Source organism: Phascolarctos cinereus, unplaced genomic scaffold (assembly GCF_003287225.1).
Source record: "Phascolarctos cinereus isolate Bilbo 61053 unplaced genomic scaffold, phaCin_HiC Scaffold_2;HRSCAF=192, whole genome shotgun sequence".
NCBI lineage: Eukaryota > Metazoa > Chordata > Mammalia > Diprotodontia > Phascolarctidae > Phascolarctos > Phascolarctos cinereus.
Window position 1 is genome coordinate 345925840 of NW_027555625.1, and position 71255 is coordinate 345997094.

General features: G+C 43.1%; 1 protein-coding gene across 2 annotated transcripts; it reads left to right on the top strand.

The window, feature by feature from the left end:
* The first annotated feature begins 32584 nt into the window (after nucleotides 1-32584).
* On the top strand, nucleotides 32585-53618 carry PITX1 (paired like homeodomain 1). 2 transcript variants are annotated; one of them, XM_020991398.2, is made up of 4 exons: nucleotides 32585-32694; nucleotides 44715-45057; nucleotides 48389-48597; nucleotides 52407-53618. In XM_020991398.2, the coding sequence occupies exons 2-4, from the start codon at nucleotides 44895-44897 to the stop codon at nucleotides 52953-52955; spliced, it is 921 nt and encodes a 306-aa protein (XP_020847057.1). In that variant the 5' UTR covers nucleotides 32585-32694; nucleotides 44715-44894; the 3' UTR covers nucleotides 52956-53618. The 2 variants fall into 2 exon arrangements, with proteins under 2 accessions (XP_020847057.1, XP_020847056.1); XM_020991397.2 differs by lacking the exon at nucleotides 32585-32694 and having other exon boundaries at nucleotides 44469-45057.
* Nucleotides 53619-71255: the final 17637 nt, after the last annotated feature.

Sequence of the window (71255 nt, forward strand, 5' to 3'; positions counted from 1 at the left end):
GGCGACATCATGCAAACAGTTATGTACAGACAAGATATATACAAAATAAATTGGAGATAATATCAGAAGGAAAGCAATTCGATTAAGGAAGATTGATAAAGCTTCTTGTAGAAGATGGGATTTTAGCTAAAACTAGAAGGAATCCAGGGAAGCCAGGAGAGGAGAGTAGCTCGGGCATCGGAGAAAGGCGAAAAGAATGCTCAGAGCTGAGATCAAAGACGTCTGTAACATTAGAAAACAACATTGTCAGTATCAAAAGAGTAAAAGAAGAATCCACACAAATGAAGAGGAAATAGAAGAAATTTTTAGAAACCTTTGCCCAATTGTATGTTAACTAAACTATCTAAATGAAATGGATGAATTTTTATAAAAGTATAAAATGCCCTGATTAACAAAACAAGAAATGGAGGAATAAAATAACCCAATCTCAGAAAAAGGAATTGAACAAGTCACAGCTGAGCTCCAAAAAAAGGGGGGGGGGAAATCCAGGACCAGATAGATTTACAAGTGAGTTCTATCAAATATTCAAATAGCAATTAATTTGACTATTATGCATGCTGTTTAAAAAAATAGGAAAAGAAAGAATCCTATCAAGTAAAATGACAAATGCTAGAGATGTTATGGGAAATGAAGCACATTAATGCAAGGGGGCCTGTGAATTAGTAAAGCCATTCTGGAAATCAGTTTAGAGCTATGCACAAAAAGTTACTAAATTATGTGTACCCTTTGATTCAGCACTACCATTACTAGACCTATAGAGATTAAAAAGAGAGAGAGAGAGATCAAAAGAAAAAACAAAAAGTCCTATAGGTACAAAAATACTTATAGCAGCTTTTTTAGTTGTGGCAAAGAAGCAGAGCAACTACATGGATACTCACAAATTGAAGTATGGATGAATAAGTTATGGCATATGAAAATGATGTAATTAATACTTTAAGAAATTAAGGGAATGGTTTCAGAGAAACCTAGGAAGACTTGTGTGAACTAATACAAAGTAAAATGAGAAGAAGTAGAAGAATAATTTTTGTAATAACACAAAATTGTAAAGACAAATAACTTTTAAAGACTTAAGAACTCTAATTGATACAAGAACCAACCATGATTCCAGAAGATCCCTGATGAAACATGCTATACTATCACTTGACAGAGAGGTGATGGACTTAGGGTGCCAACTTTTTGAAGATGGCCAAGTTAGGAATTGTTTTCCCTTCACTATATATATTTGTTGCAAAAATTTTGTGTTTTTATGTTTTCTTTTCCAGTGAGGTTGGAAATGGGAAGAGGAAAATAGATTTTACTAGTTTTTTAATTAAAATGTAATTTTTTTTAAAGCATCTGCTTCCTTCTCAGAGGTCTTATTATGGAAAAGCCTCATATCTCTTAGTCAAGTCCAAATGCTTAATAGTTGATCTTCAGTGGTGTGCTGATAAATGTTTAACAACCAGCTCTCCATTTAAAAAAAATTCTATATGACACACATTTAAGTTTAATCTGCATTATCAACATTTCCTCCATCGATTTCTTGAGTCTAGACAATCACCAAAACAATAAATCTAGCATTTACCAATTTATGAGGTATAAATGCTCAGACTGAAATTTTAACAATTGACTCTCTCAAGCCAGTACAAGCAAGCTCTAACACACCCTCAATCTTCTTCCCTTCCAACTCTCTAAGACATTCTTTCACCCTCCAATGTCCTAACAGGCCAGACTTCCCTTATACCTCTTCTGATCTTTTGTCTTCTTTGTTTGTAGGTTGAAGCCTTTCTCCCATTTTTGAGTGAAAAGACCTTCCTCAAACCCTTTTATCTCTCCTTCTAAGACATAGACCTGCACTTTAAGCATAGATAGCAGTTATTCAAGAATGTCATAAAGATAAATATCACATACTCTATTCAATGTAAAATTCCCCTTACTCTCCATACTAGTTAGATCCTCAGTCCTCTGTCATTCTTGTTGGTGGTCAATTCCAGAAGCAAACTGTTTTATTTATTTATAATAGTCTTCTGTCTTTTCTTCCAGATGAGGCTAGTTTGCTCAACTGCCTTTGATTGGCAATTAGCAGCTTCCTGACAAATGCTGGATACAAACAGCAGCAGAGCCCAGCTGAAATACACTTACCAGCTACCTTGTCCATGTTCCTCCTCCACAATCCTTTCCCTATGATAAGATTCTTCAGACATTATAGAAAGCCTCCTTCCGTCTTTAATCTTCTCTGAGTATCTCTAAGGTTCCTTTCAGCTCTAACTTTTCTGGCCTCTGTGATTGCTTCCAATGCTAACCTAGACCATGCCACCATTGTTTAAATCTGTATATTAACATGATTCCGGTTTTCCTAAAATAATATTTCTTCTCCAGCTCATAATAAGAGGTAAATGGTAAGAGATTTGAATGTTGAAAATAACTAAATCAGAGTTAGGGCAGTAGGATGGAGGAGATGGATTGTTAAAGGCATAGAATAAAAAAAGGAAATATTTGAAAGGAGGCCACTGCCAGAGTCTAGAAAAGTGATAATGAGAATCTATACCAAGATCAAAATTTAGAGTTGAAAAATGACTTTGAGTGATTATGAAGTTCAACGCCCTCATTTTCCAGCTATGGAAAATGAGGCCCCCAGAAGTCAAGTGACTTCTAATCATGGTATGGAAACCCCAGTTTCTTGAAGGATAAACAATGAGAGTATATGCCCTGAATGGTTCTACAAAGCTGGAAATGCTTTGACTATAGTCCAGTCAACAAGCAATACCTGCTATCCAAGAATCAATCTAGCTAAGTATTGGAGAGAAAATTCACCAGCAGAATGGTCACAAGAAGATGAATTGTTTGGTCATGGTAACCCATGAAACAAATAAAATTGTGAAATGGTCTTCTCCAGCCCTGTTCTACCTTGGAAGTGATGGTGACAGAATAGCAGAAAAGAAAGGCAGATCATAGGAGGAATGACACAGATTTTTAGATCACCTACAAATATAATATCACTGCTGCTATTCTGAACCTGAGAGGCAGAATTGTGTAGTAGATAGAGAGGTAGATGGCAAGAACTGGGTTCAAGTCCTGCTTCTGACATGCTGACTGACCCCAAGAAAGTAATTTACCTTTTCCATGCTCTAGGCAACTCTCCAAGACTATAAATTGCAAACTGAACGCAATGCAGGAAAGATAGAGAAAGACAATTTCTTACCCTCTTTTTAATGAAAAACTTCCTTACAATTAGAGCTATCTCAAAATGGAATAGGCTGCCTTGGGATGGGAGGAGTTAGCCATCTTTTCTTCCAATGGAGACCGGAGGCTAGCTAGCACAGTGGCTGGTGCTCTGGGACTGTAATCATGGACACCTTAGTTCAAGTCTGGCCTCAGATGCTTCCTAGCTTTGTGATCCTGTGTAAGGCATTTGACTTCTATCTGTCTAAATTCCCTCATCTGTAAAATAATAGTACCTACCTCCAATGGTTTTTGTGAGGATCGAGTGACACAAAACTTGTAAATCATTTAGCACAGTGCTTGGCACTTAGTATGCTCTTCAACGTGTGTTCCCTTCCCTTTGGAGAATATTATATAAAGGACTCTGGTTTCAGTAGAGGTAAGCCTAGATCACCTCTGAGTTGCCTTCTAATTCTGAATCTCTTCACTAGAAGTATCTGGAGTTCTGTCTGCTGTCTCCTGAGACTCTCTCCCGGATGTGCCTTATGTCTGTGTGTTCATTGGATTCAGCCCTCCAAGGTAAGAGCGCATTATCTGCTGAGACAGTGAATTCCACTCTAACTGATAGGAAGTTTTTCCTTACAACAGATGCAAGATCTGCCTCTCAGTAACTCTCACCCATTTGTTGCCTCTGGTTCTGTTCTCTGGAGTCAAACAAACAAAGGTAATCTCTCTTCCATGTGACCATACTTAAAGCCTGCTATCATGTTTCCCACCCCCACTCCTTTCATTCTCTAGGTCAAATATCAAAAAGGCAAAAGACAGTCCCTGCCCCCACGAAGCTTATAATCTACTGGGGAGAACAATAAGCAAACAAATACGTACAAAGAAGCTACATGTATAGGATTAACAAGAAGTAAGTGAGGGAAGGCATTATAAGAGGGGTAGGAAAAGGTTTTCCTGTGGAAGATGAGATTTTAGTTGAGATTTAGAGAAAGCCAGGGAAGCCAGTAGGCAGAGATGAGGAGAGAGGGCATTCCAGGCATGGAGGACAACAGGAGAAAATGTCTGGAACAGAGAGATAGCGTCATGTTCATGGAACAGCAAGGAGGCCAATGTCTCTGAACGGAAGAGTACATGTTAAGGAGTAAAGCATAAGAAGATGGGTAGGATGGGACTAGGATATGAAGGACTCTTAAAGCCAGAGGATTTCATATTCCAACCTGGAAGCAATAGCCAGCCATTGGAATTTATTAGGGGAGGAGAGTGACCTGCACTTTAAGAAAATCACTTTGGTGATTTTGGATTGGAGTGGGGAGAGACTTGAGGTAGGTAGATCCACCAGTACACTGGGGGGTTGGCAGAAAAAAAAAATTGACCTCTTCTGAGAACTTTTGCTCTGAACCTTAGTTGGGCACTTTCCTTGCCATCAGCTGGCCTCAGCTCAGAGGAATGGTCATGCCTCCCCATCTGTTTCCTACATTTATGATGACATTGGTCCTATCTTGCCCTTTGGCAGAACCCGACCTGTCCACCTCGCAGTTCACATCCTCTAGCTTCAACTTACAGCTGGTGTCATTGCTTCCCCTCCCCCCCCACCCCAACCCTTTTTGGGAGGTGAGGAATGGAGAGAAAGGAGAACCAGACAGGTGATATTTTTGGTGTAGGTAGCTTTCAGTGACAAATAAACTCTACCAGGGCATATCAACATCTGCTTCACAACTTACAGTTTTAAAAAGTTAACTGAGTCACTAAGAAGTTAAAGTGGAGCAGCTAGGTGGTGGAGTGGATAGAGCACTGGCCCTGGAGTCAGAAAGACCTGAGTTCAAATCCAGCCTCAGACACTTACTAGATGTGTGACCCTGGGCAAGTCACTTCAATTGTTTAAAAAAAAAAGTTAAAGTGACTTGTCTATGGGTCATACAGCCAGTATGTGTCACAGATGAGACTAGAACCCAGAGCTTCCTGACTCCCGGGCCAGCTCACTGTCCATTATACCACACAGCCTCTCATTAGTGTCATCTTAAGCAACAACGGAAATAAGGCTCCCAAGAACCGAAATCATAGCAGTTCTGAAAAATCATAAAATATCAGAGATGAAAGAGACCTTAGAGATTATTAAAAACCAGCCCTCTCATTTTATGAATCGGGAAACCGGGGCCCAGAGAAGGGAAAGATCTTGCCGGAGGTGACCCACCAAGTTGGTATAGTTATTGAGGAGGGAGGACAGAGAGGGGGTTTCTTTTTTTGAGCTCACATGTATTTAGCCCCTTCAAGGTTGACAAAATGTTTTACATGCATCATCTCATTTGTTCCACAAACCCTACAGCCTCCAAACAATTAACATGGAGGATCACTCAGAGGGCAGTGGTGAATGTGAGCAGGTAATAAAACATAAGAAATAAGGAACTACTCAAAAGAAAAAACAGATTGAAAGCTCACATCAAAGAAACATATGATGAGAAAAGATGGGTTGGTCAGGTAGTGCCAGTTAGGGATGATATTCCATGTACTTTTCTGCTGTCCTCACAATATCAAGAAAAAATGAAGAACCCCACACACATACATTGGGAGATGGTGAACGGATGAGCAGTCGTGGACAAGGGGCATGAATGGATTGCAGTCCTCATCACTGAAGGAAACTTCCTACATTGGTGGAATCGTGTTTGAGTATTTCAAGATCTGATCTGAACTTCCCAACACTCCTGTGAGGTAGATGAGGTACTGAGGCACAGGGAAACCGAGCGGCTGGTGAGGGTCATATGGATGATAAATATCAGAGCTGAGACTAAAACCCAGGTCTTCTGCATCTGTCTCTTTGCATTTTCCACTAGTCTTAACAGCCAAATCCTCTCCAGGCCAGAAAAAAGAACAAATTTTGCCAAGTCTCCCATGCCCTCAGCCTTGTGGGTTTGTGGTATAAAACTGAATTCAGAATGGTTGAAATCCGTGTCCTGTTGACTCTGGCAAAGTCCAACCTCCTAGTTCACTGAGGAATAGGGACCTTCCTTTTTGCCAAAGTCTCAGTGGCTGTCAGGGACCTAGAAGACCCTGACCAAGCAGCATCTTCCTGCTTCGCACCCAATGCACTGCTCAGATAGGAGAACTAATGAGAGAGATACGGGGGGGGAAAAAAAGGAAAAGGGAAAGGAGGGCAAAATTGGAATGAAGCAAATCTTGCCCTTGGCCAAATATAGGAAATCAAGGGAAGCAGAAACAGAGATCCCTCCCCCTTCCTCCTGAGGCCCAGCACTAGTGTTGTCCAAACCCTGGCCCTGATACCCCAGCCAAGGCCATCACCATATTCCCTGCAGGTGCTAGCTTTGATGACAGATTCAACCCCGCTTCTCTCTCTTCCCATAGCAGCTACCCATCCCTGCCCAACATTCTTCCCTCACCCCCAATTCCTCAGTGGGGCAGCCTGAGTCTTCACATCTATTAATTTCTCTAAAGGCTGCCCTAAATCTTTGTTCTGTTAAACAAGCTTCTTCCTCCTTTCACTAGCAGCTGAAGACTCAGCAAACATTTGTTAAGACTCGTTCCCATACAAATATTCATGGGCTGTTTGTCTAATCATCAAGAGAAAAAAAATTCTACCAGGGCGCTGTGTACGGGCAAGTTAGTGCTGTGAATGAACGGGAGGGATTTGTCAGATCTCAGAACCACGATACAGCATTGTAGGCAAATAGCAGCTTTCCAGGGCTTGATCACGTCTAGGAAAAAGCCTCAGAGAGACCTCAGATTTCCAAAAGAGCATCAACAGAATCTAGCCTGGGTCTGGGCATGTGACATTAATGAGAACTACCTGCTGACAACAGCTGGGCTTCTCCTTTCCCAGAGAGCTGTGAAGGCCTTGAAGGACAGCTAAGGGGTCAGGGTTAAAGGTGGCAGTATGGTATAATACAAAGACCACTGAATTCAGAGTCACATTAAACCTGGGATGAAATTCTACACTTGCCACTTATTAGTTGCTTTGGGAAAGCTCCCTTGCACTTTCTGGACCTTTTTCCTCATCTGTTTTAGACAGATAATTTCTAAGACCCCTTCCAGCTCTAAAATCCTGTGGAGCATAAAATCATACAAGGGGACTAGATGTACACAGAGACTGGTGGAGAAGGTAGGATTTCATGGGTTTCAGAAAGGTTTATTGCCCTCAGATTATCTCCCCGAACCCACTCAATACCTGATATCTAAAATACCAACATTAGAGGCTCATTCCTCTAGGTTAAGGCATTGTTTAGCCCCCATTAAATTGTAATTTCTCCTAGGAAAGGTGAGCTATTATCAGTCATTTTCACCTGAATGTGAAAATTTCATGACCTTTCTCAAGAGCTGATTTTAATTGGAGAAAGAGAAGGGCATATTCTCTCTTAGAAGAAGAATGGTACATTCTTATGGCTTAGCCTGGCAGAGGTCAGAGGCTCCAGAGACAAATCTCACCTACTTCACAACTGTAGATTCTGCCAGCACTGCCTTGAGAGGAAAAGAAAGCAATGATGACCTGAGCCCCAGTAGGCCCTGCCCTGCAGCCTTGTCCCCTAGGAACAGCCCATCTGACTCTGAGGTCACATTGCCCTGATTTGCCCTGATGTATAAGGATAGGGCCCTAGGGAGAGGCTAGAAACCAGATATCTGCTGGTGAGATGAAAGATTCATATTTCACAAGTCTGACAAGGGAAAATCTGACTTAAGGAGGGACTGGCCTTCCTGAGGTCTCAAGCTTCTGAATATAGTTCACATCGTAGCCTGGCAGATTAAGGCATAAGCCCTACAAAAATACAGAGTTAGTGAGGCCCCTTAATAACATGGGCAATATTCTTCCCACAAACTAGGACAGTCCTTTTGGTTCAAGTAAATATAATTCAGCAAACATTTATTAATCATCAAATACTAGGTGATAAGGTGAGAACCTTGTCCTCAGAGAGTTTATAGTCAAATAAGGAGATCTATGACATATACATACAAATAAGTATGATACATGGAGCAAAGGAGAGCTCTAGGCAGATTTGTTCACTCTAGGGCCCAGGGTTAAAGGGAAGAAAGAGATCAGGAAATGTTTTATGAGTGAGGTGGTCATATGTCTACAGCTCAGTGACTGGGAGGCAGAAGATCTGGATTTTCAGCTGAACCTCAACTCTTTCCCTAATTCATTCTGTGACTTTGGGCATATCATTTTACAATTTTTTGCCTGTTTCTTCTTCTGTAAAATGAGTGGGATGGACTATAGGGAACCAATGAAATCCATAGGAAGCCACTGTACTTCCAGCCTGAGTGAAATAAAGATGCCTAGTCTAAGGCAAAAAAAAGAAAAAAAACCCTTTCTATTATGGAAATATGTTTTACATGACTTCACATGTATAATTGATATCATATTGCTTGCCTTCTCAAGGGGTGGGGTAGAGGTGGGAAGTTGAGATAAAATTTGGAACTTAAATTTTTAAAAATTAAATGTTTAAGATTTTACAGGTAATTGGGAAATATTTAACAAGATAAATAAAAACATATTTTCACAAAAGAAAAGAAAGTCTTTAACAAGGTTAGAGGCCCAAGTTTATGAATTAATCTCTAATGGTAAAAATATAGTTATTTGTGGCAGGTGGTTGGGAACATAGGTAGATAGCAGAGGGACCCTGCTGGCACCCTCACATCACAGCATATTGGTGATGGGTTTGTGTGTCTATGCACAAGAAAAGCATACATGTATGCATTGTGTGCCTGCAGGGATCTAAGCCATGCCTAGAAAAGACAATTCTCTAAAGGGACATGGGAAAATAGGGGAAGGAAGGATCTCTGGGCCCAAAGAAGATTCAAAGAAATGAGCCTTAGCCCCTCACCCACTGTTAATCAGTCTTTGGCCTTGAATTTTAGTCTCTAAGTTAATAAGATAGGACTTCATGATTAACCAGAGACTGGACAATCTCTAGTCAGATGTTTTAACAGAGATTCCTTTCATCTACACGCTGGGCTAGATGGGCACTGAGGCCCTTCCAACACTCTAATTTGGTAATTCTGAAATTAATGAGGCATCAGAAAGAAGATGACAACTCTGCTATTGACTTCAATCACAGGCATGACATGTAAGAAAGGACACTGACTAACCTAGAACACATCCCAAGAAGGAGAGAACAAAAAGGCAAGATAACTAGACACCCAGACATAGGAGAATCTGTTGAAGGTCCTGGACATGTTTAATTCAATTCAATAAACATGTATTAACCACCTATTATTACATGCAAGGCACTGTGCTAGATTTTAAGGCTCCAAAACAATTAAATCTAGGGCCTTAAAGGAATTCACATGTTACTGGGAGGACTATGGCACGCACTCAGACGAGTGTAATACGAGGTTGAAAGTAACAGAAGAGAGTCAGACATTCTTCTAGGCAAAACAGAGAACACTGTCAGTCAAAAGAATTATGGAAGGAGCCGTGGAGGAGGAAGCACTCAAGCTGAGCCTTGAAAGAAGATAAAAATTCTGAAGGGCAATAATGAGAAAGGAGTGAAGTCCAGGTGCGGGAGGCAACTTATGCAAATGCACACGGTAGCGTAGGGAAAAAGATAGCATGTCAAGTTTGGTGAACAGCTTGTAGTCCATCTTGGCCAGAATATAGATTATTTAAGGGGGAGTAGTGTGCAGTAAGGTCAGAAAGGAACCCTGGGAATATATTGTGGAAAGCCTTAAATGTCAGGCTAAGTGGTTTGTATTTTATGTTAAAAACAAGGAAGAGCTACCAAGAGTTATTAAGTGAGGGAGAGAGGGACATGATTAGACATGTGCTTTATGAAGGTGATTTTGCCATTTGGTTGTAAAAGAGAGAGAATGGAAAGAGGAAAGACAATAAGGAGGCTTTCCCAATAGTCCAGGTGATAGGTAACTAGGATAATGGTAGTGAATAGAAAGAAGGGGATAAATGGAAGAAATATGATAGGGATACAATTGACAAGAAATAGTAACTGATTGGTTGGTAGAGGAGGGAAAGAAAAAAGGCAAGGATTACTCCAAGGTTGCAAGCATGGATCATTAGTACTCTCAATATAAACAGGGAAATTTGGAGAACAGACGGCTCTAGGGACAAAGATGACAAGTTTGGTTTGGGATGTATTTAGTCTGACGTACAAGCAAGACAATGCCTTCACCAGACCCTTATGTGGCATGGTCTCAGTCATCTCAGCATTGTCGTCCTCCAACTCTATATATCTTCCAATTAGTCAATACCCTTCCTAAAATGGCATGCCTATGGCTGAAGACAAGACTCGGTTCTGATAAGGGCCAGGGACAGAAGGATTGCCACCTCTTGCAAGATGCATCTTGAAATCCCATATTATTAGCTGAGTCAGAGACTAAAATTCAGGCCCTGGGCCTTCTCTTCTCTTTCTCTATTATCTCTCTAAGTGATCTCATCAGCAACCATGAGTTTCAATGATGATCTCTCTGAACTTGACTCCCAGACCTAGATCCAGGATTCATTTCTCACCGGAGCTCCCCCCCAGTATCACCAATGGCCTATGGGACATTTTGAACTGGATGTGCCACAGGCATCTCAATATATCTAAAACAAAACACATCATCTTTCCCCTTAAACTTGCCCATCCTCCCTATTTCTTCGGACAACACCACCATCCCACCCATGCAGGCTTACGACTGAGTTATCTCCCTTAATGTTTTACTCTCCTTCACCTCCTCCCATATCCAATCAGTCGCCAAGTCTTCCTGAGTCAACCTCCTCAAAATCTCTTGCATCTGTCCCTTCTCCTTATTAGCCACTGCCTTAGTTCAAGCCCTCATCATGCCAGATCAGCTCCAAAGAAGAAAACTAGGAACAGTGGGTGAAAGTTACAGAAATGCAGATTTGAGGTCAATGTAAAGAAAAACTTTAGCCAGATTATCAAGTAGTCACTTCCAATTCTGCGATTCTGTGATTACTCAGTGGTATAGTAGGAAGAGCCTTGGATTTAGAGTCAGAGGGTTCAAAATCAATGTCCACTTACTATCTGTATGACCCTGAGCAAGTCATTCTTTGGCCTTCACTTCCCTTACCTTAAGTGTGGGGGTTGGACTAGATGACTTCTGAAGTCCCTTATACTCTAAATCCCATTAACCATGAAGGCAAGGATCATGTATTTTCTCCCAATGTCTAGCTCAGAGCTGTGCACATAGTAGGTGTTGAATGAATAGATAAGAAAATACAACATGATGAAGATATGCTAGGATAGGGAGCCCAAAGCACCTCAGTACTTCCACTATGAATTCCAGTTCAATCCCAAATTAGCAGCAAGCTCTTGGTGAAAAATTAACAGTCTTCCATGAGATTCTTTTGGCCTTCCTCAACAAAGGAGGGGAGGGGGCAATTTAAAGCTTTCAGGTAAAATGTCAGGTAAAATTTGGTGGGAATGTTGAACCACTCAGAGCTCAGCCAACTATGCTTTCCATAGTCATATAGGGAGGGAATAGTAGTTGCAGTACCCAAAACTAGAGCTGGATTCTGTTTGCCCCAGCATGGAACAGAGTAAACAAACATGTAAATGCCTTCCCATATCCCTGAACATGCAAGCAAGAGCTACAATGCACCTTGACATTTTTTGGCAATTCTGTTATTTGGTCAGAAATAGTTTGGCTCAGTGGCACCTCTGAGAGCCAAAAATATACCAAATCACAGCCTAAAAAAGGAACGTACCATATGCAATCCTTGAGGGACCCACACACAAATTTCAAGATGTGGAACACATGGGATTTTTCCACTGCACAAATTCCTAAAGGGGTCTTGTGGTATCTAGATGCCTGAGGAGATCAAGAAGATGATGGAGAGCAATCAGCAACCAAAGATAGTGACCATGGACATATTAGAGGCAAAAATCTCCAGTAGTACCTCTTCCATAGCCCAACCAATCCCCCAAGTGACAGGAGCCTGAATACCAGAAAAATGCCATGGACATTACTGGCCTTGTCCTCAGGCTTACAGCCCAAGACAGACAACATTGACACAGACATATGTGAGGAACACAGAGATAGTGTGCAGAGATAAAAAAAACAAGCAATAAATAGGCAGGTTAAATATTTACACTAAGTACAAGCCAGGGCAATGAGCATTAGCTCTGAGGGGAGAGAAAAACAGAGGGCGGTGGAGAGATAAAGAGAAATAAAGTCAAAAGCATGTTAGGTCCCACCAGAATAGGGCTTGAGAAGCTGCCATCTCAATTCTGAATATTCTCGGAGGGTGTGTGTGTGTGTGTGTGTGTGTGTGTGTTAAAGAGGGGCAATGAGGGGGATGGGACTTCTTAGGGCACCATATGAAGAAAAAAAAAAAAGATGGATACTCAATATGCAGACCCTATCCGGATAAACTCTATTTAGCACAGTTTACTCATTCATCAGAAGGGAGGCTGGGTTTCATGACACATCAAACCAGCTAAACAGTTCTATCCACATTGACACCTGTGAATAACTTACACAGTTGACCTTTGGGAACTCCTCAGAAATTAGAGGGTCAATCTGTACCAAATTAGTTTGCTCATGAAAACCTTTACAAAGCACCTGTGTTGACCCTAGGTGCTTTCCTCAGTCAGACCACAGGGTCCTGAGACCAGGCACTGAATCTTCCCATAGCCTCTACAGCACCTGGTAGAGAGGGAGATCCAAAAGCACTTGTTCCTGATCCTGTCAAATTCTGGGCTGAACACCAGAAAAAAGAGGCATAAAGTTACCTCAGAAATCACACCAACTTGAATACACCAAAAACTTTCAGAATCCTAGAACTAGCTCTGAAAATGGCAGCACAGGAAAGCCTGAAGCTTGGGACAGTGTCTCCCCAAGCCAGGTGAGCAGAGCCCAATGTTAACATAAAGTTCAAAACCAGGAATAGGTTGGAAAATGAGCAAACAACAACAAACGAACAAAAAATTCAATTGTTAAAAGGTGTTATAGTGGCAGAGAAGACCAAGACATAAACTCAGAAAAAGACAACAACTTGAAAACAGCTACAAATAAAGCCTCAAAGAAAAATGCTTATTGTATACAAGCCCAACAAGAATTCCTGGAAGAGTTAAAGAAAGACATAAAAAATGGTAGAAGAAAAATTGGGGAAAGAAATGAGAGTGATGCAAGAAAATTATGAAAAGAGAATTAACAGCATGGTAAAAGAGACACAAAAATATACTGAGGAAGATAACACCTTAAAAACTAGAATTGGTTCAATGGCAAAAAGAGATGCAAAATCTCAGAAGAAGAAGAAAATAATGCCTTAAAAATCAGAATTGGACAAGTGGAAGCTAATGATGCCATGAGATATCAAAAATAAATAAACAAATAAAAACACACTCAAAAGAATTTTAAAAATAGAAGAAAATGTGAAATATCTCATCAGAAAAACAACTGACATGGAAATAGATCAAGGAGAGATAATCTAAGCATTATTTGACTACCTGAAAGCCATGATCAAAGAAAGAGCTTGGACATCATATTTCAAGAAATTATCAATGAAAATTACCCTCAGTATCTTAGATCCAGATGCTAAAATAGAAATAGGAGAGTCCATCAATGACCATCTGAAAAAGTTCCCAAAATAAAAACTCCCAGGAATATTATAGCCAAATTCCAGAGACCCCAGGTCAAAGAAAATAAGCAGCCAGAAAGAAACAATTCAAATATAATGGAGTCACAGTCAGGGTCACACAGGATTTAGAGGCTTCCACATTAATGGAGCAGAGGTCTTGGAATATGATATTCCAGAAAGCAAAGGATCTAGGATTTCAACCAAGAATCACCTACCCATCAAAACTGTATATAATCCTTCAGGAGGGAAAATGGAAGAAAAATTTAAGAAAACAGGGGACTTTTAAGCATTCCTGATTAAAAGACCAGAGCTAAGCAGAAAATCTGACTTTCAAATAGAAGACTTAAGAGAAGCATATAAAGGTAAACAGGAAAGAAAAATCATAAGGAACCCAGTAAAATTAAACTATTTGGGCATGGCAAAAAGAGCAGAACTTAATTGAAAATTCTACATATAAGAAATACAAGGTAAACATTGAAGGCCAATTATAAGGGAACCAATAAGGTCAAACTGTTCACTTCTTATATGTGAAAATGTTATCAGTACTCTTATGATTGTCCTCATTATTTGGGTAGTTTGAAAGAAAGTCTTGGGCTAAGTTGTGTATGGGGTGATTCTAAAAAATAAATAAATAAAACAGTGTAAGGAGAGATAAAAAGGGGTAATTATCTCATACAAATGAGGCATGAAAGGAAGAACTGATACAGAAGAAGCAAGTGGGAGGAGGGAAGGATGGTAGTGCTGGAACTTTACTCTCACTGGAAATCTGTTAAAAAGGGAATAACTTATACATTTAGGCATGTATAAAAGTCTTCCAAATTTAGAAGGAAATAAGAGGGAGAAGGGATAGGATAATGGAGAGACTTCTAGAAGGGGGTGTAGATTAAGAATTAGGAGGGAGCAAGGGATAAGGAAGAAACTCTCAGAAAGATAGGTAGATTAAGGTGGAGGGTGGTGAGAGAGGATAAGGGAGGGACTTTTAAAGGAGTGGATAGATTAAGGAATAGGAGGGCGAGGTAACAGGTAGAAGGAAATTAGAGTGAGGATGGATAGGGTAAATAGGGCAAGAAAGAATGGAGGAGGGAAATATACAAGTAATTATAACTTAGAATGTGAATGGGATGAATTTAGCCATAAAACAGAAATAGATAGAGGAATGTATTAAAAATACGAATTCAACAATATGTCACTTTTAGGAAACACAATAAAAATGAGAGATACATACAGAGATAAAATAAAGGGCTGGAGTAGAATTTATTATGTAAAAAAAGCAGGGGTAGTAATCACGATCTTAGACAAAGTTAAAGCTAAAATAGATTTAATTAAAAGAGAAAAATAGGGAAACTACACTATATGTCATCAATATTATTCAATATTGTTTTAGACCATTTAAAATAACTAGACAATATAAAATATCTGAGAGTAAATCTGCCAAAACAGACACAGGAACTACATGAACATAAACATAAAACACTCTTTATACAAATGAAATTGAATTTAAATAATAGGAGAAATATTCATTGTTCATGGGTGCATAAAGCCAGTATAATAAAAAATGGTAATTTTACCTAATTAATCTATTTATCCAATGCCATCCCAATTAAATTAGTAAAAATTGTTTTAGAAAAATAATAACAAAATTCATTTGGAAGAACAGAAGTTCAAGAATTGTAAAGAAACTAAGGGGGGGGGATGTAAAGGAAGGAGACTTAGCAGTACCAGACCTTAAACTATATTATAAGGTGAATGCATTGTTGAAGTATAACATGGATGATTTTTATTATTTTAAATTATAATTTTCTGGTATAAATAAAATCAATGTAGCCAAGAATAGGAATGAAGCAGAAAATTGGGGGGAAACTTTCACAGATAATCTCTCAGGCACTATACGATTGTGATGGAATACTGCTGTGATATAAGAAATGATTAACTGGTTGATTTAGAAAAACATGGAAAGACTTGGACCTATGAAGGAAGATGCTATCCACCTTCAAAGAAAGAACTAATAGAAAAATGTATAAGATGATCTTACATATATATATATATTATATATATATATATATATGTATATGTGTGTGTGTGTGTGTGTATGTGTGTAGGTTTATAGATATGTATGTATGTATATGTTTTGTAGCCTTCTCAAGGGTGGAGGAGGAGAGGGAGGGGGAAAAATAAAAAGTACACAGCAAAGAACAAAAGAAAACTTAAAAGGAAGCATAGAAAAGCTGGGTTGCTTTGAAAATAATGCGTAGGATTTTCACGTAGGTTTTCATGAAATGGAAATTTATTGTTTTACACTGAATCCTCTCTTGTGTTCTACTGAATACGTGGAAATACGGGTTTTTTTTCTTTTTTTGTATTTAAGTTTAAAATGACAAAAAAAATTTAAAATAAAAACGTGTATATTCCTATATGGTGATGATATATGGGAAGAACTTCATCATTATTAGGACAGTTAGGAGAAGTCTATATAGACAGAGGGTATGGATGTGAGTTGATTATGTCGGTATAACCTTCAAAAAGAAAAATGAAGAGGTAAGAAAGAGGGATGCACTGGGAGAAGGAGAAAGGAGAGGTAGAATGGGGAAATTTTTGTCACATAAAAGAGACACACAAGGAAGAACCTTTACAGTGGAGGGGAAAATGTGGGGGAGGCAATGCTTAAACCTCATTTTTATCAGTATTTGTTCAAAGAAGGAACAACATATATACATACTCAGTTGGATATAGGAATCTACCTTACCCAATAGGAAAATAGAGCAGAAGGGAATAAGAAAAAAGTAGAGGGAAGGTAATAAAAGGGAGGGCAGATTACTGGAGGCAGTGATCAGAAGCAAAACAAACTTTTGAGGAGAGACAGGACAAAAAGAGAGAGAGAGAGAGAAAACACAAAAAAAAGAAAAAAGAAAAAAAGAAAACATAAGAAAATGGGATGGAGGGAAATACACAGTTAGTGATCATAACTGTGATTGTGAATGGGATGAGCTCACCCATAAAATGGAAGCAGATAGAAGAATGAATTAGAAATTAGAATTCAACAATATGTTGTTTACAAGAGACACATTTGAAATAGAAAGACATACATAGAGTCCAAATAAGGGGCTGCTTCAGCTAAAGTAAAAAAAGGCAGGGTAGCAAGCCCAATCTCGGACAAAGCAAAAGCAAAAATAGACTTAATTAAAAAGAATAAGCAGGGCAACCACATTTTGGTAAAAGGTACCATAAACAATAAAGTAATGTAAAAAAATTAATTAGAGCAAGTTTCTCTGATAAAGACCTCATGTCTCAAATACATATGGAACTGAATCAAATTTATAAAAATAAGAGCCAATTCTCAATTAATAAATGGTCAAAGGATACGAACAGGAAGTTTTCAGAAGAAGAAATCTAAGCTATCTATGAACATCAAAGCTATATAGGAAAAAAAAATGCTCTAAATCACTATTGATTAGAGAAAGGCAAATTAAAACATCTCTGATGTACCACTTCACACCTGTCAGAAATAACAAATGCTGGAGAGGAGGAGGGGGAAATAGGTACATTAATGAACTATTGGTAGAGTAGTGAACTGGTCCAACCATTCTGGAGAACAATTTGGAACTATGCCCAAAGGGTTATAAAACTGTCCATATCCTTTGAACCATCAATACCACTATAAGGTCTGTATCCCAAAAGGGACAAAAAAAGGAAAAGGATCTATATGTACAAAAGTAATTTATAGCAGCTCTTTTTGCGGTGGCAAAGAATTGGAAATTGAGTAGATGCTCATCAATTGGGGAATGGCTAGAAAAGCTGTGGCATATGATAGCAATAACTAGGGGGATGGTTTCAGTGGAAAAAATGACAAGACCTATATAAACTGATGCAAAGCAAAGTGAGAAGAACCGGGAGATCACTGGGCACAGTAAGAGCAGTGTTGTAATGATAACCAACTGTGAAAGAATTGGCTACTCTGATCAATACAATGATCCAAGACAATTCCAAAGGACTGGTAATGAAAAATGCTATCCACCTCCAGAGAGAGAATTGATGAACTCTTCATGAAAATTGAAGTGTAATTTTCTCACTTTCTTTATTTTTCTTGCTTTTTTAAAAAAATATGGCTAATTTGGAAATATGTTTTGCATGATTTCACATGTATCATATAGCTTGCCTTCTCAGTGGATGGGTAGGGGTGGCAGGGAAGAAGAGTATTTGGAACTACAAATTTAAAAAGAAAAGAATGCTAGAATAAACAATACATCTTTAATTTTTTTAAATAAAATATACCCCCAGTAAAATAAAATAAAGAACCCCACCCCAGAACTGTCCTGTCAATGACCTCACAAACCAGGGAAATTGAATCAGGGAAGGCTTCATGGAGGAGGTAAAACTGGAACTAGTCCTTGAAGGATGAGTAGAGTTTAGCTAGGTGGAATAGCCTCAGTGTCCTTGTCTGCAAAAATGAGGGAGTTGGACTAAATGTTCTCTAAGTTCCCTTGCAATATTTAAACCTACTCCTATGGTCCCTGTCTTCTGGGAGTTCACAGAACAATAAGGAATAGTGGACACAACTATGGAGCTTTCCCAGGGAAACTTTCTGACCTGTCACAGGCTGCCTATTCCTTAGAGTTGTCTACTCCAAGTCCCCGAGGAGGAAAGAGTGACAAAAGGGGCTAGAAAAGGAATGGTTTCCCCTACATTCATCCTTCCATTCCCTTCCACAATTAAATCCTACCTATCTGTTGTAACTTAGCTTCAACACTGTCTCGTCCATGCATCTTTTCCTGATTCCCTCTTTACACCTTTACACACACACACACACACACACAAGCACAAGAGTCTTGGAACTCCCACACCTGTATTGAGCATCTTTGATACATTTATCATGTATTATTTTGGAGTCTAGTTATCTGTGTACATTTCATATTTTTCACCTCAACTATAGGTTTCATGAGGACAGTGATCTGTCTTCTCTAACTTTTGTTATCTCTCCAAGAGGAATCACAGTCTTGCACACAGTGTGTGTTGAATAACACTTGGTTATATTCAGTCAAAGAAAATCCCATTTAGTGAAAGGGTTTGGATATGAAAAAGAAAATATCATAAAAATGTAAGCCTTGCTATTGGTATTTAAACACCAGATGGATCTGTTTTCTCTTATTGAGACTTCCCTCCAATGAACTAGATTGAAATCCATGCAACCTGCCCATCCAGAGTGACTCTCATAACGTCCTCTTCCCCCCCCCCCAGAGTTTGATGCCCTGGGGGCCTCCAACAAACAATGCTGCTGGGAGCTCTTCCATAAGTTCTCCAGACATTTCAAGGCTACCAGTGGAACCTTCTGGATGTCATCCTTCACTCTTGTCGTGTAACCAGACCGTTGTTTCTCTAGTAATGCAATGTCTTGAAGAAGTTCTTTATTTCTTTGGAGTTCCTCATTGGTTTATTGGTGCAGTGTGTTCTCACTCACCATGAACCACTCCATTGCCCTCTGTATGATGCATAGCTTTATTACATTATTATTGTTTTACTTTTTATTTGTTTATTATGATCAAAGCCTTCCACAATATGGCATTATTCTCCTTTTCTGACCCTATTACACACACACACACACACACACACACACACACACACACATACATATACACTCCCTACATAGCATGCTCTAGCCAGATAAGACTAGGTTCTGCCTCTCAATCATACTCTGTGCTTTGACAGTTTCTGCCTGTCAAAGTCTAACCCATTCTTCAAAGCTCAACTCAAATGCCATACTCTCCATGAGGCCATTTCTGATTCCCCTGAATCAAAACTAATGGCTCCCTCCTGTGAACCTCCAGAATATTATGGTAACATCTCTCTTGTGGTATGGAAGAGAAAGTATGAAAAATCAGGAGTACATCTTGGAAAGGAATGAAGAAATGGCTGGCCTGGGCAACCTTCTTAAACTGGAGGTTTTCAGAAGACACTACAGGACCACAGGATACTTCCAGTGTGAGAAATCCAGGGGTAGAGTGAACTTCCAGGTGAAGAGGTTGCTGTGACATGGTAGAGAAAGTCCAGAGAAGCAGGTGGGCTGCCTTTAAGGTAGTTATTCCAATCATTAAGCACCTACTACCTGCCAGGAGCTGTGCTAAGTACCTAGGATAAGACAGTCCCTGCCCTCAAGGAATTTTCAATCTAATGGGAGAAAACAACACACAAAAAGAGGCAGGAAAGGGAGAGAGGGAAGCAAGCAGGGGAGACTAGGGGGTACCTGGCTCAGGGGCATCTTGTTCCATGGAGTTGAAGCCAAATAGAGCAGCAGATACGGTGTGCAGTGATCTGAAAAATCCAGTCTCTGCCCTCCGTAAGGGAAGGCACTGGAAAGAGTTTGGTACTCCACCCTCTAACCCTCCAATCAGAGGGGAGAGGAGGTTGAGGGAGGTGGTATCAGTCAAGGCTTGAGTTAGCAGCATGGTGATGAGATTAGAGGTAATGCCCTTAACCTGGGAGGATCATCTTGTTCAGTGGAGTCAAAAAGCAGACAAAGAAGCAGATGCCCAGTGGAATATATATATATATCCTCATAAGTTCTAGAGCTTTAAGGTTTCACAATAACCCTGTATGAAAGGCACTAATGATATCTCTCTTTTACCGATAAGGAAACTGAGGCTGAGAAAAGTTAAGTGATTGGACCAGGACCACACAACTACTAAGGCAGGAATATTCCCTCCATCAAGAGCTTCAAGTTCTTTCTGCTCCCTGAACCAGCACACACTCTGTATGCTCTCCTTTCTACTTAGGATTCCTGGAAAGGAGGGCCTGGCAGAAAGAACACTAAACATATGTTTGCTATGAAAAGCCTCTAGAGTAGGGGCTCTTAACATTTTTGATAACATGCTGCCCTTTGGCAGTATGGTAAAAACAATGAACTCTTTCTCAGAATAATGTATTTAAATGAATAAAATAAAGCACACAAGATTACAAAGGAAACTAATTCTATTGAAACATAGTTATCAAAATACAAAAAATTTTAAAACAAGGTCACACAATTCCTGTTAACTCCTGCTTTAAAAGATGAAGACAGAGACTGGATTAATAGAGGACACAGCCACTAACTGTGGACCCCTTGAGCGCAGCAGAGCCTTCCCCAAGGAACACACAAGGCAACTTGTCCCTCCTTCCAAAAGGAAAAAAGCAACTAGGATGAACAATGAATAAATACCACTTGTGTGTTCTGAGGTTGTGGAACACCCTTCTTGGGCCATCAATCTTCTCATAATATTACCGACCTCACCCCCAAAGACACACATTTAGGCTATTCAGGTTAATCCAAGGTCTAAACTCTGAGGCTAGATGGTAGTTCAGTAGGTGTCAGCACAAATACCATGGAATCAAGCTTTATAGATCATGGAATCTATGTCTAAACTTAAGTAACTTTTCACTAAGACTAAAATCCCCCAGTGGACTTCCTTTGCCAGAAAGGTGCCTAGTAGGTATCTTGAAAGTCATTCAATAGGATGTGACTTACAGCAAATAAATAGCCAACCATGTGCTCACATAAAAAATTATTCAAAAGAGCTTCAGAAAAAGGGGAAGGACTCCATGAATATTTCATAGGCTGCTCTCTACTTTCATTAATGTTTCTCAATTGTAATGAAACACAACTCAAAATTTCCAACTCAGAAGTAATGGGCAACCTTTCCTTAGCAAATGACGCTTCCCCTGTATGGCAAACACAAGTGCAATTATTTTAAAAGCTACAAAGAATTAGCTTATATATTGCAGCCAACTTTAAAAAGTGTTTGTTCGTGCCCCGTGGGTGTGCATGATCCAAGGGTCTGGGGCTCATGCACAGAAGCTGTTGAAGGTACCTCAAAAATACTACCCCCCACACACACACACACACACCGCATGTAGCACACAAAGAGCATCCCCAATAGACCCACACTAATAGAACTACAAAATGTTAAAGCTGGGAGGAACTCAGCAAACATTTTAGTCTGTCTGACTAAGGAAACAGAACTAGATAAGGGAAGAATCATAGATTTAGAAGCTGGAATGGGCCATCTAGTCCAATCCCTCTGATTTTACAGATGAAGAAACTGAGGTTCAATGAACTTAAATGACTTGCCTGTCACACAGGTTGTAAGCATTTGAGGTGGGACCAAACTCAGATCCTGTGAAGCCAGAGCTGGTCCTCTTTCCACCCTACCACATGGCAGACTTGCCCAAAGATTGAGTTAGTGACGGATGAAGAACTAAAACCTGGGGTTTATAATTACCTGAAGACACTCCCCTAGAGACTTCGTGTGTTTGGTAGAGGGAATTGCTGTAATTTGCAATTTTTGATTGGATAGAAGGTTTGCTCTAGTTTCCTGGAAGCACTCTTGTTAGTACTGGCATAGAGACCTGGACTTTCCAAAATAATAGCTGCAGCTAAAACCTTCATTAAGGGTTAATGTGCAAATAAATCATATTAATTCATTCATTCACTCAACCATTCAACAATTACCAACGGCCTGTACTCCTAGCCCCATGTTGGTCACTATAGGGGAAACAAAAGAATGTAAGATCCAGGACACAGCAAAAAGAGCACCAGCTCTGGACTTAGGTTGAAATTGCACTTTGAATGCTTACTCCCTTGTATGAGCTTGGACAGAACACTTCACCTTCCTTGTTCTGTTTCCTCATCTACAAAATGGGAGAGACTAGGTGAAATCTCAGTTCCCTTCCTGCTCCCTCTCTCTATGATATTATGATCCCTAGTTCCCTTCCCCCACCCCTGACAATCTACTTGGGTAGAAGTGACTCACACACACAGCAGCTGGAAAATGATATGAGGCAGTATATGACCAGGTACTGAAGTGAGTCCTTTTGATGGTAAGTGCTTAAGAAGTTCAGAAGAATCTGAGAGAAGTATGAACTGAGATAGTCAAGGAGAGCTTATAGATTCACAGAATTCCCCACAGGTTCCCCACCCCTGATTCTAGGCCAACTCCTTCATTTTAGAGGGATGATTTGTCCAGTCACACAGTCACTGCAGCATCCCCTCCAGTGCCACAACCCAATTTACATTCTCACTGGTGGATTGAGTTCCCAGAGGGCAATGACCACTGTTCCCCTCAGGATTGTGGGGGTAACCCTGAGAGGTTGAGAGTACTAGTTGGCTCCTGAGACCCAACCAGTGCATTCTCTCATCAATCAATTGCCTAAATTCCATTAGCTTTTAAAAATGGGATTTACTGAGAAGCTATAGCACATTGTAAATAAAAATATTTAAAAACCTAGCTTTGAAAGATTTAAGAATTCTGATCAATGCAATGACCAACCAAGATTCCAGAGGAATCATAATGAAACATGGGTTCCTCCCATGTCCAGACAGAGAAGTGATGGACTCAGGATAGACTCAGATTGAACAGATTTTTTTTTAACATGGCCAGTGCAGTAATTAGTTTTGCTTGACTATGTATATTTGTTATAAGAAACATGTGTGGCAAAAGGGCACTTCCCAATGCCTGGTCTAAGAAGTCTTTTTTTCCTTTTCATGGAATCCTTTCAGATACAGCTTTCAGTTGGGATGTGAATGTCAGTAGCTTTCTAGAAGCCACAGCAGCTCTTAAGGGCTGCAGGTGCTTCTTCTCTAATTAGCCCCTACCGCTCTGGTGGCCGTTTCTACTTCTATTCCTTTCAGCGGACTCAGGCACTGATTCCAGTTGCTAATGGTACCTTTGAAAGCTCTTATGGCTCTCCCAAAATTACAATGTCTCCATCCAGACAATTCTATCTCTGACACTCACTCACCTAAAAGTAGGAAAGAAGACACACAAAAGAAACAGAGGCATTATGTGCTCACAGACATGCAGTGGCCAGATGGAAGAAGGCAGCTTACCACTGCTTTCCCACCTGACAGCTTACAACAGTACTTTTCTCAATTGCCACCAGGAAGGAAAACAGACCAAGCTCATTCCTTTGGATTTGAATTTGATTCTGGGTCATCTTAAGTCATCATCAGTCCTTCTGGTTCCTCTGAAAAATATTTTGTCACCCCGCTGTACCAACCCTTCACTCACACGTAGCTGAAAAGAGATTTCTTTCCCCCAGCTTTCCATGAAGTCACTTAAACGAACCCAGCAGCAAAATATCTGCATATGCTTAGTTTCTCTTCCCCTATTACAAGAGGCTCATAGGATTCAAAGCTAGAAGAGACTTCAGAAATCTAGTCAAAGTGACTACATTTGACAGATGTGTAAACTGAGGCTCACTAAGAAGAAGTGACACCCTAGGTCAAAAGTTGGTGGCAGAGCCTGGACTAAAACTCACCAGTCTTGTCTCTTGGTCCAGTGCTCTCTGGACTGCACCACAATGCATTGTGTATACAGTGGAGCAAATGCTTAGTCCGCTTATACCTTTCCCAAGAAATAATTTGGCTAATTAACAATGCTTGTAAGTATGGATTGTGACCTATCTCCATCTGCTTCTCCTAGAGGACAAAACACCCTCTGCTTCTCTAGATTCAGTCCTGATAACAGACTGTATATGTTGTCTTCTTCTATCAGTAAGCTCCTTGAATACAGATATTGTCTCTCTTGCTTTCTTTATACACGATGCTTATAGCACAATGCCTAGCACATAGTAAATGCTCAGTAAACTGCATTCATTCATGGATCGACCCAGGAGTGTCCAGGTTCTTGTGGACTCTCAGACAGCTGAGGCATGGCCAGAAACCTGTGGATACCTGTATCAGAAGGGCTTCAAATTAGATAAGACAAACGATTATCTGATGGCAAAATCTCCAAACCTGAAGACTTCAAGAATAGGATAGACACTTACCCCTCTTGGGTAATATGCACAACTTTATCCAAAAAGAAAATGATTGCCTGGGTCACTTCTAAAATCTTGCTAACAGACTTGTGAGGAAGGTGCTTTGTAAATCCTCACGAACCATGCTAACCTGGGTTGTTATCATTATCCCATGATATCAGAAAGTCGTGGGTAGTGATAAACCATTGAAAGTTGGCTTATGGTCTTAGTATTCCTCCTCAGGCTTAGAGAGGGTGTGTGTGTGTGTGTGTGTGTGTGTGTGTGTGTGTGTGTGTGTGTGTGGGTGGGTGGGTGTGTGTGTGTGTGTGTGTGAAAGAGAGAGAGACGGAGACAGAGAGACAACAAGAGAGATAAAGATAGAGACAGAAAGAGACAGAGACAAAATAGATAGTTCAAATATCTTGCTCTGTGAACACAAACAATTCTGAAAGGGAAGGAAATTCCTATTCATTACAACACCATCTTTTTCCCCAAGTCCTATTCAAGTTTCATTCACTTTTGCCAGGTTGCCTTCCCCACCTTTGTTTCCTCCATAGAGTCTGTCATACAACCACTTTCCACACCCTAAATGGGGAAATTACACCAACCACCTTCCCCACCCAAAGGCTGCTACAGCCTCACTTCCCAGACTGAATCAGACAGGAAGAGTTGACAAACAAGTGGAGGTGGGGGGCAGAGAGAAACTTTGCACTGTAACAAAATTATCTTGGTGGAAAGACTTCACTCATGAAAGAAACACGCTAGTAGCAATTGAACTTGGATAAATTAACATCTAATAAGCATCGATTATGCACCAGGCACTGCGAACATACAAAGATGAAAAATTAACACAGAAGCCAAGCAAGATGTTGGAGTAGGAGGAAGCAGTAAGGCCCAGCCCTGCCTCCACAACCACCACCACCACCACCACCACCATCATCAAAGAATCCACCAAAAACCTAAAAAACCCACAGACCTAATCCTGATCAGGAAATTCAAGTAAAATCATAGCCAGCCATTTTTTCCATTCCAGGTAATCATAGGGAGGCAGATAGAGATTTCTGGACAAAGGAGACAGCACCTAGGGAGGGGAAGGGAGGGGAAAGGAAAGAAGAAAGAGAAGAGAAAGGAAGAGAAGGTGAAAATGGAAGGGAGGGAAAAGAATGGAGGAGGGGGAAAGAGTGAAAGTAGGAAGGAGGGGAGGGAAGGGAGAAAAAGGGGGGCAAAAATATAATAGAACAAAATTTAAAAGGGTTTGTACAAACAAAACCAATGAAGCTAAAATTAGAAGGGGAAGAATAACTGGGGGGAAATTGGCTGGAAATTTCTTTGATAAGGGTCTTATTTCCAAGATATATAAATGATTCAGATTTATAAGAGACAATCCTGAATTGATAAATGGTCAAAGTATATGAGTAGGCAGTTTCAAAGGAAGGAATCTATGCTGTCAATAGCCATATCAAAAAAAAAATGCTTCAAATCTCTAATAATTAGACAAATGCAAATTAAAGCAACTCTGAAATTTCACCTCCTATCCATCAGATTAGCAAAATTGACCAGAAAGGGAAATGACAAATGTTGGAGGGTATATGGGGAAACTGGTAGATTAATAGACTGTTAATGGACTTGTGAACTGGACCAATCATTCTAAAAAGCAATTTGGAACTACACACAAAAGTTATTAAACTATTCATATTCCCTTTACCCATCAATGCCATTACTAGGCTAATACCTCAGACATATAAAAGAAAGAGGAATGATCCCACATGTACAAAAATGGTTTCTAATAGCTCTTTTTATGGTGGCAAAGAACTGGAAACTAAGGGGTTGCCCACCTATTGGAGAATGGCTGAACTTAAAATATAAGAATATAGTGGGATACTGTTGGGCTGTAAGAAATGATGAAGGGAATAGTTTCAGATAAGCCAGGGAAGACGTCTTTAAATTGATACAGAGTGAAGTGAGCAGAACCAGGAGAACAATTTGTACCATAACAACATGTAAATTTTTAAAAAAAAAAATATAAACCTAAAAAAAATTAAATTAAATTAAATTTAAAGAAATTTTCAAAATCTTTTGAAAGATTTAAGAATTCTAATCAATTCAATGATCAACCAAGGTTCCAGAGGAATCATAATGAAACATGGGTTCCTCCCATGTCCAGACAGAGAAGTGATGGACTCAGGATAGACTCAGATTGAAACATATTTTTTGAACATGGCTAGTGCAGTAATTAGTTTTGTTTGACTATACATATTTGTTATAAGGCTTTTCTTTTTCTTTTTTTTTAATTCAATGGCTATGGGAGTAGAGGAAAAAATGCTTATTAGCTGAAAAAATGTTAAAAAATTTTAAAGTCCCAATATTTTTAAAAGAGCTATTCCTTCAAAGTTGCTCACATAAAGATTATTTGTAAATGAAAAAAAAAACTGGCACAAACTAAATGGCCAGCAATAGAATGGTTAAAGATATCATGGCGTCTTCTGCTGTCTATTCATGTACTGCTGACTGACACTGGAGAAATTCACAAAATGGTGTTGACTGGGTCCACTAAAAGTTTATGTTATGTATTCTCAACTGGGCACTCACTGCAGCATGGCAATCTTTTTACACAACCCTAATTAATTCACTATGCCACTCACCCTAGTGACTTTTCCAAACTTTTTTTCAGCCCTCCTCAAACTTCCCATAGTTCCTCCTCCCCTAAACCTCAAAGCTGAGAACCTTGGCTCATATTTTGCTGGAAAAAAGTGAGCTCATTTCCTCTTCTCTTCTGTTCATACCATGTCATTCAGATACATCTTTTCACTATCTCCTCCTTCATCCTTGTCTTTCTTAGAGAGATGACCTTTCTCCTTGCCAAGGCAAATCCCTTTACATGCACAGGTGATTACATTCTATCCCATTTTCTGCAGCAGATTGCTTCCTCTATCATCCTTACTCTCTTACTAATTTTCAATGGCTCCCTGTCTACTGGATGCTTTCTGATCGCCTAGAAACAAGCCTACATTGTCCACCGTCCTAAAAAAAAAAAAAAACTTCACCTGATCTGTCCTTCTCTGCTACCTATAGTTCTATATCTCTCTTCCCTTGTACACACACTCAATAAATTGAATTTATGGAATTCCAATGGCTCCCTTTATTCTCCAAGATAAAATACAAAATCCTCCATTTGGCTTTTAAACCCTTCATAATCTGGCCCCTTTCATACCTTTTCCAATCTTCTTACACTTATTCCCTGGCTGGCCTCCATTCCTGGAACTCTCTTGCTTCTCATCTCTGCCTCCTAACTCCCCTGGCTTCCTTCAGATCTCAGCCAAAGTCCCACCTTCGCAAGAAGTCTTTCCCGATTCTCCTTAATCTTAGTGTCTTTCATCTGAAATTACTACCAATTTATCCTATAGAATTGCTTGTACATAGTAGTTTGCATGTTGTCTCCATTAGATTGTGAGTTCTTTGACCTTGGGACCCTTTTACCTTTCTTTGTATGCTCAGCATTTTGTAGTAGGCATTTAATGATTATTAACCTGGAAAAGTGGCCTCATAACCCTTATCAAAGGGAGATGTCATCTGTAACTTTTTTTTAACCTTAAATTACATTCATTTCCTAATATATCCCTCATCATCCCCCAGCCAATGAGCCAATGATTTTTAAAAGAAAGCTGCTCATAAAAACCACTTCAGTTCACCAATAATGCCTGACATTGTAGTCCACACCAGTAGTCACCCAACCACACCTGCAAAAAAGAGAAGGAAATATACTTTCTTCAATCTGTCTCTAGGCACAAGTTTGTTTACTATAATTACATAGTATTCAATTGGGAGGGGGTGTTCTTTCCATTTACGTTCTAGTCCTTTTATATAATTTTTTTTTCTAGTTTTGCTTATTTCAATCTGGATCAGTCCATTTAAGTCTTCCCATGCTTTTCTGAAATCTTCATAGTCCTCAATTCTTATCAGGGAGCAATATTGCATTACGTTCATCTTAATTAAATATTCTGGGATGGAAAAGACCCCCAAAAAAAAAGAACGTAGGGATGTTCCTAGGAAAATTCACATCTCTAAAAAATTATCCTACCTCCCACAAGTTACTGCCTGAATTTTCCAACTTGCTTTTTCTTCCCTGGGAAATCAGCTATGGAGAAGCCGGTGCTCCCTGCCTTTGAAGCTATTTAGATTTCCTGCTCAAGATAGCTAGGATTAAAGCCCTCACGCTGCTGTCACTACCAGCAGCAGGATGAAGGGGAGGAGGGGGAGGGAATGCAAACTGCTCGCTTGCACTCGAATACTAAATCGCCTTCACAGGCTGATTATTAAGTGACTCCTCAGTTCTCATTTTTGCCTAATGATACCTTACCACAAATACCATCTGCTCAGCATTTTGTGAAGAGTTAACCTTAATAGATTAAAACCATCTCCTGCTCTAGGGCTTCAGGAGCCTCAATCTTCTTCCAAATGGGGTCCCCCCACCTCAGTTTGATGTAAAACAGTCAAAACGGGAGGGAATTCTATTTGCACACATTAAACAGAAAACTGAGTGAGGGTGAGGAAGGATAGGTGGTGCACAATAAGAGAATTATAGGTATTATTTCTCCAGAGATGGGTGGGTGGGGTGGGATTGTGTGTGTGTGTGTGTGTGTGTGTGTGTGTGTGTGTGCGTGTGTGTGTGGTGTGTGTGTGTGTGTGTGTGTGCTGGGCTGGCGAAGACTGATTGGAAATAATTTTCCCGGCACTGTCCTTGATTTGGGCCATGTTATTTGCTCCTGCCTGTTCGAAGTCCTAGTAGTCCATCGCTAAGGGTCCACCAGATCTCTGGGGATTTTCTGCACAAAATTGGCCCTTGGAGTGGGGCGGGATTTGGGGGGCGAGGAAGGTAACTCTTACTATCGCTTCTTCTGCAGGAGATAGGGAAGAGGGGTCAGGAGGCAGGCCTTTGGGAGATGTGGTTTCCACACACACACACAAAAAAAAAAAAAGTCGTCCCAGTTTGTTGTTTGGGGGAACTGATGACTTTTGAAAACTGGAACAAGCAGTGAAGAAGAATAAACTGCCCCGGGACAGCGGTGTTGTCGGGAAACCTGCACTTCTGCGGGCTAGAAAGGGATGCAAGCTGAGCGGGGAGATTGGGAGGTCTCGTCTGGCCCTCGGAGGCAGGCAGGGAAGGGGGTCTCAGTAGTTACTGCCTCTTGTCTGAGGGACTCTATAGCAGGGCGTTGTAGCTGGGGCGAAGGAGTAGGGGGAGGAGGCATTGTTTGCTGCACCCTCTAACAAAGTCCCAGAACCAGAACGAAGCTCAGCCGCTTTAACTGGCAGTGGGAGAGGAGGGGGATCCGGAAGCTCAGACACAGCACCTGCCGGGATTGGAAAGAGCTGGGCCAAAACCTGAGGAGGAAGAGGAAGGGGGGAGGGAAGAGATGTTGGTCTCCCCCTTCTTTCCCTGTATGGAGATAAGATTGGCACTGGGAGCTGAAAAGTCGGGGAGTTAAGGAGATGACACCGACGACTGGTGCTTCCCTTGCCTCCACCCCGCCCCCAACCAGCTGTCTGCAGGCGCCGAGATAATAACCCCTCATGAAACATTGATTTCGGGCCCAGCCTTCCCGCGCTCTGTAATTTCTCCGCACCTTGTACTGCAGCTGCCATGCTGAGATCCCCGCCGCGGGCTCAAAGGAAAGCACTCGGCCCAGCCCGGCTAGTCCCGGAGCCCCCTCCAGCTTTGCCAGTCCTTTACCCCCTCCAGGTGTCCTAGGCCCGAGAGTCCTACAGTACCCTGCCCCTCAATGTCAGGTGGGAATCCCCGTCAAGGTTATGGGGAAGCGCTCCGACATGCAATCCGGGAGCTGGAGGCCTTGGGTTTTCTGCGGGCTGCCCAGAAGTCCAGGTTCGGTGCCTCCCTCTCCAGGCTGAGTTTTCTCTGAGTTTCTCTGAGACAGAAAAGGGCATCATCTAGGGGGATCTAAGGGGAAACATCTTTCAGTCCTGCAAGCCCTGAGGCTCCTGTAGGGCTCACCAATTGAAGGGAGTAAAGGCAAGAATGCACAGCGCCCAACGACAGAGGGAAAGGGTAGGGGGAAGGGGGGATGCTAAAGAGATAGTTTATTTATTTGTTGGATACAGGAACTAACTGAATTCATTCACACTCGACTGAATTCAACACAACTCGATTTCCACAGTTGGGTGGAGAGGAGAGGGAAAATTGTGAAATTGTGAAATCCTCGTTTGAGCGTAACAACCCTGAGAGATACTTATCATTGTCATCTTGCATATAAGGAAACTAAGAGGTAACTGTCACCAATTGTCACCCAGCTTGCCAATTTCAAAGGCAGTATTCAAACCCACATCTTCCTGACACCAAGTTCAGCGTTCTAAGCACTACACCACTGCTGCCTGTTTTTATTTTTTTGCTTTTATATATGGCATGTATGTGTGTTTGTGAGTATATATGTTTTATAATGTGTTATGTGGCTATATTTAAATATACACACTATGGTGTGTAGATGTTTGAGGGTCAGAGAGGCTATGACAAAAATGTCAGTGTTGCCTGGGTGATTTAAGTATGTGTCCTGTATATGGAGTATGTTTATTTGTGGGTGGTATGTGTAATCTGAGGGGTGGGGGTGCATTTTTGTGAAAGGTGGTGGGTGGTGTACAAGTCCGGGGAGAGAAGTGATTGTTATTGTGTACGTGTGGTCTGGGCATGTATTTGAGTGATGGTATGGATGTAGCTGTGTATAGTTGATTGTGTACTTCTGTTCTTGTGTACTGTGTATGTGTGATGTAAATAGTCTATGGGCTATGCAGTTCTTAATCAGGATTGACCTGTAGGCTACGCTTTGAGATAGGAGCAAGCTTCAGTCGCCGAGTTTTTCTTGGTGGAAGAAGTAGAGGAGAGCAGATGCCCGTAGGAAAACAAGCTAAGGAAATGAAGGTTGCAGACCCAGGACCCAAGGAAGGTACAGTCTGTCGTTTTGCATCTCCCCTTTCCCAGCAAGTCCTTACAATAGTTTTGATCAGTCAGTCAAATACTGGTGTGGTGAAAAGAGCTCTTGACTCTGAGTCAGAAGACCAAGGTTCCACTCCCACCCCTGTCATTTAGAAGGTGATCACTTAACTTCTATGGGTCTCAGTTTTCTCATCTGTAAAATGTGAAGAATAACAATACGTTACTCACCTCACAAAGCTCTTATGAGAAACAAATATCTGTCAAGTTGTGTGAAAACCTTAAAGCACGAAGTTAATATAAGTTATTATTACTGATCTGTGCTGGGATTTGGGGCAGGAGGGGAATAAAGAGCAAGTCCTTGCTTCTCATTCTAGTAGGAGAGTCAAGGATTCACAGAATCACGTAATGAATTGTTTGCATGTTAGTTACTGTAGAAAGAACTAAAAGTTATCCTACCCGTTTCATTCTACAGATATGGCTCGCAGCGTGAAGTGACCATTACAAGGAACACACAAAGGAGTCAATAGCACAGCTAGCACTCGAACCCAGGTCTTTTGACTTCCAATGCTCTACACCACTTTCATCCAGTCTTTCCCAGCAATCGTGTCAGCGCCCGGGCCCAAAGCGACAAAAGCACAATCAGAGCCGACAGCCGGTCTGAGCCGCCCCGGCGGGGCGCGCCTATCCCAAGCAGGTTTGACTGGCAGCCTGTGCTTGTGGCTTCCTCTCTCTGACTGAGCAGCAGGGTCCAGGACGGACATCAGGAGCCAACGAGGAAGACTCCAAGAGCCTCTACCCTCTGAACCCGAAGCTTTAACCCCCCGAGGGTCTATGTGCCCCCTGGAATAACACCCTTCAAACATACACACAACCTGCGGAGTTCGGAGCTTAGAGCTGGGCTGACAATCTGCTCCTGGGCCGTACACACACACACACACACACACACACACACACACACACACACGTCCTCATGGCAGCTTAGCCCTCTTGGAGTGGCAGCTAAATCATTGCTCCCCTCACTCACACCCCAGGCTTCTTCTGTTCGTTGTGATTCTCAAGGTTAGGGTTCCCTCTGTGCCCCAGACCCCCCAGCTCTTGTGCCCTCTCTCTCCGCCCTCGGGGCCGCAGCTTCGAGCGTCTCCGCCCTGTGTCCCTGCCCCGCCCCGTCCCCCGCCCTCCTCGTGGGCTCCAAGCAGCAGGAGGAGCGAGCCCGGGTCGAGGCTACCCTGGAGCTGTGGGCTCTAAGCTTTGAGTTTGCGGCCCGTCAACCCCTGAGTCCACAGTGACCAGCACCAAGGTGGGTAAGAGAACAGCTTTGAGAAGTCAGGAAAGGGAGGTTGAAGGGACGGAGAGAGTGGACAAACAGTGGGGAACAGAGGGAGATGTTGCTTGGGGTGAAGCTAAGGGACTCACCACCCGCGGTGGCTCCGGCTGTTTCGCATTAGGCTACTGAGCCCCTGGGAGAGCTCCATGCTGGGTAACCCTAACTGCCCACGCCAGAACCGGGCTGCCTCCTGCTGGTACTGCCCCTTCCTCAGTCCCCGCTTTTGCCTCCTGACACCCAAGCCCGCATTTCGGGCCCTGGCCGGCCTGATAACCAGGGCTGAACAGACCTCTCTGTCTGCCGAGAGAGGATCTTTGACTGCTTAAAGGACTGCCCTCTGGAGAAAGAAGCAGAACTGGAGAGGGGGCGCGCAAGCAATTGGCACCGCAGAGCAGAGAAGTGGAAGGGAACTGGGAGCGGCGGGAAATGTGAGGTAAAAGGTGGACAGACTGATGATAGACACACTCTCCCTCTTCCGGGTCCACTGCTAGGATTCTTGCCTTTGGCCAGTTGTTTTCCAGATGTGCGTTCTGAGCCTAGCTTGGGCGACTCTGAGTTATAGGAAGGACGATCTCTCCAACCACGCAGTTTCTAAGATTGGCGGTTATTCCGGGTGCGTTTAGAGGTCTGTCAAAGCCTAGCGCGCTGCTGAGCAGACTAGTGCGGTGCGGGAGCAAGGCTTACACGGTGTGTGTGCAAACCAAGAGCTGCTTGGAACTAGATCTGTATGTGATTGTGTGTGTTTCCTGGGACTGTGGGGGCCGCTGACGCTCAGGATGGTCCAGGGTTCCACACTGCTGAGCCAGCTCCCCAGGCGCAGAGCCGCCTCGCCTCTGCTCGCGGTTCCGAATGCCCTGGCTGCCGCCGGCCTTCGCTTCGTAGCCTAAGTCCTTGACAAATTTATACCTCGTGTAAATTCTTTAGGAGTTCTGCGCTTCGTCAAAACTGACAAATGCGCTGGGAAATTTAATTCCAGTGGGCTGACCTCACTTTACATACTCGGAGATTTCATCCCAAAGAAAAAAGCCGTTCGGGGCCCGAGAGCAACGTTGCCTGGGTGGGGAAAGTTGGGGGCGGGGGACACTTGGACTAGTGGGTCTGTAGGTAGGAAGAGAAAGGAGAGGACTTGATCGACCCCAGCCACGTTCACCCTTGCCCAAAGTGCTGGCTGATAGGAAGGGGAGTGGGGATTGGGGAAAGGAAGCCAGCTGTAGGGGGGCTGAGGAGGGGAGGGGAGGGAGAGTGGAGAGGAAGAAAAATTGGTCTGTGACAAGTAGCCAATTTTAACGTATCTAGTAAATGTTATACTTTTATGGACAGCATTTGCTGGGCTTTTACAGGCTGCAGTAGCCACTTGATCCAGCGCCTTAAAGGGATCCCGGGAAAAGCGAACGCTTTGCCCTGCATTAGCCTCTCCAGTTCAGCTGCTCACCCACCTAGAGCTGTGGCTTAACCTGCAGGTGTGTGCTTTGGCGGAGTCGGGGAGAAGAGAGCGTACTTTCAAGGGCACCTCGTTGCCTAGAAGGAGAAGAGGCAGGGTGCTCTATAAGGGGAAGAAAAGAGAGAGAGACAGAGAGAGAGAGAGAGAGAGAGAGAGAGAGAGAGAGAGAGAGAGAGAGAGAGAGAGAGAGAGAGAGAGAGAGAGAGAGATTCTATGGGCGTGTGGTTACGTATCCATGGTCCCCTTACCTTTCAGAGGGACAGGGGCCAAGCCTGTGGCCTTGTACTGACGCCCGAGGCGGGGACCTAAGGTGGAGGAGGGGGGAGCTCTCTCTTCTTCCCAAAATTATGCTCCTAACACTCAGTTTTGGGAGAATGGGGAAGGATAAGAGCGTGCACAACCTTTCATATCTAGCCCAGTAGGGAAAGTAGAATCGGCTTTTAATTTTTTAATAGAAAACTCAAAAAAGAAATGCCCTTAGCTTCTTAAAACCAAATACCAGTTTCCTCAGGCTGAGCTGTGAGGTTATGGGTGTAAGTTGGAGGGGCTCTAGTCCAAAGCTTAACCTTCACTCTGTCTGTTTTCCTCCAGACCTTTGGTGCTTGTTCTTGGGGCCTTGATTTCCTACTCTCTAAAGTGGAGGAGCAGGAAAGGGGGGAGGGAATGAGGTGAGGTGGGGAGGATCTCTGTTCCTTTCTTTTTGCACTCTCTTCGGGGAGAACAGGAACTGGTCTCCGCCAAATAAAGAGCTGGCTGTACTGAGGAGAGAATCGCCAGCTTCCCAATTGCTCTCTCAGTCAAGCCTGAGCTCCGGCATCCAGGTGGGAGAAGCTTCGGGCTTCGACTTTGGCTGGCCCGGGTTTCCCACCTCTCCCGGCTTTCCCATTTAGAGAAGGCTTCCTGTTGGCAGCGGCCCCCGCACCCCCCCCAACACTTACCCTTTTCTTGGGTCTGAGCCTAGGCCTGGGTATTCAGTGCCGAACCTCACAGCCTTCCGACCTTTCCCACCCAATCTCGGGAAGTCATTCGGGAAATTTTATTTCTCTACACCGGTCTTGGGAACTTCCAGTCAGACAAATAGCTTACATTTCATATAGTAAAAAGGACTCTGTCTATCCCCATGTTCTTATGTCTCAGTCCAGTGGTAGGTTACGATACAGTAGCCGAATTTATACCCTTTGTGCCGAGACTGACGCGGGGTTTTTCCCCCTCAAGAGATCTGACTCTCGCCTAGTTTTTGACTTTCTCCCACCTTTCCTCCCGCACCGCCAACCCCATCGAGTAGTTGGAAAAACGGTCACTGTTGGTGGTTTGAAACTTTCTACCTCTTTCCCTGGCTTTGGGTACACGTTACTGTTCTCCCAGACTAAGGCCATCAGTTTTCAAGGCTCTGGTCCCCAAGGCAGAGTGTGAAAATTGTCCGCCAGGTTTGTGTCCTCCAGTTCCACTCACCTAAAAAGCAGCCTACGCATTCCCCTTACCTGAGCCCTGACCCGATTGGGAGGTGGGGACCAGGCCTGCCTCTCCTGGGCTGAATTGAACCTCTGCAGGATGTTCCCCAAGATGGCAGCAGCCTTGAGGATTCGGCCCCTAGCTGTGAGAGCGGAACAGAGTGGTCGCTGTCTGGGATTTAAAAAAAAAAAAAAAAGGATCGCGACTGAGCCGCAAACACGGAATTTCGGAGTGGGAAAGTTCCTTCTCTGGATTTCAAATTCTGTTCACAAAAATTTGGAGGTCAGGTAAATCTGCTCCTTGGGCTACACTCTTAAGAGGAGAGTATGTTTGGAAACTATGGCTCGTCCAGTTCTGCTCTGGCCTGACCCGAAACTTCCTCCCCACCCACCCCCACACACACATATACACACACTAATATCGAGAGAAAAGTGCTTTCCAGGCGGGTAGAGCTGGGCACTCGGAAGTGGGAATGCAGAGTTCTTCTCAATTAGAAAGGTTGAGGCACAGTATATGCGGAGAGCAGCGTGTCTAGGTGGGTAATGTAAAGTTTACCATTTTCTCTCTACATCCTCTTACGTTTGCTCTAGGGCACAGAACCCGGAGATTGGATTGTTTCAGCGTTCGCTAGATTCTTGCACGGATAGAGTGAAGCTTTTTCTCCTTAGCACCAGTGAGAAGGGTCTTTAGCACTCACTGCAGCCTCCCCCAGAGGCTTGGGAGGGAAGGGGGGTGTGGGGAGGGGGGGGGCCGAGACAGACCCCGGGCTCCTTGCTTGCTGCGGACAGCGTAGTTCACATCCCCCTCCTTGGTTCCCCTTTCCCCTTCCCCAGCCTTGTGTCTGGTCGGAAGGCCCCGGGGGAAGGGGCTTAAGCACTGGGGTGGGGTGGGGGAGGAGGGAGAGAGAGAGAGAGAGAGAGAGAGAGAGAGAGAGAGAGAGAGAGAGAGAGAGAGAGAGAGAGAGAGAGAGAGAGAGAGAGAGAGAGAGACGCTCCTAGCTCTGCCCTGGCTTACTGAAACCTTAGGGTTTCATTTGTGTCTGTTAAAATAAAATAAGTCTCCTTAAGACTTTTTCCAAATTCCCCTGTTCTCCTTACACACACACACACACACACACACACACACACACACGTCCCCGGCATCCCTACCCCAGCCATTAGTCTCTCCAGCAGAGCAGTGGAGGAGCTCCTTGGAGGCATAGAGGGAGGGAAATTGTCTTTTTGCTTGGGGGGGGGGGGGGGGGGTGGACTGGGAGGGGAGCTTGGTGGAGGAGATGGGGGGAAAGGAGATGTCGGGGTCTCCCGACGCAGCGTCTGGAGAAGAGTAGGTGGTCCCTGCCCATTTATTTAACTAAACTGGGTTTTCTAGTTTGAACTTATCCACTTCACTAAGAGGCTTACAGCAGGAATGTCACTTGAATAGCTGGCCTAGAGGCCATCTGACAGACCCCACTCTCAAAACAAATTCCTTTTCCTCCTTTTTTTGAGGGGGAGGAGAAGGCGAGGAGCATTAAAGAGTAAAAAGTAGCGCAGAGACGCTAGGAAAAGGAGGGGAGAGACAGTGAGGAAACCTACACTTACTAGACTTTGCTTTTCCCCAATTCAAGAGAGGGTTTGGTTTGAAGCCCAGGAAATAGTGGCGGGAAGCACGGGTCTCGAGCCCCGGCCCAAATCAAACAGCTGCGACCCAGGTCCATTAGCATTTTAATATATATATCGGTCTGAGAACTCGAATAAGGTTACTCTATCCATTCCCATTTGTCTTTGCTCCCTACCTGGGAAGAGCCAAAGTTGCCTCTTCAGCCTTTCTCATTCCATCCTGAGCCAACCTACTGGGCCAGTCCTCAGTCAGATTCAACCCAGAGGCCCCAATCCAGACCATTCCCCAACTCAGTCCTGGACAGAGCTTCGATCTATCTCAAAGAGAGCATCCACTCCAAACAACCTCAGGGATCAACAGGCTCCCATGCCCAGCACCTTGCCCCTGTCCCTGCCCAGGCAGTGGAGAGAAAGGTCAACAGAAGTTTCAGTTTCCTCACCTGATATCAAATGACCCTTAGGGTCCTTCTTACATTGCCAGGGCCTGGAGACATGGTCCACCCGATCTGCTACACCCAGAGAGGAACCCTGGCTCTTCTTGAAACCTCTCTCCGACTCCAACCTTCCTTTGTTGTTTTCCTTGGAATCAGAGTAGTACCAGGAGAAGTGAGGAAGATTTCACAGGTTAGCAAAAGTGCTGTTGATGTCTACATGTGTGCACACATAAAATGGGTGGATATGTTAATGCATACTACCAAACAAGTGTGTCTACATGCATGATTCTCTGTTCCTAGGAGAATGTATACACATCACTACACATATATGTATATATATGTATGCATGTATGTCCATTCCTATGTGCCATGCATTAATGGGACATTTTATAAAACACCAAGTGAAATAAATGTGAGCTTAACCTGTGAGGATGCTGCAAAAGTCCCTAGGAAACAGAGAATAACCAACTTCGATGAGATTGTCTCTAGGGTCTTAGAGGTCCCACTGCTGGGTACTCAGAGTGGTGATTTTGTACTCTAGAATGAATGCCTGGAGCTAATGGTTCGAGTGACTTAGGAAGCTCTACTGGCACTGATTTCCAGTACAAACTCATTTAATAATGGAGAGAAGCCTGCAAAGGAGAAGTATCTTTTGATACAGCTGTAATTCCCTCTCCATTTCTTCACCCTGGCCTTGGGCAGTCCCCTTTGAGAGACAGGATTGCCCCAATCTGGGGCAGGTCTCCTCTCCTGCAGGAAAGGCAGCAGGCAGGGAGTAGATAGTGACTGATAGATGACAAATCAGAAGCTATTGCAGCTTCTCTGCCTAGTTTGGGCTGCTGGAGTAGAAGGGCCAGAATCCTTGACCAGGATCCTTTTCCCCAGGAGCCTGGGTCTCAGCCCAAGTTGGGCTAGGTGATGGGGTGGTGGGGTGGAGAAGCAAACAAAGTGTTCACAGTTTACTATGAGGCTTGGCGAGAACCCACAGGTTTAGGTATCAAGAGCAGGCCACCGGAAGATTGCCAGTCAGCTCTCACAATTCACCCCAACTCGTTCTTCCGCAGGAACCTCGCCTAACACTTTTTGAGTCTTCCCAGAACATTGATCTAATTCGAGTCTGCGTGGCCTTCACAAGCAAGCACCTTGATAAAAACCCCAGGCCCAGTTTACAGCACTCGCTGGTATATTTTATTGTCAGGACAAACTCCGGAAGTTTCTTATAGCCCTGAGACCACTACACCAATAATCTGAACCCCAGTCTTAGGTCGCTTTGCATCCCTCTCCTTTCTCCTAGTGGGGAATTCTCCACCCATTGGGTAATGTTCCTCTTTGCCAGAGAGAGAGAGCCCCAAACTCAAGCCAGCCTTGAACCTTTAACTTCCAATTTCCTGCTAAGGTCTCCAGCCTTGGAGTTCTTCTGGTAGCTTTTTAAATTTGTCTCACAGGAGTGTTTAGGGAGGAGAGGGATCGGAGATTTGGTTATTTTCTGGCAAAGAGGGAGAGAAAGTGTGTGTGTGTGTGTGTGTGTGTGTGTGTGTGTGTGTGTGTGTGTGTGTGTGTGTGTATGTGTGTACAGTATAGGTCTTTCCCTATACTCTCTCTCTCTCTCTCTCTCTCTCTCTCTCTCTCTCTCTCTCTCTCACACACACACACACACACACACACACACACACATTTGGAAAGCTATTTTTCTGTTTTGGATCCGCAAGGTGAAAGTGGGAGAGTGGCAGTGTGAGTAGGTTGAGAATATTTGACGATCAGAATTGTTCCCCCGAAAACCAAATTTGGAGAGCACAGTTAAAGCGCGGCCAGACTGCCAGGCTTCTCAAGGATACCTAGAAGTTGCTACTGAGAACTGTAGGAGGCGGGAATAAAAGCAACTGACAATCCCTTCGTTGGGGGCGGGGGTGGAATCTGCCCATCTCTTTTGTCAAGTATACAGCTCAGCCTTTTCCCGAGCCTGCTTAGCAGGAAAAAAAAAATTGATGTTGTATTTAAGGTAGGTGTCAGAATCTAAACCTCTTCCCTGCAACAAATCAAGTGGGACTTTTGGAGTGTCCACAAGGAGAGAAAAGAGGAGTTGTGTTTAAAAGTAAGACCAACTTTAAAAGAAAATGGAATGTATTTGGGGGAAAGGGTGGGAAGTCAGAAGACTTATACTGGAATCCCTGTTCTGTTACTTGTTACTTTTGTCTCTGAGTTGGTAGCTTTTGCTTCTCCCGGTCTCGATTTTCCTCATCTGTAAAATGAGAAGAACTTTTAACTAAATGACTTATGACTGCTAGCTCTAAAACTAGAATCCAAATGTCTGATGGATCCTGTAAAAAATGTGAGAAGGGAAGAGGAATTTCCAAGTTCCCAGAGTTCTAGAAATGGGAAACCGGGGCTCAGAACTAAACCATCACCCGCTTTCAAAAATGTGTAGAGATTCTAAAAGACCAGCACTGAGGCCTCTGCCTTTCTTCCCTTATAAAGGAGGGTGGCCTGGTCCCTGCTCATACAACCTGAAGGAAGGGGAGTGGGGGAAGGAGTTCAGATTACAGAACAGCAGGACCATAGTCCCCGGGGGGGAGGGATGAGAGGATATGTGGGTTCCACATTTGACACATTCCAGAATTTCTTCAGAGACAGAATGAAAATGCCTCCTCAGCTTGTCCTGAAGGCCTAGTTCTGCTTGTCTGAGAGGTGGAGGGAAAGGCCTCTGACGGTCAGAAAAAGTGAGATTGGAGATAGGTGAATTCCCTGGAATTGGAAGGGGAAGGCGTACAAACCATTTATCAAGAATGTTTAAAACTGAAATCTTGTGGCCCCAAGTGCACTTCTCACAGGCCAGGGGCCAAAGTGCCAAAGGCTGCTTAAGCCCAGAAACAAGCCCTCTCCCATGTTCTAGAACAGTCTCAGCTGCCCATCCCCAGACTCATAAGGCTACTCTCCCGGATAAGAAGAAAGATGAAATCTGCAGACTATCGCAGCTAACCTGTATGTATGTGTGCACTGCTCCACTCGTGTCCAAATGTTTCTGAGTTCGGGTGAAGAGTCCGGCATATACGTGTGTGGCGTTAGTAAACACTGAAGGTCCGACCAAGTTTCAGATCTGCCTAACAGGAGATCTGCCCATTTGAAGGGTAAAGAGAGGAATGACAGTATTCAAGGTTGTATCTGAGAGGGGTACACTTACTTCTTGTATGTTCTGCTCTTGAAGAGCTCCGCGTTGCCCCGCAGCCAACAAGCCAGCTGTGGCCTTGGACTTGGTTACTTTAGAATCAGATTCGTTTTTATATGCAGGATTATTGGGGAGTGTAGAGGGCTGATAAGCCTTTTTTGAAATGAAGTGTTCACAGTCTCCCTTCTGAAAATTTAGCATGTCTAATAGAAGTCAGGAGGCCCCTGAACCCAAAGTTCGGGAAGAGAAAAAATCCCTTTTATTCTGGCTCATCCCTTCTTTAAAATTCTTCTAAAGGCCTGGACAAAAACTACAGTGGAATAAATTAAAAGTCTAAGAGGCAGCAATGGAGAAAAGGGGGAGGGGACAGATACAAAGAGGGAAGAAAGAGAAGGAAAAGGAGGGGAAAACAAGAGAAAAGAATTTGAACCCCCAGAAAAACTGAAATATGTTTTCTTAGACTTTCCATAAACTAGTTCAAAAGTTCTCCCTCACATCTTTTCTTGATTTAAAAACAAAATACAGCATCACAATGGATCAGTTAAGCTGTGTCTGAGTGAAGCAGAGGAAAAAAGAGAGTGGCCCTGGTCTTTACAATTCCAGAGATCTCACTTCTAAATTCGAGGGATTTCCACCCTCTAGTGAACTGCAGCTTCATCCTCCTTATTGCCTGCCTTGCCCCATTTCCCATTGCTGGCCAGTCCTGAGCTGAGCTCCCAAATCTTTGAGATTCCCAAGTTTTGAAGAAAGAAGGTGAAGTAAAGGAGAGGGGGCAGGTATGACAAACCTCCAGCCAGAATAGAGTCCATCCAGAGGATGGCTGAGGGGATCCTTCCCTCTTAGATAACTAGACTATCCTGCTCTCCTCACACACACAGACACATCTCCAATATTCCCTCCCTGCCAACCTTGATTGTCTTGGGTCTAGGATATGAGGACAGTATTATCTTACTTCTGCCTTCACTACCACTCCATTTTTGTTCCATTTCCTGGTGATGAAAGTCTTGGTAGCTACTTTATTCCTGTTTTGGGGACACCTCCAATCCTTGGCCTTTCACCTCTCTGAAATATTTGTAGCTTAGATCCTAGGAATGGGGAGACTCTCAAACTCCAGGGACCTGGGGAAAAAGAGAGGAAATTTTGTTTCGGGGAGTTGGGAGACACGTGTGAGAACTTCAAGGGATCTTCTAACTAAGTGCCAAGGCCCAGCTGGGGCCTGAGTCTCAGGGCTAATCTCCAAGTATCTGAGAAAGCCAAAGATGATACATATTAGCCTGGCTAGCTATTAACAAGTTAAGGAGACTGGTTCCATAAACCCTGGATAACAGGATTACAAGAGGAACTCCCTAAAAATGGGGATGGGGGGGAATCTATGGGGACATCCACTAGATGAGTTACCAGATTAGGTACTATGTGTGTGTGTGTGTGTGTGTGTGTGTGTGTGTGTGTTTAAAGGCAATTGGGTTAAGTAACTTGCCCAGAGTCACACAGCTAGTAAGTGTTATGTGTCTGAGGCCAGTTTTAAACTCTGGTTTTCCTGATTCCAGGGCCCCTGCTCTATTCACTGCACCACCTAGCTGCCCTGGGTACCACTTTTAAAAAATCAACTAACTAATGGAGGAAAGGTGTTCATTAAATCCATTCCTCTGCCTTGGGAACAAAAGATGACTTACTGAGGTGGTTTTGGTGTTTGTCTGCCCTAGACTCAAATTTGCAGGTCAGATCTTTTTGGAGTGGGGGAAGGGACCATGGCAGGACAAGGCACTATACAAGTCTTGGTTTCTCCAGGCCCTGCCTAAGCAAAAGGAAAGGAGGAAGTAAGGGGTCACAGTCTCCCTGATTCTGCCCCTTAGCTCTTGCCTTGGGGGAGCCCAGGGCCAGCCCTGTTTGCTTAGGGCTCAGTAGAGCAAGTTAAAAATTGTCCAGTGAAATCTCCCAGGCAATCTTTAGCCAGGACCTTGGTGGATCAGGCACCAGGAGAGGAGTTTGGAAAAGTCTGTCCCAAAGAAAAATATGGGCTCCTACTGAAGGCCTCAGAGGTCTGGAGACCCTCCCCAGCTCAGCCCAGGCCACAAGGAGCCCTGGGAGATCAAGGAGTCTTGCCTCCCCTTTGGCACATTTCAATACAGGCCCAAGAGACTAGGAGAAGGCAGACACCGAACGACCTAAGATTAATCTCTCTGTGTTGGCAACACTGTCCCTTGAACTATCCCAGGAAGATGAATGTAGATACACCTAGGCAAAAGAGAGGATTCTGACTGAGATGTACCTAATGGTGTATACAGTGAAGAGCCCAACAAAACTATGGGGCCCTGCAGGACATATATTACATGTAGTTTCATCCGTACATGGCATAGGAAGTGTTTGGAAATGCAAAATATATGCTATATAGCAACGCACATATTGCCTGAACAACATAATGTGTTATGTAAGCTCAGTCTCTGCTGCATTGTATCATTCACTGAAGCACAAAAGGTTCTGGGTCCATAAATGTGTACATTCACAAACCTAAACACACAACTACATACCTATGTCAGTGTCTCCTCATCTCAGTGGTCTGTGATGGCTCTGAGCTTGTCTCAGTCTTTCAGGTAGAAGGGAGCTGGGTTCCAGGGGGAAAGATCCCTTGGGCCCAGACTTTCCCAACTCTTCCACCCTTCCACCGCACAACTAGAGCAAGAGAAATCTAGTACTAAAGCGACCATTTCTCTAGAAAAATGCTTCTTCTTTTCCAGTCCCGTAAAATTGACTGTGGTGTGCAGGCCATGGAAGAGGTTTGGGTATAAGATCACGGCTAATTAGAAACGAGAATCGCTGGCTTCCATTAGCTGCGAGATAGGGTTACTCCCCCGCATCCTTCCTCTAAATAAGAGCTAGAGGAGGGGGGGCGCTGAATACAGAAGAAGATAATGAGGTTCTTGGGCAATAGTAACTCACTTCCCCCCTCCTCCGTAGGAAACGACATTAGGTATTGTATATACTTATTCTAGAAATTATTCTTATTCTAGAGGTTGGTATATGGATCTAAATAATTTTGTGGAAAATAAAACATCAAGAGCAGGACACGCAAAACTGAGGCTGTATGGTGAAGCCAAGGCTGAAATCAACATGTCACTTAGGGTGGAACGGGAGAGAAAAAAGACACAGAGAAAGGTTAGGGAGACTGCGTGTGAGCAGGTAGGGGGGAGAACAGGAGAAAATGAGAGAAAAAGAGAGGTGAACAGAGATGGAGAGTGAGCGACAGAAGTCGAGATAGACTGAGATAAACTTGAGAAGATAAAGAGATAAAAGTGAGAATCAGAGGGGGGTGGGGAGGGAGAGAGAGTTAGGGAGGGATGTATAAGGGGAGGGAGAGAGGCAAAGGGGGAGCAGAGGCGGAGGCAACTTGAAAACTCGATTCCGCCAGCCCTCCCTCCTTCCTCTCCTCCTTTCCCCCATCTTCTCCCACCCTCCTCCCTCTCCCACCCCAACCCCCCAGCGCAGGGACTGCTGGAACCTAGTGTAGCGCGTTGTTGCTTTAAGACCGCCTCTGTCCACAGCACCCGGTGCCTTAGAAACAAGTTACATATATGGGGAGCTGCAGCAGCCGTGCTGCGCTTAGAGCTCTGGGAGGCTATGAGCTCTGGAAAGAGTGATCTCCCCGCGAGACGCGGAGGTTTTGACCTTGCAAGGGGAGGAGCTGAGTTTTAACTGCTGGCATTTGTTGGGCTGCAGGTCACTTGCGTCTCCGCTGCGGCGCACCGCTCTGTTCGCTCCGGCTCTGCTGAGCCTTGCTGTGGGAAGGGGGGGGGCCCCTGGGCCCGCCAAACGCTGCCCATGGGGCGGAAGGCGCGCGGCTGCCCGCGCCGCAGCCCAGGGGCGCCCAGTGGGCTGCCCGCTTAGGCGCTGTCTCTTTCTCCCCGCAGATCGGAGGGAACTTTTGGACAGGCAGAGCAGAGCCCGGGCTGCCCCCGAGGGTCCTCTTGCCCAAAACTGGTGCCGGGTCCCAGCCAGAGCAGCCTAAAGAACTAGTAGCCCCCGTGCCCAACTGGCTGCTGGGGACTGGAAGCTGAGCCTGAGGCCTCCAGGCCCCCGCCACTGCCGCCATGGATTCCTTTAAAGGGGGTATGGGCCTGGAGCGGCTACCCGAAGGACTTCGGCCGCCGCCTCCCCACGACATGAGCTCCAGTTTCCACCTGGCCCGTGCTTCTGAATCCCGAGAGCCCCTGGAGAACTCGGCAAGCGAATCCTCCGACACAGAGGTCCCAGGTAACACTCTCCCCGCCTCCCCGACCCACACTCCCCACACCCCGTCTGCACTTCCTTCTCCTACTCCTTATCCCCCTATTGTGACCTACTTACTAAACTCAGAATCCAAGAAGTGGTGTGGACTGAGTCTTGGGGAAAGGCGCGGGGTAAGAGAGAAACCTCGGCCGGAGAGGCCCAGAGATAAAGGGCAGCGGTCCTGCGGTGCACCATTCAGTGCAGAAAGCATGCCTGTCACCAGAGCTACGAGTGCGTGGGGAACTTGTCCAGCCTGACAGCGCCAACAAATAGTCTCCTGCCCAGGCTGGCTTGCCCCGAGTGTTCCGAGAGGAATTAAACCATTCCCCCACTGGCTACAGGGGCGACCCAGGTTCTTCCCTCGCTTCTTTCTTTCTTGGAAGAGGATACTTTTTCTTACAAACTCAGCACAAAAACATTGTACTCTTTTAAACATTTTATTTTAAATTACGTTACCCTGCGTTGACAAATAGGGAGGGGAAAAATAACCGGGGAGAGGGTTACACAGAGTCTGTATTCTCCAGGAGCAAATAATAGGACACGATTGGTTTTGCAAAAGCTGCCTTTTCAAGCAAATGGGAAGCTACAGATTTTAAACGATTCGGTATGAAAATGAAGAAGGGAGAGAGAAGAAAAACTGACAAAATCTAAATAGATGAGCAAGAAGGACAGAGAGAGAGAGAGAGAGAGAGAGAGAGAGAGAGAGAGAGAGAGAGAGAGAGAGAGAAACACGGGAATGAAATGTTTTAAAGGGGACAAACATCTGGGGAAGAGCGGGGAAAATTAACAAAACTGAGTAAAAGGAGATTAAAGTTCTGCCTTGTGCCTTCCTAGGCATGGTTCCGGGATCCAGGGACCAGGGAGGCCAATATTAGGCGGGATCTCCAAGGCCCAAAGCTACCCGGAGCTTCGGGCCAAGCGCCCTCCCTCTCTCCCTACTCAGGCAGAGAAACAAGCAGCGTTTACATGGTGTAACCTGAGCACGGGAGAGAGAGAAAAAAAAAAAGGTCCGGAGATTTTTCAATTAAGTTCACTCTAGGTGTTTGTACCGGACTTTGGGGATGTCGAGTGGCCCCTTTTTAGAATTTAATTCTGATAGCTGTGGGTGCTCCTTTTCACTTCCAAAAACTGTTCCAGAAATGGGAGCTAGAGAGTTAAAAGTAGATGTTGATCGCTCTCTGGGGCTAAATGCTAGCCCGCTAGAGGCCCCTGGGAGCCAGCCCCACATGCTCTATTTTCCAGACAGAGAAATCCTCCATTCACCCAGAGGGAGGAGAAAGAAAAAGGAATTTTGGTTTTCAATTAATTTATTTAATTTTTCATTTGGGCGCATTTTTTTAAAGCTACAGATATGTGTAGGAAGGTTATGGGGAAGAGGAACAATACTAGCCCAAGACTAGATGATGATTCACTTTATATTTGTGAAAGTTAAAATTCAATTTAATTCACTCTGCACTGTCCTGATTTCCCTGCTAAATCAAAGATAAAATCTCCTGGATGGCTAGTGAAGAACTGGGAAATTATTTTCTACTTGAACTCGACAAACCCTGGCTCATACAAATAAACAATTAAATATTTAGAAAGAGTAGAAGGTAGCAGGGCTCCTGGCCAGTCTGTAACAGGGCATCAATCTGGTCTTTCCTCCCCTCCCCTTCCCCTACCCCTAAATGTATCTCTGTTGTCGATGTATATTGTGTATATGTGTGTTTCTATGTCTTTGTCAGTGGAGACTGGGTGTTTTCTTCCATTTGTGTATTTTTGTAATTATAAAATGCCTTTGTTTAGTTTTCTGTAAAAGCCTATTATTTTATTAATTTTCATGTTTCTGTCTATAAATACCTAAGTATTTGTATTTGTGCATGTTTCTCAATACACATAAATATATGTGTATTTTTTTGTGTTGGTATGGTCTCTTTTGTGTATCTATAAATGTTGGCCTGTGTATTCATGCCTGTTTTTCTGCATGTCTGTGTTTTTCTATGTGTCTATAAATGCCTATTTTTCTTCTTTTATTTGATTCTGCATTTGTGTTTCTCCCTCTGTTGTGTCTACAAATATCTGTGATTTTCTAACATTGTAAGATTTTGTCTATGTTTCTAGAAATGCCAGTGTAGTTTTTCTGTCTTTAATTGTCTCTTTTTACTCCATTTGTTTCTCAGTACATGTTTCTACAAATGTCTGTGTGTTTCTCTGCTTGTCTCTGTATCTCTTCTTGCCTATGAGTGTTAATATAAATGTTTTTATGTTTCTCTGTGTTTGATTATTTTTCCCTGAGTTTGTATGCTTCTGTGAATTCATGCCTCTGTATTTCTGGGAGATTTCTGCGTTTCTCTAATTGTTCATCTGTGTTTCTCCATTATATACTTGTATCTATGAATGTTTCTGCGTTTCTCCATTTGTGTCTACAAATGCCTGTGTGTCTTTGTGTATACAAGTATTCTTGTGTTTTTCCGTGTTTGGGTAACCCTCTTTAACTATGTTTATGTTGCTCTCTGCTTGTTTCTTAGTCGAGTATCTAGATAGGCCTAAACTTAAGTATTTTTTTCTCACCTTCCACATCAGTTAAGTTTTTCTAGTAGTCCAGGGTCTGTTTGTATCTGTGTCTGCGTTTTCATTCCCTTGCCTGAAAAGTGAGGCCTGGGAGACCTTGGCCCAAGGAAAATTTAGATTTTCTTCAAAATGCCCATTACTATCATTACATCTCTGGGGGACTCTGAATTTTCTGTCCCCTAGGGTGGTGGGTAGTTAACTAAACCTGGATGGGGAAGGAGGGAGGGCAGGTGCTGGGAGCTTGGGACAACAATTACAGGCTTGCTTAGAAAGGACTGGGTACTGCCGTGTTCACCTAGAGTTATCTGAGTAATAGTACCAATAATAATGATATCGTAATAAGGAATAACAATACAAAATACACCAACCAGTAATCAAAGTCTAAAGCAATAATAACCAGTAATGGTAGCAAAACAACAATGTTATCGAAACCAATAACTGCAGTAGCCTAACAAGCAACTTGTAGTTCTATTTCATCAACAGTAATAGTAACCGAACCGAAATTAACAAAAATAATCGGAATTAAAACAAAAAATCGCTATTTTCCTAGCAGAAAACAAAAGCAAAACTCGGCCTCTTTCCCTCGCGGACTGCAGCCGTAAGGGCTAAGCGCTGCAGTTACAGGCCCATTAGCGCGGTAGGGTTAATGCGCAAAAGAATCTTGCCCAAGGGTCTTGTGGGTGGCAGGGCTGCAGGACTGCAGGGTTAGGGTTTCGAGCTGGCCAGATCGTTGTATGATTCCTGTCCGGGCGGTGCGCTCTTACAGAGAAAGAGCGGAGCGGAGAAACCAAGGGCAGTGAGGACGGAGGTGGTGAAGACCCAGCCAAGAAGAAAAAACAGCGCAGACAAAGAACGCACTTCACTAGCCAGCAACTGCAGGAGCTGGAGGCGACTTTCCAACGTAACCGCTACCCCGACATGAGCATGCGGGAGGAGATTGCCGTGTGGACCAATCTCACCGAACCTAGAGTCCGGGTGAGCAGGAGTGGGGAGGGGAGGGGGGAAAATGGACGGGGGCGCGGGTGGGTTCTAGAGAAGGAGAAGATATACAGGAAAAGTTTGCACCTGTTGGCACCTCCCCATCCCCAAACCCAGGCCATCGCCAGGCCTCAGAAACTAGTGTCCAAGGGCCAGGGAAACTTCTATCCTAGAAACAGCAGGACACAGGAGCAGTAGAGGGGAAGAAGAATGGGGCCCTATACACAGAGAAGCAAGGCCCCTGGGAATTAGTGGTGGCCCTGTTTAGCCTTGGAGCTTTCAGCCCAGCGGTGAGAGGATATTTGCTTCTAAGAGCTAAGTACTGTACCCTAGAAAGAAGCAGGAGCAGGGCTGAAGTCCAAAACGGGATTGCAATCCGACCGTTTTCTGCCCCACTTTCATCCTTTGTACACGAGACCTCGTCGAAAAAAAAAGAAAAAACAAAACATCTTTCCCTCATGTGCCCACCCATGCTTCTCTTTTACCCTCCCAAATCCCCGAGGCAGAGTCCACCGAGAAAAAGCCAAGGAAAACCCCGATCAGCCCAAGCGGTACTCACCAGGAGCAGAGGGAAGAGTTGAGAAATAAAGGAGTGGAGAGAGGCGGTTAGACCAGAGAACCCAGAACACGAGAGAACTTCAGGGGCTAGGAGCACACTGCTCCGGACCAGAGACCAAAAGGCCAGGCAGGAACTTCATGGCCCTAGAAATTTATCAGCAAATACTTCAGGGCCTTCTGAAACCCTTAGGGCCAAAACCCGCCGCAATAGGGCTCCCACGCACCTGGGTCCACAGGAATGGGTCCCACACACCTCGGTTCGAAAGACCGATGCTACACCTACTCCACCCCACATCTTCCCTGTGCAAATCCGCTCGCAGCCACCTCAGAGCCACTCACCCCATCAGGGCATTTTCCAAACCTCCCTTTTTTTCCCTCCTGGCAAAGCTCACATTTTTGCCAGCCTTGTAGTGACCTGCGAGTGCTAATCAGAATGAAATGTACACGGGGAGTAAAAGACTCGCACACACCCAACTACAAACAGCAGGGAGTTCAGGAGAAGGTCTCCTTTAGACTTCCTGAAGAAGAAAAAGGGGGGGGGGACCCGGGTCCAACATCTAGCTATATTTCCGTGCTAGTGGACAAACGAATGTATAATTAAATTGTGAACAGATAACATTGGATCTGCTATTGTCTCTGGCACTTAATTATAGAAAGCTGTACTGGGTGTGCAAGCCTCTTTTCCCCTCATCCTCTGAGTTCTGCTCCGTAGAGAATGCCCCAGCGACGCACTAGGACGCGGTGTTGCTCAGACGCAAAGTCGAACTTTAACAAGGGCCCTTTGTTCCTTTTTTGGAAGGTTTTTCTCTCATGGCACCGAACCCAAACCAAATTAAAGAACCGAAGGGCATTCCCGAGTCACCTTCTGACTCCCCCGAAGAAGGAGGGAGAATCATCTGTGTTAGGGACTGGGAGGCCCGGAGAAAGAAAGGCCAAAAAACAAAATCCGGCAAGTGAGCGCCCTAAACCAGAAGCCATGTCGGTATGATCAGAAACCATTCGGCGGAGAAGGGTCAGGGACAGGCCCACCAGCACCAACGAAAGGACTAAATAGTTGGGCCTGGGTACCAAGGCGCCCCGGGAAACTCGGAGGCCTCCAGGCTGTTTGCACTAATCAGATAGGGCAAACTATTAACAGATAAGCCTACCGCTGGGAGGTGACGATAATAGGCCTCGAGTCAACAGCTCTTGTGGACTCAGGGCCCCGAGGGCTGAGGGTCAGTGGTGCCCCCAAGACCCAGGCTGGGACTGGGAGCCAACTTCAATTGACCTGGCTCTTTTGAACAAGTAGTGAGTGTTGGGACTAGTATTGTTCAGAGGGACCTTCAGTGGATGGGCGCGGGAGATGGGCTGGAAGGTCGCAATGCAAAGCACAGAGTTGAGGAGGCAGTGTTTCTATACTTCCCTAAATGTGTTACTACACGCCAATTTCAGGACCGCCCAAGTCCCTGAATCTGCGGACATTTAAGGGGCCACACAGAGAAAAGATGGAGGCCGCCATCCCACTGAACAGGACTGTTCCCAAGGTTCGGGGGAGCCAAGGGTTGGAGAGTGAGAGTAGCAAGCTTGGACACTGTCCTTACAACTCTGTGAGCCTCCTTTCTCTCCCTTACTAGAAGCCTCATTAAACTCTCCCTAGTCCCTGCTCCATCTCCATTTCCTTCTCCCAAAACGCAGGTAGTTCCTCTCCAGACACCCCCCCTCCTCTAGGGACCTCTTAGGCCCAAGGGACCCTTTGCTCAGCGGGAGGTGGGGAAGCACAGTTTCTGGGGCCTAGTTCTGGGCTAGGTTGACATCTTGTTAGGCAAAACAGGATCTAGAAAACCATTCTGTCTTCCTTCTCCAGTGCCAGCGGGATTCAATTGAGCTTTAGGACAGAAGCCCAGTGTCCAGATCTTGCCTCTCCTTTCCAATCTCCTCCTTTCCACTGACTTCTCAGAAAAGTCTTGCCCCCACCCTATCCCACCTCTAGATCTTCACGTCTCCCTTCCCCCACCTTATTTCCCCTCCTTCCCCAATAAAAAGGCCGCTTTACCACCCAGTCAGCTCTCCTCCAGGGGCAGAGAGGGGATCGTTTATTTTCTGTGAAGGCAAATATTTGGATTAATCCCACGCAAGGGCTGTAGACAGCCCGGACTAGCTCCTCTCTCGGTGTGACTCTCTCGGTCCAAAGTCCCGTTCAGTCCAGCATTAGGGAAGGAGGGGAACTCAGACTGCGCTGGCTCAAGTTGGGTGGATCTGAGCCTGGGAGACTTGGGGAGGGAAACTCCCCGAGCACAAACGGACAGGACTGAATTAGAAGTCCCCTCCCGACTCTCCCTAGCTTCTTTGTGTGTTTGTTTGTATGTTTGTTTATTTAAATACTTTTTTCAACCACCCTAAGAAGGCAAATTAGGCCCAAAGTCTCATTAGTTACGAATCCTTGTCCGAGAGGTTAGAGAGATTTTACCCAAACATACTAATCCAATTCCATTTTTATGATCGTAACAGGGAATTTTTGTTACGTTGTATTTGCATTGGGAAAGGCAGTAGGGGCAGAGGAGTTTGGGGGCCCCCAAGATCAGGCCAAAGACGCCTAGATCTGATCAATTATTGATCTGGGGAAATGGACGCCCAACGGGCAGAAAATAATAGAAAGCCGAGGAGGTCGCCTTGAAATCGCTTCGGGCAAACTCAGGAGAGGAAGGGTTAGTAGAGTAGGGGAAGGATAAAACAGAAAAGGTAATTTCGTTTAAGGGAGGAGAGAAGTTTGGGAGTGAAGGGGAAGATACAATCGGATATTGAAGGAGAAGAAATAGGATATTCCGGGGGAGAAAGATGAGAGTGATATTTGAGGAAGGACAAAGATCTGGTACAGGGGGGAAATGAAGAAGGTCTGGTATTGGATTAAAAGAGGATAACGGTCAGAGGTAGTAAGGAAATGAAGAGTAAAGAATGCCCTTCTGGGAGAGAAGAAATGTCTGAAAGTGGAGGAGATAAGAGTTTGGTACTGAGGAAGAATATCGAGACACCTGGGGGAGGAGTACAAGAAAGAAAGGGAGGGGAGGGGTAAGAAAGTCCAGCATTGGAGAGACTGGGAGAGAAGAAAGAGGGTCCGACATTGTATGGATTGGTGGAGGACCGCGGGTGAAAGGCGAATATGGTTCGGGTGAAGGAAGGCAGAACCTCTGGGTCCAAATAGACCCTTGCCCCTCAAGTCTAAACACTGACGCGGTTCTGTCTTCCCTCTCTCCTTCCCCTTCTCTCAGGTCTGGTTCAAGAATCGCAGAGCCAAGTGGAGGAAGCGAGAACGCAACCAGCAGATGGACCTGTGCAAGAACGGCTACGTGCCGCAGTTCAGCGGGCTGGTGCAGCCCTACGAGGATGTGTACGCCGGCTATACCTATAACAACTGGGCCGCAAAGAGCCTCACGCCAGCGCCGCTATCCACCAAGGGCTTCACCTTCTTCAACTCCATGAGCCCGTTGTCCTCGCAGTCCATGTTCTCGGCTCCCAGCACCATCTCGTCCATGAGCATGCCTTCTGGCATGGGGCACTCGGCGGTGCCAGGCATGCCCAACTCCGGCCTCAACAACATCAACAACCTAAACAACCTCACTGGCTCCTCACTCAACTCGGCCATGTCGTCCAGCGCCTGCCCCTACGGCCCGCCGGGCTCGCCCTACAGCGTCTACCGGGACACGTGTAACTCCAGCCTGGCTAGTCTCCGACTCAAGTCCAAACAGCACTCCACGTTTGGCTACAGCAGCTTGCAGAGCCCGGGCTCCGGCCTCAATGCCTGCCAGTACAATAGCTGACCGCGTGGGGAGGGGGCCGGGCCGGGCCCGGCCAGGGCCAAGCCGGGGAGGAGGCTCCCAATCGGACTACCACGGACCACACGTATCTTTTACTCTCCCCTCTTCCTTCCCCACTCTCTGTTGTTGTTGTTGTTGTTTGTTTGTTTGTTTGTTTGTTTTTGCTTTGTTTTCTCCTCCTCCTCCACTCTCCCTTAAAAAAAAAGACGTCGGGGAAAAAAAAACCACGAATAAATGGATGAGTTGCAATTTCCCTCTGGATTATGCGGGTTGTATGTAATTACTTGAACTTGCACAGGCGTAGTGAAAAGGCCACTTTCCGGAGATCCGGCGGAGATGATAAAAAGGGGAGAGGGGACCGGAGGGAGGGAGAAGCGGTGGCCAAGGGAGGAAGGGGTCCGTGCCAGCACAATAGATGGCAGGATGGGGCGAAGGGGGGGTGGCGCGCAGGAGGTACGGGAGTTTGCCACTGCGGGGGTGGGGGGAGGGGGAAGTGCAGAGCTGGGGGCCTAAGGAAGAAGGTTTAACCTATTAGGGCTGAGACTTTTGCTAAGAATAATGAGAAGAGGAGGGTCAGCTTCTTAACAAAAGTTCTATTTATATCTGCCGTTACTGGGCGCTGGAGCATTGTCCGCGGCGCGGAGAATAAACTGTTTTTAAAATGCACGATTCTTGACTTTTTTTTTCTTGAATTAAAAGGAATGAGGCAGGCAGGGGCTTGTCAAAAGACCCTCTCCATCCGGCCCTTGGAGCCCTCCAGCAGCATCTCTAGATATGCACACCCCTAAACTCAGGGCGAAGCTTGGACAGGCACCCCTCGCCCTCCCAGCCAGTTTCTCGGTACCCAGCCCATGAAGGGAGCCCAGAGCCGCACTCTCTCCAAGGGTCAAAGCCTGAGTCCTGACAGCCTCCGCCTTTAGCCTCTAAGCCGAGAAGCAACAATCTGACTTGTTTTGTATGCAGCCCCGAAAAGGAGACTACGAATACTGCGCCCAGACCAGCCTAGCTCAGACGTCATTGCATACTCACTAGACACTGCTTTGCATCTTTTCGTTTTCCTTGTGCCCCATCAAGAGAAGCCCAAGCCCCAGGAGGGTCACCCTGGACTGTGACATTGATTGAGGTGGATACTACACAAACGAGCTCAATTATCTGTCACTGTGCTTAGTTAGCTTCATTGCCTGACTTCTAGGCACCATGGGCTTGCTAACTCTTAAGAGAGACCTCAGTCCGCGCTTCGGAGAATTCTGTAGCTGTTGAGACTGGCGGAGCGATATATATGTATATACACATATACATATAAATGTGTGTATGTGTATATATAAAATATATATGAGTTTTTCCCCCCAGGGGTGGGTGAGGGTTTCCAAAATTGGAAGTCCTGGGAACAACTGCTTCCATCGCCTCTCCTCTAGCTCGATGCAGCTTACTCAGATTTTCCCCGAGGCATGTGACTCTGGGTACTACGTCTGAGCCTGTACTGCTCTAAAGTCGCCGGAGACTCTGGGCTACACTAGAGAGAGGGAGGATGAAGAAGCAGTTGTAATGATTGCTTCTTTATTCCTACTCCGGTCCCGACATTTTATGAATCTCGGGCCTCAGCGATGGTGGCCACTTGTAATCTTATGGCCCAGTTTTGCCGTTAGTTTTCCGCGAACCGCAGAGTGGCTAAGGTGCCTACTGGCCCGCCTCACTTCAGTTTCACACAGCGCTCCCCAACCCCAGATCTAAAGCAACGGAAACAAGGCCCTGTCGGTGGCCACCAAAGACATCGTGGACATTTTCAACTGCAGGAGCCCTGCTAAGACTATATCCTGGTCCGGCCCAAGGAAAGACTGAGGATCCTCCGGTCTAAGTCCTCTGGAATAACAAGATTTCGACGGCCTCCTATCCCCTCATCTTCCGACAGCTGCCTGGTCTCTGGAACCGTGGCGAGTCATAAAGTCAAACCTTCGTGAAACTTGGTAACTTCGAGCGCGCAGCTGTCAAGCCTATTTCACAGAAAATGAAGGGCAACTTCTACTTGCGCCACACCCCCATCAAGGCTGTAAATCAGTTTGTAGCGTGTGCGCTCTGTGAAAACTTTGCACACCCCCTCGCTTCTGTCTCTGTCCTCATGAACGCTTACATCGCCCTTCCAACCCCGCCCCCTTTATGTCGGGTTTTATAGATAAATGTAAATATCTCTATATCGATCTATAAATGTACCGCCATTAAAAGTAGTCTTAGCGTGGTTTAACATCTGGTGAGCACTAATTTCTTCATTCCGCCCTGCCCAGGAAGGTCCTGGAAGCCAGAGGCGGGCGGGCGCCCCCAGAGCGCGTCTGTGGAGGCTTCAAGTTGTGCGAGAGCTCTGCGGGGTACGTGCCCTAGTTCGGAGCCTGCGCTTATCAGTGAGCTCCGCCCACATCGAGGTTAGTCTTGGTCTGGGGTTCCGGGTCACTTAAAGACAAGACCGAGGGCAATTTACCTAAAGTCCCCCAGCGCAGAAGGGTGGAATTGACACGGTTGCATAGACCTGGCAGTCTTTGAGCCTCTCCATGCCCCAGTGATCCGGGCCTCCCTACCCAGGTCCCTCTGTTCTCTCCTGTTTTCTCTCTCTCCCCAAAGGCGCCCCTAACCTGCTGCAGACATTCAGCTGCAGCAACTTTGGTTTTCTTTGCTATCCTCCTCCTCCTCTACCTTTTTTTTCCCCTCCTCTTCCTCCCAACCCTCTATTCCCCCGCCCCTCACTGCGACGCAGCATGAGAACGGGGGTCCGAGGTTCTGATGTATAGGCTGAATGAAGCCAGAGCCAGAGACCAACTGTCTCTCAACTCAGTCTTTCCTCCTTCCAAGTCTGTCGAAGAAAACTAGAGACGACTTGAGCGATACACTCACTGAGGCGCATTTTACATGCTCTTCGCTCTCAAGCAGCTAGAGTATTTTAAATACCCAGATTAAGTTAGGTGGCGCCTGGCATTTAAAGACAGCCGCAGCCACAAAAGCGTTAATAATAGTTGCCCCAGAACACCGGACCCACTGAGTTTTCTCCATTCCTCTCAACTTTGTGAATCACAGCATGCAGAGGAGGCGCCCAATGCTTGTTCCTGGAAGCAATAAGGGTCAAGAATCAGGCTGTTGGGGGAAGAGGGAGGGGAACATTATTGAACTCGGAGACCGAGGGGTGCTGAAGCTCGGTGACTTTGCCCCCCAACCTAAGTAAAAAGCCAGAAAAATCTCCTTTCCCGTCACAGGCAGGCAGGGTCTTTCCTGAGGGGTTCAGGGTATATTCACTCCACCTCCCAGCCTGAAGCCTTCAGGTGGGATCAGGCAGATAAGGAAAAAAAAAAAACTTTTTTTTCTGCTTTTCTCCTGGAGTCCCAGGTTCAGTTTACTATAAGAATCATGCCCAGCATGATTTGAGGCTGTGTGTGGGAAAAGTGGTTATCACACATGGTTCACATCTAATTTCCCTTCAGCTCCAAGTTCTTGTCTGCTACCAATTCTCCATCCTCAACCTCTATTCCCCTTTTTGAAATGATTAAATAAGGCCAGACTGTAATTTGCATGCACAATTTCTATTCCTTAAGTCATTTCTAATGGTCAGAGTGACTGAAACTGCAGAGGAGGGGTAGGGATGAGTGAGAGGACACTGCCTTATTTTACCTTAAAATATCTCTGCCAGTGATTGGCAGTAACTACCTAACTCCTAGGCCTGGACTCAGTATCACAGGATTGAAAGCTGAAAGGAACTTTAGAGATCATTTACTCCAATTCTCTCATCTTACGTATGGAGAAACTGAGGTCCCAAAAGGTGAAATGCCTTCACTCAAGGTCACAAAGATTGTTAGTGACAGAGCAGGGTCTCAAACCCAAATGTTCTGATTACAGTTTCCACTACACAACTTTACTCTTCCCCCAAACTCCACACTGTAGCTTTGAGAAAGAGAGACAAAGAGGATGCTGTAATGGATGGGATCTTTAACAGCCTTGCTATGGTTGAGGCTGGGACAGCCCCAGTGTCTCCTACCTCACCTGATTGATTGATCACTCCCTATCCTCTTGCCCCTGGTGAGGGAAGAGCAGATGTGAGTCTAGGAGAAGCTATCTGCCAGGATAGGGAAGATAAAAGAAAATCATGCAACTATAGAAAACCAGGGAGAAAGGCAGACATTGAACAAGGGTGTTTTTTCAGGAGAAAAGGGTTTTGCAGGAGATTACCTCTGCACTGGCCTGAAAGATAAGCAGGTTCCCCTCAGGCTACCCTCAGCTCCATGGTATAGAGGAGTCTAATCTGTGGCTACTCACAGGCAAGCATGCTCCAGTTTAAGTATGGCAGGCCACTTCATAGCAGATAGTCCCTGTATCTAAACCTTCATTCTACGCAAACTGAAGGTTAAAAAGATAGGAAAGGAAAAGAGAGGCCTTCTGCAGTTCATAAGAACATTGGAGATCTATATCCTGTCTTCAGTTGCTGAATCCTTCCTTTCATTTGGAAAGAGATTCAACTAAATTCAATTTAAAAATCACATATTGAACTTACTTATATTTAAGACTTTAGTAGGTGCTGGGTATACAAAAGCAGAAGAGAATATTCCGTTCCCCGAGAAGCTAACATTCTACTGGAAGAGATACATAGCTAAAGGGGAAAAAAAGATGGTTTGAGGAGAGCCAACTCTAAGAACTGGGGTTACCAGAGAAAAGACTTCATAGGTTGCTCTTGCGAAGGCTTAAGAAAAGCTAAGGATTCTAAGAGGTGGAATAGAGAGAAAATATGTGCCACATATGGAGGATAGTCTGTCTACACAAATGTATAGAGATATGAGATGGAATGCTGAGTTCAGGAAACACCTACCATTAGTCCAGTTTAGTGGGATTGTAGTGTATATGAAGGGCAGTAATATGCAATAAGTGTGGAAAGGTAGGTGGGATCCAAACCACACACAATAATGAGCCACTCAGAGCTTTTAATCAAGGGCCATAACTGTGCCTTAGAATGACAAAATAAATTTTAGGTGTGTGGAGGATAGATTAGAGAAGGGGAAGAACAGCAGCAGAGAGACCAGTTAGGAACCTGTCTCAATAATCCGGGTGACAGCTGATGAAGGCTTGAACCAGAGTAGAGGTGGTAGTAGCAGCGGTGGTGGTAGTAGTGCTAGCAGTGGTAGTAGTTGTAGTGGTACTGGTGGTGGTGATAGTAGTGATAGTAGAAGGAGATGGTAGTAGTAATACTACTACTAACAACAGCTAGAATTTGTGTAACACCTATTTTGTGCTAGATGCTTTACAAATATAATTGCGTTTGATCCTCACATCAAAGCTGGAAAGTAGGTGCTATTATTATCCCCATTTTCTAGCTGAGAAAACTGAGGCAAAATAAGCTGAAGTTACTTGCCTAATATTACACAACTATCAAGTGTCTGAGGCCAATTTGAATTCAGGTCTTCCTAAGTCTATATCAAGTGTGCCACCTAGCTGCCTTAGAGGTATGAATGAAGGGAAGGAAATGAATATGCAGAATGCTGTGGAAAATTAAGAATCAATGGGACTTGTCAACAGATTGGATACGGAGGACAGAGTAAGGGAGGGAGGAGACAATGGTGATTCCAAGACTGTGAACCTGAGTGACTGAAGGATAGTGTTGCCCTTAACAGAAAGAGGGGAGTTTGGGGGAGTTACAGGTGGGGTGCTAAAAGATCATCATCATCAAGAAGTATGTATTCAGTTATGATGGTGGGCCAGGCATTGCGCTGTGGGCTAGAAGTACGAAGAAAGGCAAAAGAGTCTTCAAAAGTTTCTGAAGAGCTCACATTCCAGTGGAGGAGACAACTTGCAAACAATCATGGATAAACAAGCTATCTGCAGCGGAAGTGGTAGGTAATTTCAGAGGAAAGGCACTCATAATGGGGAAGAGTGGCAGGGACTAGGAAAAGCTTCTTGCAGAAGCTGGGATTTCAACTATGCCAGGAGATGGAGGGAAGGAGAGAGAGCATTCCAGGAATGGGAGACTGCAAGAAAAGGCAGAGTCTGGAGATGGAGTGTCACCTAAAAGGAAGAACAACAAAATAAGAAATCTGCAAAGGTAGGAAGGGTCCAGATTGGGAAGGACTTTAAAAGCCAGACAGGGGATTTTATATTTTATCCTGGAGATAATAAGGACACACTGGATTTTGACAATTAGGGGGATGGCATGGTCAGACCTGTGCTTTAGGAAGATCACTTTGAGAGTTAGATGGAGTGAGGAGACTTGAGGCAGGCTATTGCAGATGGTTATTACAACAGTACAGGCATGAAATACTGAGGGTCTGTACTAGCATGGCAGCAATGTCAGACAAGAGAAAGCGTATTTAATAGATGTTGTACAGATAGAAACAACAAGTCTTAGAAACAGATTGGACATGTGGGATGAATGCAAAGAAGACACCTACATTGGGAGCCAAGGTGAATGGGAAAATATTGGTGTTGTCTACAGGAACAGGGAAGTTTGGAAGAAGAGAAGTGTTGGGGAAAGGGAGAAAGAAATGTGATGAGTTCTGTTTTGAATCTATTAAGTTTGAGATATCTATGAGACCTCAAGTTCAATATGTCAAATAGGAAAGTTGGAGGTGCAAGACTAGAGTTCAGGAGAGAGATGAGGGTTAGATAAATCTATCTGAGAACCAAATACATAGAGATGATAAATTAATCCATGGGAGTTGATGAGATAGCCAGGTGAGATATTATATAGAGAGAAGAGAATAGGGCCAATGACGGCCTTGTAAGACATCTGCAGTTAGTGAGCGTGAGCCAGATACAGATCCAGCAAAAGAAATTGAGAAGAATCAATCAAACAGGTAGAAGAAGAAGCAGGAGAAAGTAGTATCATGAAAATCTAGAGAGAAGAAGCTATCTAGGAGAAGATGGTCATCAAAACTGTTAAAGGCTCCAGACAGGTTAAGAAGGATGAGGACAGAGTTCTGGCCTTGAAGTCAAGAGGACCTGAGTTCAAATCTAGCCTCAGACACTCGACACTTACTAGCTGTGTAACCCTGGGCAAATCACTTAACCCCCATTGCCTCACCAAAGGAAAAAAAAAAGGATGAGGACTGATGAGGTCATTGGATTTGGCAATTAAGTGATTATTGGCAACCTTGGAGAAGGCATTTTCAGTTGAATGATGAAGGAACTATATGTGTATATACACACACACATATATACATATATATGTATATATATATGTGAGTATAAAAGTCTTCTAAATTCAGAAATAAATAAAAAGCTAAGGGTATAGGGAGGGAGAAGATGATAAGAGAGGGATTTTCAGAGGGGAGGTTCAGATAATAGGTTAAAGGGGATATTAGGAGGGTATTTAGATTAATGGGAATAGGAGGATAAGGGAGGAATCTTTGGTGGGGGGTAGGGTAAGTAATAGGAGGGCAAAAGGTAGCTGATAAGGGAAAAAGGAAGAGGCAGATAAATCAGAGAGGAGGAGAAATAGGTAAGCATGATGATAAAGAACATAATATAAAAGCAATAATAACCTAAAACCAAAGAAGGGGAAAGTCCACCAAGAGTTGGGATAACAGCAGGAAGGAAAAGCAATAGATCTCAGTCTAAAACACAATCAACCCACTCTTTGAAAAAAACTGCTGGGAAAACTAGAAAAGAGTATGGCAGAAACTAGGCATAGACCCAAATCTCACACTATATACCAAAATAAAGTCAAAATGGGTTCATGATTTAGATATAAAGGCTGATACTATAAGCAAACTGGGAGAATGAGGAATAGTTTACCTATCAGATCTATGGAGAACAGAAGAATTCATGACCAAACAGGAGATAGAGAACATTACAAAAAGCAAAATGGATAATTTTGATTACATTAAATTGAAAAGTTTTTGCACAAACAAAGCCAATGCAACTAAGATTAGAAGGAAGGTAGAAAATTGGGAAAGAATTTTTACAACCAGTCTCTCTGATAAGGGCCTCATTTCTAAAATATATAGAGAATTAAGACAAATTTATAAGAATACAAGCCATTCCCCAATTGATAAATGGTCAAAGGATATGAACAGACAGTTCTCAGATGAAGAAATTAAAGCCATCTACAGTCATATGAAAAAATGCTCTAAATCATTATTGATTAGAGAAATGCAAATCAAAACAACTCTGAGGTACCACATCACACCTATCAGATTGGCCAACATGACAAAACAGGAAAATGATAAATGTTGGAGAAGATGTGGGAAAATTGGAACACTAATGCATTGTTGGTAGAGTTGTGAAATGATCCAACCATTTTGGAGAACAATTTGGAGCTATGCCCAAAGGGCTATCAAAATATGCATACCCTTTGACCCAGCAATAGCACTTCTAGGGCTATATCCCAAAGAGATCATACAAATGGGAAAAGGACCCACATGTACAAAAATATTCATAGCAGCTCTTTTTGTGGTGGCAAAGAATTGGAAATTGAGAGGATGCCCATCAATTGGGGAATGGCTGAGCAAGTTGTGGTATATGAATGTAATGGAATACTATTGTGCTATAAGAAATGATGAACAGGCTGACTTCAGAAAAACCTGGAAAGACTTGTATGGTCTGATGCTGAGTGAAGTGAGCAGAACCAAGAGAACGTTGTACACGATAACAGCTACGTTGTGCAATGACTAATACCGATAAACTTAACCCTTCTCAGAAATACAAGGATCTAAGACATCTCCAGAGGCCTTGTGATGGAAAATGCTATTCACATTCAAAGAAAGAAATATGGAAGTGGAATCACTATTTTTTTTTCTCTTCTGCTGAGTTTTGTTTCACCTTTCTGATGGTTCCTTCTATTGGTTTTAATTTTTACTTACAACTTCACTAATGTGAAAATATGTTTAATAGGAATATAAATGTAAATATAGGCTATAGCCTATATCAGATTGTGTGCCATCTTGGGGAGGGTGGTAGGGAGGAAGGGGGAGAAAAATTTTAAACTCAACAGCATATGGAAGTGATTGTTGATAAATCAAAATAAATTAATAAAATAAATCAAAAAATGAAATGAAATGAAAAAAACCACAATCAAATGTAGTAACTTAGAAAGACTTCTTTCAATGGAATGGGAAAAGCACTAGACTAGGAGTCAGGAGACTCAACATTGAGACCTGGATTGCTATATGGTTTGATGCAAATCATTTCTCCTTTCTAGGATCTCAGTTTTTTCTATAAGACAAGAGGGAAGAAAGCTGGAATATATCAGCGATCCCTAGCCTTTTTTTTTTTTTTTGTCATGGAACTTTCTTAGGAGTGTGGTAAAGTTCTTTTCAGAATAACGTTTTTAAATGCATATAATAAAATATAAAGGACTGCAAAGGAAGCCCATTACAGTGAAATATAATTATCATTACTTAATATTTTATTTTCCCCCAATTACATGTAAAAACAAGTTTTAACATTCTTTTTTTAAAATTTTGAGTTCCAAATTCTCTCCTCTTTCCCTCTCTCTGAGAAGCCAAGCAACTTGATATGTAAAATACTAAGATCATGGATATCAACTAAGAATCCTTGCCACATTCCACAATTGATAAATGGCCAAAGGGTATGAACAATCAGATCTTTTTTTAATTAATTAACTTATTTCTAGTTTTCAACAATCACTTCCATAAGCTTTTGAGTTTTACATTTTCTCCCCCTCCCTCCCCACTTCTCTCCCTAAGATGGCTTACAATGTGATAGAGGTTCTACATATACATTCCTATTAAACATATTTTCACATTAGTCATGTTGTAAAGAAGAATTAGAACCAATAGGAAGAACCACAAGAAAGAAGAAACAAAACAAAACAGAAGAAAAAAATAGTATGCTTCAATCTGCATTCAAACTCCATAGTTCTTTCTCTGGATATGAACAGCATTTTCCATCATAAGACTTTTGGAGATGCCTTAGACCCTTGCATTGTTGAGAAGAGCTAAGCCTATCAAATTTAGTCATCACACAAAGTGGCAATTACTGTGTACAATGTTCTCCTGGCTCTGCTCACTCCACTCAACGTGAGTCTGTACAAGTCTTTCCATGTTTTTCTGAAATCCGTTTGCTCATCATTTCTTACAGCACAATAGTATTCTATTACATTTGTATACCACAACTTGTTCAACCATTCCCCAATTGATTAGCATCCCCTCAATTTCCAGTTCTTTGCCACCACAGAAAGAGCTGCTATAAATATTTTTGTACATATAAGTCCTTTACCCATTTTTATGATCTCTTTGGGATACAGCCCTAGAAGTGCTATCGCTGGGTCAAAGTGTATGCACATTTTTATAGCCCTTTGGGCATATGAATAATCAGATTTTAAGGAAGAATTCCAAGCTATCTATAGCCATAATAAAAAATGCTCTAAATCATTAATAATAAGAGAAATTCAGATTAAAGCAATTCTGAAGTACCACCTCATACTTATCAGATAGGCAAAATTGACAACAAAGGAAAATGAAAAATGTCAGAGGGAGTGTGGGAAAATGGGCACATTGATGTACTTACCATTGGTGGAATTATAACTTGGTCTAGCCATTCTGGAAAGCAATTTGGAATTATGCCCCAAAAGTTACTAACCTATCTTTTGACGCTATAATACCACTACTATGCTTATGACCCAAAGTGATCAAAGAAAGAAGAAAAGGGTCTATATATAAAAATATTTCTAGCAGCTCTTTTTGTAGTGGCAAAGAACTGGAAACTAAGGGGGTACCCATCAATTGGTGAATGGATAAACAAATTATAGCATATTAATGTGAAAGAATATTTTTTTGTACTGTAAGAAATGAAGAGGCAGTTTCAAAGAGACCTGAGAATATCTATATGAGCTAATGCAGAGTGAAGTGAGCCAAACTAGTAGAACAATTTATACTATACCATCAATATTGTAAAACTTTTTAAAAATTCTGAAAGGCTTGAGAGCTCTGATCTATGCAATAATCAACTATGATTACAAATGATTGATGATGAAGGATGCTGCCAACCTCTTGACAGAGAAGTAATGGACTATGCAGAATGAGACACACATTTTTAGTGTGACCTGTGTCAGAATTTGTTTTGCTTGATCATGCTTGTTTGTTATAAGAATTCTGCATTTTTTCCTGGGTGGTGGTAGGGAGAAAAAAAATAAAATTATTCAATTTGATAATTGAAAAAAGAAATTAATCTTTAAAAAAGAATCTCTGGCACTTGAGGACTTCTAAGGTCCCATCCAGACTGACAGGGCCTACTTTAATTTTTAAATATTTATCATTTATTTATTTTATATATTCTTTTTAAATTTTGAGTACCAATAGTCATCAGCTGAAGAAACTAGGTGGCATCTTTGCAAGCAAGATTGAGCCACCACTTTTGTCACCATGTCATCAATAAACCAAAGGATCCCCTCTTTATACGGTGGGGCTAAGGGTAAGTAGGAAGGAAGGCAGGAAGGGGAAGGGAAGGAGAGATAATATAGGAATAAAAAGCAGTAGAGAGGGAGAAAGCAAAGAAAGATGAGAGCGTCTAAGAGAGAGGTCACTAGCATTTATCTCATAGGGCATTTCCTGGTAATTGAAAATCTCCGTCATGAGTCAAATTTATAAAAATAGGAGCCATTCCCCAATTGAGAAATGGTCAAAGGATATGAACAAGCAGTTTTCAGAAGAAGAAATCAAAGCTATTTAAATGCTCTTAATCACTATTGATTAGAGAAAGGCAAATTAAAACAATTCTGAGTTACCACCTCATACCTATCAGAAATGGCAAGTGCTGGAGGGGATGAGGGAAAATAGGTACATTAATGAATTATTGGTGGAATAGTGAAGTGGTCCAACCATTCTGGAGAACAATTTGAATATAGTCCCAAAGGGCTATGAAATTTTGTGTTTACCCTTTGACCCAGCAATACCACTACTAGGTCTGTATTCCAAAGAGAGCAAAGAAAAAGGAAAAGGAACTATAAGTACAAAAATATTTCTAGCAGCTCTTTTTGTGGTGGCAATGAATTGGAAATTGAGAGGATGCTCATCAATTGGGGAATGGCTGAGCAAACTGTGGCATACGATTGTGCTAGAATACTATTGTGCTATAAGAAATAATGGGGGAGTGGTTTCAGAAAAAGTATATGACGAGACTGGTGCCAAACGAAGAGAGAAGAACTGCAACATCATTGTGAATAGTAACAGCAAGCTGTAATGCTAATTAATTGTGAAAGACTTGGCTTCTCTGATTAATACAATGATCCAAGACAATATGAAGTTTGAATGCAGATCAAAGCATGCTATTTGCTATTTTTTTTCTTCTGTTGTGTTTTGTTTCCTCTTTCTGGTGGTTCCTCCTATTGGTACTAATTCTTCCTTACAACATCACTAATATGAAAATGTATATTTATAGCCTATATCAGACTGCACACTGTCTTGAGGAGGGACATGGAGAAAAATTTAAAACTCAGTACCTTATGGAAATGATTGTTGATAATTCAAAATAAATTAACAAAAAAAGAAAAAAGAAGGGAGAGGTCACTCTGGGGTAAAATACAGTTATCCACATGGAGATTTTCCCCATCATAGTTTTGACATATTGCAGGTCGGCATAAGAAATTAAATGGGAATTTTGAAACTGCAGATAACATGCAAAGGCCGCATATGACACAGAAAAAGGTTAGAAACTCAGAAATGCATAAAGCGTATGTATAGTATTGTATAATATAGCCTATGACCAAATATTTAACCCAAATTTTTCAACAAGGTACTGTAAATACCTTATAAAAAAAAAAAGAAAAAAATAGTGAGACTTCTTCTCTGATACAAAGAGAGGGCCAAAAAATTTTACACGGATTTTCCAGATTGCAGAGGTGCCGTGCCCTTAACCCCCATGATGTGGAAAGAATAACTGTAGTCAGATAAGGCCTTCTGAAGGAGGTAATACATAAGCTGGGTCTTGCAACGTAGGTAGGATTTAGAGGTGATTCATTATAGACAGTCAGAACTTCATGGGATCATGAAAAGTAGAGCTGGATAGAACCTCAGAGATCATCTAGTCCAAATGCTTCATTTATTATTTATTTATTTTTAGCATCCATTTCTTTTTGATTTTGAGTTCTAAATTTTCTCCCTTCTTCCAGGCCTCTCCCACCCACTGAGAAGGCAAGCAATATTATATCAACATACACAACATACATGTGCAACCCCACAAAACATATTTCCATATTAGTCATGCTGCAAAAAAAGCAAGAAAAATAAAGAAAGTAACATAATTATACTTCAATTTGCATTCAGAGTTCATCAGTTCCCTCTCTGGAAGTGGCTAACATTTTTCATCATATGTCCTTCAGAACTGATCCAGCAATACCACTCACAATCATATACCACAACTTGTTCAACCATTCTCCAATTCATGAGCATCCCCTCAATTTACAATTCTTTGCCACCATAAAAGAGCTGCTATAAATATTTTTGCATGTACAGGTCCTTTTCCTTTTCCTTTAATCTTTTTGGGATACAGACTTAGGAGTGGTATTGCTGGATCAAAAGGTATACACAATTTTATAGACCTTTGGGCATAACTCCAAATTGTTCTCCAGAATGATTGGACCTAACTTTCAATTTTGCAAAGGATGGAAACTAAGGATCAGAAAAGTAAGTGACCTGCCCAAAGTCAAGATTTGAACCTAAGTTCTTTCAACTCCAAGTCCAGTGTTCTTGATACCAAGCAATCAACATTATATCCTAATTAATTTTCCACTTGGTGATTGGAAAAGAATTGACAAATTTAAATGAAAGACCACCTAATTGCAGTGAGAGACAATGTGGCATAGTGGATAAACTACTAGACTTGGAGTTAGGAAGGCCTGAGTTTGAAATGTGCCTTAGACATTTATTAATCATCTGGGAGTGGACGAGTCACTTAACCACTCTAGGCCATAGGGTCCTCATCGGTAAAGTTAGAGGGCTGGACTGTACCTCTAAGTTCCCTTCTAGTTCTTATAAACCTATAAACGTATAAACCTTTAATCAGGGACAAAAAAAGATATGCAGAAGAATCTCACTTTTGGAGAGAAAAGGCTATGGTGTCACATGGACTGTGAAATGAGAGGCACAGTTTCAAGTCTTGACTTCCTGTGAGACTTTGGGTAAATGACTTCACTTCTTTTGCCATGAATACTCCTAGAATTTCTCACTTGTGCTTGATAGGAACATCTGTGCCACTTCAAAGGAAGCAGTTGAGACTTGTCACCAATTAAACCTAGACTTTCCCCCAAGTGGTCCACATGGCTGGGGTTTTCTTTTTTATTTTGTTTATTTTTTGCCTATTTTAATTTTTAAAAATTTATTATTTATTTATTTTATACATTCTTTTTAAATTTTGAGTCCCAGATTCTCTCTCTCCCTCCCACCCTTACTCCATCCACTGAGAAGGTAAACAATATGATAACAATTATACACGTGAAATCATGAAAAACATGTTCCTATACTAGCCATTTCACAAAATAGCAAAAAAAAAATTAAGAAAACAAGAAATTATACTTCAATTTGCAATGAGAGTTCATCAATTGTCTCTCTGGGGGATGGATTGCATTTTTTCACATGAGTCCTTTGGTATTGTCTTGGATCATTGTATTGATCAGAGAGGCCAAGTCTTTCACAGTTAATCATCATTACAGCATTGCTGTTACTATTCACAATGATGTTGCAGTTCTTCTCTCTTCGTTTGGCACCAGTCTCGTCATATACTTTTTCTGAAACCACTCCCCCATTATTTCTTATAGCACAATAGTATTCTAGCACAATCATATGCCACAGTTTGCTCAGCCATTCCCCAATTGATGAGCATCCTCTCAATTTCCAATTCATTGCCACCACAAAAAGAGCTGCTAGAAATATTTTTGTACTTATAGTTCCTTTTCCTTTTTCTTTGCTCTCTTTGGAATACAGACCTAGTAGTGGTATTGCTGGGTCAAAGGGTAAACACAAAATTTCATAGCCCTTTGGGACTATATTCAAATTGTTCTCCAGAATGGTTGGACCACTTCACTATTCCACCAATGATTCATTAGTGTACCTATTTTCCCTCATCCCCTCCAGCATTTGTCATTTCTGATGGGTGTGAGGTAGTAACTCAGAATTGTTTTAATTTGCTTTTCTCTAATCAATAGTAATTAAGAGCATTTAAATAGCTTTGATTTCTTCTTCTGAAAACTGCTTGTTCATATCCTTTGACCATTTCTCAATTGGGGAATGGCTCCTATTTTTATAAATTTGACTCATGACGGAGATTTTCAATTACCAGGAGATGCCCTATGAGATAAATGCTAGTGACCTCTCTCTTGGACACTCTCATCTTTCTTTGCTTTCTCCCTCTCTACTGCTTTTTATTCCTATATTATCTCTCCTTCCCTTCCCCTTCCTGCCTTCCTTCCTACTTACCCTTAGCCCCACCATATAAGGAGTGGGTCCTTTGGTTTATTGATGACATGGTGACAAAAGTGGTGGCTCAATCTTGCTTGCAAAGATGCTACCTAGTTTCTTCAGCTGATGGCTGTGCATACATACTTGCTATCAGAAGAGCATAAGTTATCTTTCCTTAAGAGATGATCTTCCTAGCACAGAGGTAAAAATAATCACTAAGCCTATAATAGGAGTTTGTGAGAGGTCAATACAACAGCATTTATCATGGCTGTACACCTTTTCTGATATCTCCACTGATGTTATAGATTCATTTAACAAACAGCACCTATTAGACAATGAGATTAATTTTTTTGAAGCCTCAGCTGGGTGCCTGATGTTTTAATGCTTGAGCTTGTAGAGATAAGTTTATTATGGTTTGTTACAAGTGAACTTTGAAACTAAATGGATATTCATTAGTTTCATGTGCCCCAGAATGCAGGGGAATTCTCATCTCTCCATGTGTGACATACCATTTCATATTGCTTATACTATCAAAGTAACTATGTGGACTAATTGGGGGATGAATTAGCAGCCAATACATTGCAAATTTTGTAAAAAGAAAAAAAATGCACACAGTTCCTTCAAGATTATTCAGTTAAACAACTATGGTCAGACAAAACCCTTTCAAGACCTGCTGTAACAAATAGAAATAATTATTAATTAGCATGAGAATTATTTGAGTGTAAGACATTTAGCACAGTGAAAAGCATAATGGGCTGAGAGAAAGATGTGCTCTAATATTGGCTTTCTGATTGACTCTGTGTCACCATAGGTCAATCACATTCCTGGACCTCAGTTTCCTTCTCTGTAAAATTAGGGATAGAACTAAATGATCTCTATATTTCTTTCTAACTCCTAAGTCCTATAATTCTTTGTAATTGGTTGCTAAGCATTTGAAATTAGTTTTCTTAAGTCAGTTAAACAACCTATAACCCCATACAATTTTGTTTACACTAGTAATAAGCTTAGCAAACTCTTTTTTCAAATATAATGCAAAAGTAAACTTTAGCCTTGGCCATGACAGATTTATCATGAATTCTTTATTTGGGGGTCCAAATGAACAAAGTCTTATCAGGAAGATTGGCCATGCTTAATTAGCCTGTCTTTTCTGATTTGTAAGGTTGCCAGTCCAGAAGCACATTTTTACTGATGCAAACAAAAGATTTATTTTATTCTCTTTCACATATGTATTCTTTCATCCTTTCCCTCCTTTTCTCTCTTCTTTTCTTTCCTCTCTCTAGTGTTCCTTGCCTCATTTTTTTAAAACCTGAAATCCATAAAAGGAAAACAACTAGTATTTGGGAGGATCTTTTACTCAAAATGGACCAATTAAAAAATTTTAAAAATTGGCAATTTGTCCTTCAAATGAATGTAGGGGATTGGTATAGAAAATCTTTGAAGGACCAGGTTTTTAAGAATGGGAAATGAGCTTTGTGAGTTCAGGAAATATTTCTGTTATGTATGCTACACAAACCTAATACATCATGGGCACTTAGTGATAATCATAGCTAATAGCTCCATTATTGCTATTATCATATCATATTATCTTATTAGTATTTTTAACCATCAGACAGAACTTATTAACCCATTTAATTGAACCAGGGCCTTAATGTCACAGTGACTTCATGAAAATTACTAGGCAAGCCCTCAGAGACTATGCAAGCACAGAAGGGCTATTTCCTAGGGCTGTCAGGCTATGACATGGATGTCTGAGCTCTCCCTTTTCATTTCTTCTTCATGTTTCCTCTTTTCCTTCATTTGTCATTCCTTTTTTCTTCCTTTCTCTTTCTTGTTTTCTTCCTTTCTTCTTTTTTTCTTCTTTCTTTTTTCCTTCCTTCCTATTTTCTTTTCTTCATTTCCTCCTTTCTTTTTTCATTTCTGTCTCAATACTTTTTGTTTTTACAAAATTACAGCTGTTCCCTTCTCTCATTGAATTTTATCTTGAAACAAACAAACAAAGAAGCAATTGAGCAAAACTGACCAACAGAGGAGGGGGCAGAGCCAAGATGGCAGATTAAAGGCAGGGACTACAGAGTTCTCCCAAGTTTCCCTCCAAACAAATTTAAAATAACTGCTGAAAATGAATTCTGGAGTAACAGGACCAACAAAAGCATTGGGTGAAACAATTTTCCAGTCCAAGACAACTTACGAGATTGGCAGGAAAGGTCCATCTCACTGGCGTAAGAGTAACGCACAGTCTAGCATTGGCCAAGCCAGCAGCAGGCCTTTGGAGCAACTAAAGCAGCAGTAGCTGCTTCTGGGAGCTCTCAGCTCATAAACAGTAAGGAGTTTGGACAACTAGTCAGAGGAGATTTCAGGGAACCTTTTGTTGGCACTAAGTCCCAGACTCTGTTGTTTTACTGATATGTGGCTCTGGATTTCAGTCCCAGGGCAAGAAGAGGGCACGCTAGCACCCTAGAGCTTGCAGCTACAGGGGTACAAGAGCCCTGGTCAGTTCCAGGGTGGAAAAGAGTGCTTGTGGTCACTCATAGACCTGAGCATAGGCCAGTAGAGCAGTGACTACACATCTTATTAAATCATGCCACCTTGGAAGAACTGAAAACTTATAAACCCACAAAACAAGCTCTGAAGATAACATCATGAAAAACCTAAAGCTTAGGACAGTGCCTCTTCCACCCTGGGAGCGGAGCCCAACTTTAATATAAAGTTAAAAATCAAGAAATAAGCTAAGAAATGAGCAAACCAAAAAATCTGCCCATAGAAAGTTACTGTGATGACAGGGAAGATCAAAACACAAACTCAGAAGACGACAAAGTCAAGGCCTCAAAGAAAAATGTGAACTGGTCTCAAGCCCAAAAGGAATCTCTCAATGAGCTCAAAAAAGATTTTAAAAATCAAATAAGAGAGGTAGAGGGAAAATGGGAAAAGA

Coding starts and splice junctions, on each gene's coding strand:
- PITX1 (XM_020991398.2), top strand. CDS start 44,895: ATGGATTCCTTTAAAGGGGGTATGGGCCTGGAGCGGCTACCCGAAGGA. Junction 45,058..48,388: donor CTCCGACACAGAGGTCCCAG/GTAACACTCTCC, acceptor GCGCTCTTACAG/AGAAAGAGCGGAGCGGAGAA. Junction 48,598..52,406: donor TCACCGAACCTAGAGTCCGG/GTGAGCAGGAGT, acceptor CCCTTCTCTCAG/GTCTGGTTCAAGAATCGCAG.